The following is a 72,089-nucleotide window of genomic DNA, read 5'->3' as shown; positions in this document are numbered from 1 at the left end:
TTCATGCACAATTTGATATACATACTGTACCATGAACTGTTACATTTAATTATTATCTAGTTCATTCTGCAGTTATACATTTCAAATGTTTTGATCAATAAAATGATGAAAATCGAAATAAGTTGCAGATTTTTCCTGAATCAATTAAAGTAATTAGCATTGAAAGTTTAATTTGAATTTGAGTAGACAAAGTTATGTAAATGGTTGCATAGCATGGTAATGTGCTCAGATGTCAACTCTGTCAGATTGATTTTAAAATTAATAATATGGAAAATACATTAAGATTTTTCCAGAATCAGGTTTGATATAAAAAAAAATACTTATTTAACACCCAGTGCTTTTCCTTTCTTTTTAAAGTTTTTTTTTTCATCATTTATCTAAAAAAGAAATTAGGATTTCAACACCAATTGGTGATGGAGGATTTCATGTAAGCATAGGTATAAAAATACATTTTTATAACACTTTTATCACATATTTCCAAACACATGAACTATAATCAAATATTTAAAATAATCAAACTTCTGTTAGGTTGTTTATATCAGAATAAAATGTAGTTTGATAGTTTCTGATGGAGTTGACACAGAGTTCACACAGAGAGGCGTCACAATCTGAACAAACTCCCCAGCGATGTGGTTGAAGAGACAATTTGGGAACATTAACAAATGGACGGGTGATCCTTGGATCAGAGTTATTGATGGACACCAAACGAGCAAATGGGTCTAATACACTTTCTTATGTTTATTGAGAAAACGAATGGGAAGACGTTATGACGTTATAAAATATTGTCTTACTAAAGCTCTAGTCGTTCCAGCTATGGAGAGGCAAAATTGTATGCATGAGTTGTATTACATTCATTGTCTGTGAAGGACTCCTACCATCTGACTGTGGATTCCAAAATTGTATAACCTTATAAATGTATAATTGCTTTTCCTACAACTCACAGACCATTTTTGATGAGGGAGAAGTGGAAACAATGGATCTAGATAGCCAATCACAAACGTGTTAACTAATCTAAATTAATACATATTTTTTTGAATGTTCACATTATGGTAAACAAAGTTATCTCCATCCTAGAAATCATTGGTCTGTAGCATACAATTTATATTAAAGTAACGAGAAATGTCAAAAAACAAACACCCACATAGGTGTGGATTTTATACTTTAAACGTCCGGTATGAGAACAACTTTTTTCCGAGTGAAACTGGTGGAAAGTCAGCTACGTGCGCGTCCGCCTGCTGGACCACAGCCCGCCCGTCCTGCGCTGCGAGATTCACAGAGCGCAGCAACACACTTCACCCGCAAAGCGTCTCAGCAACATTCAATGTCCAAATAAAACCTCAATTAGGAAAAGACACACAAATGTGGTACAGGGCACCCCAAACTGTCATACACGACCAAAAGTGTTATACATGAACATAAAATATCATGACACAAATAAGTATTTACATGACCTATATCCCAGTTGCAACAACCAGCAGGACAGGGGGTCCTATAAGTCCGGTTTGGGTATCCCTGCCCTAGAAACTTATCATCTTCCACTTAATAATATAGCCTATATACTTTAATGCATTTTGATGTACTGTATAATAATAATAATAAATATTATTATTATTATTTATTAATTATTAATAATGCACTGTACGGCACTGTGGTGCACTGTACTGTAAAACAATATATTGCTTTTACTGTAATATACTGGACCAGTGTTTCCCAAACGTTTTTAAAATACTACCCTGTTATTTGTGACATTAACCACCGCAGATCGCCACAAAATACTATAGCAATGATACATTTTATTGTATATAAAACATATAGCCTATACATGTGCACAAGTTGTACAAAGGCAAAACATGTAATTAACAATACAAACACCAATACAATACACTTGGATCATTTTTTAATTTGCACTCCTGGATTGGTGACACAGTCGGTCAGAGGGGACTGAAGAGTCGCAGCCTCAGCTTTGCCTCGACAAGTTATCAATTCTTTCCCAGATCTTCGAAGCTTTCAGTTTAAGAAATGTGTTGAAAAGTGCATAACTGTCAATCAGCGCAATTACGGAATTATCCGTCTATCGTGTGAAATCATTTTCGAGTTTTCCGGTTAATAGCAGAACATATATATCCCGTTTTTAAGAATTAGGAAGACGTCTAGAGATAATTTGTGCCACACTCTTAAGTTGTTATAGAATACGTTGTTTAATGCTTATTTTCAGTATTTATTTTATTAGCACCTTAATATTTAATTGGTCATGTTGCAAAAAAGCATTTGTATATATTTTTAATTGTTAATATAATTTTGGACTATATTCGTTCACATGCATGAAAAACATATGAATGTTAATTTATCATTTACTGCTGGCGCCATGTTTATGAATATATAAATAAAAGATCAAATGTCGTAAGCATTATATGTTTGAAAGGCGTTTCAGTAAAGAGTGTAAAGAGATTGGTGAAATCCACACGTGTGTGTTGTCCCATGCGTGTGACAGTTGCACACTGGTATGCCAACAGTGCGAAATCGTGGTTCATTCTCACTGTCGCCTGTGTTGCTGTTTGACTCATCGATAAACAATGCATCAATAATACCAGCTTCAAAGCCAGAACACAATGTGATTTGCTTGTGACCGCAGTTGCACTTTCTGCTGATTTCATATTAGCCCATCTCTGCAAAATCCACTCATATGCCAGATGTAACCCACTTTAGTTGAGAGTTTGAGAATACATATACAGGAAGTGTTGATTATCATTTAATTGTGTCATTATTGATTAGCCTACTTTATTTAAATCAAAAGACATGGAGGAAAAAAAAAATTGTATGATTATAAATAAATAAATAAAAACAAAAGAAAAAAAACAGCATGGACACATTTAAAATTATATATGTAGATGTTGCAAGTGGAATCGAGATTCGAGGAAATATCGGCCTTTTTATTACCGTGTACCCTTATAAAGCACTAATTGTGTCAACAGTAATAGATTGAAGTCCACATATATTTTTGGTTTCCCTACATTAATGGACTTTCTCTCCAGCAAGTAATATTTGTCTTTCCTATGTGACTTTGTTTTATATTGAAGTCATAGGCCTTTCATATTTCCCCATAATATATTCTAATTCCAAAAAATTTTTTTTACATTGTTTTTTTTTCTACTTGATTTCTTCAAAAATCTACGAAAATACAATTGGAAATACCTGTCCCTTGCAATTAAACTGTGTGGTCTCGATTGGGTGGATTGTGATTCATTTGTCTCGACTTTAAAATTGGTCTTAGGGGACTTTCTGAAAACGTTATAGCTGAACTGGGTGATAAGTAAACTATGTGAAACATGAGTCATAGGCAAAACACCCAATATTTACTGAATGTTGTAGTTTGGAAACAAATATGAAATGGCTTTGTTTTACTGTATGCTAGAGGTATTCCAATAACGATATTCAATAAGCTTTCGTTCATAACGTGGCACAAGTCCAACAGCCAGAGTTATAGGCATAACTGATACTGCCCACATGTTGTCGTATATTAATATAAATCCAGCCTCTTACTGTTGTTTGTTTGTTGTTTTGCGATCCTTTCAAAATGAATGACCTGCGGATTTCCCGAGTTCAACATGCATGTCGCTGCTGTGTTGTGAAGCAATAGATGTCAGTATACTTTTACTTCGTATCCTCTGACACTGGTTAGACGGCTGCATAAGATCGGAAAATGTGTATTAAAAACAGGCTAAAGTATTACATATGTTCTGGGAAAAACGAACTTCAAAGTTCAAATACTACATTTCTTGCTAAACTTTGGGAACACTTTTTGGATCATATTTAATATATTAATTGATCGTTACTCAGGGATATTTAAATACTCGGTATTCAACAACCATTGGACGCTATGAATACACACAATGTGTTAAGATCCAGAAATACCATATTGCCATTTTAAACACTGTTGAACGTAGAGGTCATGAACGACCAGCTAACGGTAACACAACCTGTTACAAAAACGTCGCAGAAAAGCGGAAGGTTGGTTGGTTAATCCGACGTTGTGACACCGTTGTGAAAACATCACACATGTGACCTGATGCTGAAGACCCGGTCGAGGTGGTCGGTCATCCTCGGTGTGAATCGTGCACATACACAGAAAACACAAAGGGTTAAAAAACAACACCTGCCGTATCAGCTGAACAGACGGTGAAAACCGCACAGCATCACTCGCTGCAGGCCCAGAAACGACGTATAGCCCACAGCTTGTGAGATACCACTGCTTTCCGACAGACTTTATTTGTTGCGCTCCAGCTGAATGATAGTTTCACACATCGGCTTCATTATATCGCTGTGAAACTCTAGCGCCATTGGGCCTAGAAGATCCGCCGTTACTGAGCTGCAACTGTTTCTATTCCTACGATAAGAAACTGTTATTTGAATGCATTTTTTATTTAATTTTTCAAGATGCAACACTTTAACTTTTTTTTTGTAACTGTCCTGTGCTGTTTATTCGTTTCTCTGTGCGTCTTGCAACACCCTTTAGCGCACTGAGTGCAGGTTAGAAATGTTAGTTATCAGGATATATATATATATATATATATATATATATATATATATATACACACTCACCTGAAGGATTATTAGGAACACCTGTTCAATTTCTCATTAATGCAATTATCTAACCAACCAATCACATGGCAGTTGCTTCAATGCATTTAGGGGTGTGGTCCTGGTCAAGACAATCTCCTGAACTCCAAACTGAATGTCTGAATGGGAAAGAAAGGTGATTTAAGCAATTTTGAGCGTGGCATGGTTGTTGGTGCCAGACGGGCCGGTCTGAGTATTTCACAATCTGCTCAGTTACTGGGATTTTCACGCACAACCATTTCTAGGGTTTACAAAGAATGGTGTGAAAAGGGAAAAACATCCAGTATGCGGCAGTCCTGTGGGCAAAAATGCTTTGTTGATGCTAGAGGTCAGAGGAGAATGGGCCGACTGATTCAAGCTGATAGAAGAGCAACTTTGACTGAAATAACCACTCGTTACAACCGAGGTATGCAGCAAAGCATTTGTGAAGCCACAACACGTACAACCTTGAGGCGGATGGGCTACAACAGCAGAAGACCCCACCGGGTACCACTCATCTCCACTACAAATAGGAAAAAGAGGCTACAATTTGCACAAGCTCACCAAAATTGGACAGTTGAAGACTGGAAAAATGTTGCCTGGTCTGATGAGTCTCGATTTCTGTTGAGACATTCAGATGGTAGAGTCAGAATTTGGCGTAAACAGAATGAGAACATGGATCCATCATGCCTTGTTACCACTGTGCAGGCTGGTGGTGGTGGTGTAATGGTGTGGGGGATGTTTTCTTGGCACACTTTAGGCCCCTTAGTGCCAATTGGGCATCGTTTAAATGCCACGGCCTACCTGAGCATTGTTTCTGACCATGTCCATCCCTTTATGACCACCATGTACCCATCCTCTGATGGCTACTTCCAGCAGGATAATGCACCATGTCACAAAGGTCGAATCATTTCAAATTGGTTTCTTGAACATGACAATGAGTTCACTGTACTAAACTGGCCCCCACAGTCACCAGATCTCAACCCAATAGAGCATCTTTGGGATGTGGTGGAACGGGAGCTTCGTGCCCTGGATGTGCATCCCACAAATCTCCATCAACTGCAAGATGCTATCCTATCAATATGGGCCAACATTTCTAAAGAATGCTTTCAGCACCTTGTTGAATCAATGCCACGTAGAATTAAGGCAGTTCTGAAGGCGAAAGGGGGTCAAACACAGTATTAGTATGGTGTTCCTAATAATCCTTTAGGTGAGTGTGTATATATATATATATATATCCTATAACAACTATATTGTATTTGTTTGAATGCAAACTATATTTAATTTTAAATGGTGAGCCGGAATCGACTCCGTGCCTTACACCCTTTTTTCTGTCTAAAACCCCACAATGTAACGACTGTAACGTGTACAATAATGACACGTCCCCACACCCGGTCACACTGGGGTGTCTTCAGCGCGTCACATGTTTGTGACACAAATGCGTTATTATAGCAGAAACACGTGAATAAGTCTCGGGTCTTTTCTGTCCTGTTTTCTCGCAGAGGTCGCGGACTGAGAATGGCCTGGCTTGGCACGCAGATGTCTCTGCTGCTGTTATATACTGTGTCGAGGACTCAACAATCAGGTGAACTACTATTATATTAATAGTAATAATAATAATACGCCTAATAATATTATTATAAAAAGTATGACCTGCATAAATGTAGCATACAATATTTTAAATAGGTTATGTATTTAAATTGCTACTTATTCTTTCATTTTATATTTAAAAGCTGATCCTTAGTGGAGGCATACAACGCCTGCACTATACGAAATGCAACAACTAAAAGCAGTTTTCACCATATTATAATTTATTATAATGTGTTATACTTGAGGCTGTTTATTCACGCTCTGCCACATTATTTAACACTTTTGGTGGGGCTGTTTCAACATTTTAATGTATTTCTATTACTCATCAAGAGAACTATTAAATAGATATTGAAATATACATATTAACATATACGAAACGTATCATTTGAATGCAGCACGTTTACAAGGTCTGTGTTTTATTTTATACATTATTTTAGAAAAATACTGTTGAATTATGTTTTTAGCCTACACCCCCACTGAAATACATATTTTGAAATAACAGATTCAATGTGTTATATATATATTTGTAGCTTTTGTATGACCTGAGTAGGATATTGCATCTCTGCTAAACAGTCCGCGTGTTTCTTATAATATTACAACAATGAACACAGTGTGTCAATCACACTCAAGAGACAAAACTCGACCCTTCTAGCCCCGTATGACATAATTTGGTCGCATATTTAATATTTTGGTTGTTTTTGACATTCTGTTAACAAATGACACTTTTTTGTCGCGTTTTTACTACATAATACATGTTTTGGTTTGCGTATGACATTATTTGTTCCAATATAACGGTATTGACTGCCCTGTACCACGTTCGATCTGTCTTTTTGGTTTTGACTGTAGTGTTATAATACTTTATTTTTTTCATTCAAAATAAATTTAAATCCTATTGATGTTTTATTTTACATACAACTGTAATCTATTAATCTGTTCGTTTTCACATTTGTAGGAAATGGCATTTTACTTTTTATCACTTTCTATACAAAGTACATTATTTATCATACTGCATGTGGGATATTGACTTATGTTGGACTTTATTTATTTATTCATTCATTAATTCAATCTTTTTTTGCAGTGAAAGAGTTCCGTGTCAATGTGGGAGACAAAGCTGTATTGCCTTGTGCAGACCATCATGTGCAGCACAAGGAGACACTCAGTTGGTATAAAGAGTTAGAAAATGTTCGCATTTTACTGGTCTCAGTTAACAGTGCTGGACTTATTCTATACTCAAAGCCTCTGTTGGACAGAAAGATTTTGCTGAATGGCTCTTCTCTAACCATTCAGTACAGCAGGGAGGTGGACGAGGGCATTTACTCCTGCAAGTGGTGTACTACACATCCACACGGTGACTGTAACAGTGTCAGCAGACTGACTGTCTTAAAAGGCAAGCCTTTATTAAATTAAATGAGCAAACGTTACATTTCAAATTTATTTTCCTACATAATTACCTTTTTAATGTGTATAGACTACAACTGTTTGTTGTAGGTGTTTTAAAGCTGTTGCAGAAACTTGCTCTGGTCTGATTTACTTATTTAAAGTTGTTTTACATTTCTGAAAGTAGGTTTGCAGATTAGATTATAGATAAAGTCCATGTTGCCTACTCGGAATGCCTGATGTGTTATATTTACTGATTAATGTTATGGGAGAGAGAACATTTTTTATTTTAAAACTCATAATTTCCTCATGTATTAAAATTAGATTTGCAGTATTTTTAATTTGGACAAGTCTTCCTTGGGTTCTGTCATACTAATTCTAAGTGTAATTTACTTGTTTCAGGACCACGTTCCACCATCACAAAAAATGTATACATTGCCACGGGTCACTCCTTTATACAACCTTGTGCACACCATTTGACAGCAGTGAAATGGTTCTTTCAAGCCATTGGGGAAGAGAGATCCCTCAATGTCTCTTACTTTGCAAATGGGACAGAAAGGATGTCCCTGCTGCCCAACGCCTCTCTTCTCATCCGGGACGTCCTGGGCACAGACGCTGGCAACTACAGCTGCTGGAGGGAGAGCAGCAGTGACCCAGACAGACAGAGGCTGCTCTCTCTCACTGTGTGTGTGCTGACAGGTGAGGCACTGCATGTATTCAGTGTATATAATTAAGAAGTATCAGTTCCTTTGTATCAAATAATTAGGAATTTACACGTTTACACGTGTTAGTGATCAGACAGGCTAAAACTTACCTTTCCAGGCTGTAAAGTAAAAAAAAACAAAAAAAACATGGAATCTAAAATTGTCATCAGTTACACTTTCTTCATGTGTTGAAATCCAATCCTGTTTCTTTTTTTATCTAAATAATTACATGTCATTGCTACATTAGGTCATAAATACTGCTATAGTGTATATATGGATATACTATTAGCCATCCATATACAGGTTGTCACAACGTGTTTTCCATTGCAGTCACAGCGGACCAGGTCAGTCCAGTAAGCAGGGGCTTGCAGACTGTCCTGAACTGCAGTCTGCTGTGTGGGAGCACTGGGGACCCGGCTGTCCTGTCCTGGAGCCACAGTAATGGGAGTGAGCTGGAGCCTGGAGTGGAGACGCATATCAACACGTCTACTGGGGTGACTTCTCTGCTGAGGATTCGCCCCACAGAGAACACGACACTGAGGTGCGCTGTCCAGGTCAGAGGAGAAGAGAGAGTGAGCATGGAGTTCACCGTTCACACGCACCGTGATGCTGCTCTCGGTAAGGGGGGAAAGCACTGTCCTTAAGATGGAAGATTTGGACCTACACAAAAAAGAAAATGCAAAAAAGTTTATTTAGCAGAGTTTTATGTACAGCAGAAATATACTAATGTACAAATACTTGGAAATGATTAATATTAAAACCAAATTCATATACATTACGTTCTATTCTTGTACATAAAGTATAACTTTTTGTTTGCTTGCTTTCCTAGGAAACGACACAGTGCTAAGTAATCCCTCTTCTGACTCACTGGCTCCTGTCCTGGGGGCTCTGGCCAGCTGTCTGTCCATTGTCACTATTCTCCTACTGTGTTTTCTGTGCAGACGAACTGCTGCTAAAGGTAAAGCTCAATACAGTGCTTTTAAGAAACTTCTTCTGCTTTTGATTTCTACAGGCCTGTGTATTATTTTCCAAAGCTGATTATTTCTCTCCATTATAGTTCTGGATTCATATTCAGCCTTTTGCTTGGCAGCTTCAATCTATGCAGTGCTTGATCTATTCAGTGAAACTATTTTCTTAAGCTTAATCAATTAATCCATTAACTATGAATTAAACTAGTAAAAGTTAATGGGGTGGGAAGTGGATTAGTTAGCTCTAAATCATAAAGGATCGGGTAGGGGCAATAACCTGTTCAATACATGAAACCGAAGAGTTTTTGTTTCCTAACTGTTGAAAGACCAATAGCTTTATTTGTTTTAACTGGAAAATGCAGATTAGAAATTAACACACATTCTGTTCTGAGGAAACATGAAAACAAATGTATTTTTTCTGTGTTTATTATGCATGTTATTTTAAAATATATTCACAGGTTTTTCTCCTTCAGGAAACAAGAATTCTGTTGCAGAATCCAGAGCTGGGTCTTCAAGGAGGGAAGAGGTACCTTTGTTAAAATAATACCAGTTTACAGTAATTGTACCAATTTCTGAGAATCATTATTATATTTGTTCAAGTGTTGAAAGCTGCCTTCAAAGACTTGTTGATATTCATGTCAGTGGGTGGGAGGGGGGTTTCTGTGAGGATAGCCTATTATTTACATCAGTGTCAAAATGAGTGTCGTTACACTGCAATAAATGCATCATTTACAGGCTTGTAACACATCCATAGTTGTCTTTGTTGTTATTTATTGGACAGTCACGGTTTATCTCCCGTTAATTAAATTTTTGAAAAATGATCATTATAAACTGTAAATGTAACATTGATTGATAAGAATGTCTGACCCAATGCACGCCTTAGGGCTATGATGCATTGTATTTTGTTTTTAGTTCACATTACCTAAGACCTATACTATAGAGGATAATCCATGCCAAAATTAAAATAAATAGATAGAAAATAATACATACATAAATAAATAAATGAATAAATAAACGTTGTATTTCAACATTTATTTCTAGTTATTGAATTTATTAATTTATTCAAATTGAATCGATCCACACTACACAGTGTATTGGATTAGCCAATAAGCGCACTGGATCCCACCCATGTAAAAGCACTCTGAGAAATGTAAATAGCAAAGCGGCAAATGGAAAATAAATAAATTAATAAATGTTGAAATAAATAAATATGTTGAAATAAATACATAAATAAATGTCAGTTTATTTATTCAATTATTTATTTCAACATTTATTTATTTATTAATTTATTTCAACATTAAGTAATTAATTAAAATGTATTTGTATTTATTTTTAATTTTGGCATGGATTATCGTCCATACTATACTGTATGTGGTGTATATTGTATTTTGTATTGTTTGCATTTTAATGCATTATGTAATATCAATAATAATAATAATAATAATAATAATAATAATAATATAGTGTGTTCTTTCATTATCTTCTCGATGTATAATAAAAACAACTTTGTAATAAGGTCTCACACTGCAATCAATTTAACTGAAATTCTTCAGTTTTTTTACATAATCAAGAACTGAGATGATCAGTCTTATTTTGAACAATACACTGGATATTTTGGATTATTCATACTGTACTACCAAAATGAATCAGATTTGCCACTGTCCATTTTACATGAAGGAAACTTTCTTTCTGAACACCTACAATTTCATACATGAACAAACAGTGTAGCCTATCCAGTGTTATGTATTTTTAAAAGCTACTGTCTACGATTGATGAGTCAAACCGCAATAGAGTAGAAGGTGGTTCAAAGTTTTGATTTGGTCTTTTCATTTACTAAAATTATAAAATGGAAAAGACACATCACTGGTACTTTACTTATGCACTCATACTAACACAACAGTTGGTGTATTAAATCAGTTATTTTAGGCACTGCGATAGTTCCCCTTTAAATTGTCCTAGCTGTCAAATGGTGTTAGTGGTACCTTACAGCATTAATAAATATCTGCTGTCAATATACCCAAAATTGTTAAGACTATAACTCATGTTAATATGCATTTTTAATTTTCCAGTCCTGTGATGCAGATGTTGACATGCAATATGCCGTCCTTGAAATTAGGAGACCAGTCCGAAGTCAGGCCAGTTCCAGAACACAGGACGAGCCCGTGTACAGCTCTGTTTATTTTCACGCACACAGTTCTGCAGCATGAAGGGAAACCGTGCATCTTAATACCAAATATCCTCAGTATCAGGGTTGGACATGGTGGAGCTCTAGTGTTATGTTACAAACATCTCCATCTGGAGGATTTTAAATTATTGTCCATGTATAGGAGAACACACTGTGTAAAATGATTTTGTTGATTTGTTTTGCATATTGTAAATATATTATTTAAATAAATATATATTTTTTTCAAGCAGAAGTTTATATTTCTTGTGCCCATGATAATGATATAACATTGATCTAATATGTATCGTGTGCAGAAAGGAGGTCTGACCGAGATTATTACTGCCCACCACAGGCGCTCCACAGTAGTGTGATAGTGTCTTTGACCCACATTGTATGTGTGTGTATTTACCAGCCTACACTTTATCATATTTTACCATGGTACACTGTACTTTAACATGAATTTACAACGTTACCACTAATTTACCATGATTTGTTTAACATTTGTACTATGGTTTTACCATGTTATGTATACTATGCTACACCACAATACACACACCTTACTGTATTTTACCACAGTACACCACAATATCATCTAGGGAAAAGTGTCACAACTGCACTACAGGTCAAAAGTTGTAGAACACCCTAATTTTTCCATTTTATTTAAATGTAAGCAGTTCAAGTGAATAACCTGAAATTGTACAAAGGTAAGTGGTAAACTGCCAGAGGTTCAAAAAAAGTTTAGGTTACCAAAAACTGAAAAATAATGTAAATTTCAGAGTTATATACACCCTCTTAAGCATTATTTAGTAGTGTTACGCACAGCTATGCACAGAAGTGACACTATTCCAACAATGCGCACATCGTTTGAAAGCTTATTCTCTTGGCAATCAGTGTGTTTCATCCTCAAACACATCTGATTTACAGTTTCTGTGTCGCCCACTGTCATTCAGAGCCCAGGGGGTAAACGAGCAGTCTGCCAGGGGGGTCTCATTCAGACGATCACAGAGCACTCACTTTCAATCAAATTTCCTTGCAAATAGGCTTGCTTTGTTCAGAACAACCTAACGATTAATGCAGTATATATATTATTTGATGTTCTATCAAACACAGATGATGTAAAATCGTTGTGTATTGGTCATGACTGGTTCAGTGTGAACACGTAACCAACTACGCCACCTCGGTTGGTGAGCGAGACAGGAACTCGCAACCCCCTATTTATTTCCCCCAGGCAGGCTCGATCGGACCCAAGACACAACAGCAGGAGGTAAACGATAACACGGGTTGGTTTCAATTGCACAGGGCACGAAGACTGTGCTCAAGCAATGACCAGGAAAGATAATCAAAGTATAAGTGCCTTTAATGATCAGGGCACAATGAAAGCTAAAATACCCTACCCAAATCAAACTTTCATGGGATACCAAACACTTGGCTAACAACACAACAGTGAAGAGTGCACATGGGATTAAAGAGGAGCACACAGATTTGGTGCCCTTTTAAGGGTACCAGAGGGGTTTGTCAGTTTAAAGGGTTAAATGTTGTTAAACAAAACGATTCCATGATTTATTTTTTATCCCCAAATTGTTTATTTGTTCTATGCTTTCATTTCAGAGTACATTAAACTGCGTACATTTCAATAAAAACTGGAGACAATTAGGTGTTCTAAAACTTGAGACCGGTAGTGTATATTTGGCCCATGGTCCTGGATGACCTTTCTTCCTTAGAACACTTTTAAGATGCCTTCTACTTTTGTCATTTCCTTATTGGACTTGCATTTGCATATTATAAAGGGATTATGATGTAAAACAGCTTAAATACTATTGGGGCTATTTCGATTATGATCAATACTGCTAATACTTAAATATACTTATAGTAACTTACATATTATCATGAGCATAAAGTGAGGGAAAAAAGTATTTGATCCCCTGCTGATTTTGTACGTTTGACCACTGACAAAGAAATGATCAGTCTATAATTTTAATGGTAGGTGTATTTTAACAGTGAGAGACAGAATTACAACAAAAAAATCCAGAAAAACGCATTTCAAAAAAGTTATAAATTGATTTGCATGTTAATGAGGGAAATAAGTATTTGATCCCCTATCAATCAGCAAGATTTCTGGCTCCCAGATGTCTTTTATACAGGTAATGAGCTGAGATTAGGAGCACTCTCTTAAAGGGACTCTCCTAATCTCAGCTCGTTACCTGTATATAAGACACCTGTCCACAGAAGCAATCAATCAATCAGATTCCAAACTGTCCACCATGGCCAAGACCAAAGAGCTGTCCAAGGATGTCAGGGACACGATTGTAGACCTACACAAGGCTGGAATGGGCTACAAGACCATCGCCAAGCAGCTTGGTGAGAAGGTGACAACAGTTGGTGCGATTATTCGCAAATGGAAGAAACACAAAATAACTGTCAGTCTCCCTCAGTCTGGGGCTCCATGCAAGATCTCACCTCGTGGAGTTTCAATGATCATGAGAACGGTGAGGAATCAGCCCAGAACTACACGGGAGGATCTTGTTAATGATCTCAAGGCAGCTGGGACCACAGTCACCAAGAAAACAATTGGTAACACACTACACCGTGAAAGACTGAAATCCTGCAGCGCCCGCAAGGTCCCCCTGCTCAAGAAAGCACATGTACAGGCCCGTCTGAAGTTTGCCAATGAACATCTGAATGATTCAGAGGAGAACTGGGTGAAAGTGTTGTGGTCAGATGAGACCAAAATCGAGCTCTTTGGCAACTCTTTGGCAACTCAACTCGCCGTGTTTGGAGGAGGAGGAATGACCCCAAGAACACCATCCCCACCGTCAAACATGGAGGTGGAAACATTATGCTTTGGGGGTGTTTTTCTGCTAAGGGGACAGGACAACTGCACCGTATCAAAGAGATGATGGACGGGGCCATGTACCGTCAAATCTTGGGTGAGAACCTCCTTCCCTCAGCCAGGGCATTGAAAATGGGTCGTGGATGGGTATTCCAGCATGACAATGACCCAAAACACACAGCCAAGGCAACAAAGGAGTGGCTCAAGAAGAAGCACATTAAGGTCCTGGAGTGGCCTAGCCAGTCTCCAGACCTTAATCCCATAGAAAATCTGTGGAGGGAGCTGAAGGTTCGAGTTGCCAAACGTCAGCCTCGCAACCTTAATGACTTGGAGAGGATCTGCAAAGAGGAGTAGGACAAAATCCCTCCTGAGATGTGTGCAAACCTGGTGGCCAACTACAAGAAACGTCTGACCTCTGTGATTGCCAACAAGGATTTTGCCACCAAGTACTAAGTCGATGGGTATTCTGTCCCTCACTGTTAAAATACACCTACCATTAAAATTATAGACTGATCATTTCTGTCAGTGGGCAAATGTACAAAATCAGCAGGGGATCAAATACTTTTTTCCCTCACTGTAGCTATTATACTACAGCTTTTACATACTATTACTGATGCATACTATTACTAGCCTACTTTAGTTCGTGATTACGAACTACTACTACTTCGATTACAAACTAACATTATTAACCTACATTTCTACTATCATAAAAATAATACATATATTTCATGTAAAAAGTACTCTCCCGTGCAAAGTATCTTCAGATAAGTTAAATCCTAGTTATTATTAGTATCAGTAGACGTAGTACTAAATAATATTAAAGACAACCTTTAATCAAATAAGTGTTTAGCGTTTATGATGAGCATACTTATAGAGTATGGACAAAGCCTATGTTTTTCCTTCAAAATTATTAACAATAATCTTCATCATCAGCATAATAATAATATAGTATATATTGTTTATGATAGAGACTCTATTGATTGTTGGTGCGTATTCACGGTCCTGCTGAGACTATTTGTATCTCCCTGTGGGGTAATGATTTCACGCATGCGCATTGGTGGAGCGGCGAATTTGACTGAAGGAGCATTAGGCCGGACCACTAGTAATCAATGAAATGTCATAGTTTTTGTTCACTTTTAAAGACAGATTATCCAAATTTTACACTGTGGTCGTTAAAGGTCTACATAGAGTGGAAAGCGACTTCCTCCATTCCTTTCTGATAGCAGCTACACGGCGGCACTACTGCGAAGCACAAGCCCAGGGCTGGATTTCGAGTGCTGCCGGCCGAGGAGACGCAGAAGCCGGCTGCGGCGCGACAGAGCTATCGGTCTAGAGGGAAGACTAGAGGTCTAGAGGTGCGTATCCTTAGTTTTGATAGTGCTGTATTTTGATTAATTAAACATTCTTCAGGCACTATTAATGAAGTAACCACACACTACACACGATTATAAAGTTACGTTACGGAAGCATCAAGAATCGCGTCCTGTGTTTTGATTTTGGACTGTGCTGCTTAACACCAGTTAAACCGGTTCAAATATGAATTGCCTTGACATTTAAAACAATCTGTATTAAAAGCCTAACAAGTGACTACTAATACAATTCAAATGTAATGAGCAGAACTTTAAGAAACAAAACCACGTGGCAATAACAGATCTAATAATATGTTTGTTTTTTGTAATTATTATTATTACAGTTTAATGTTTGTTCTTTAGCCAAATCAATTTAATTTGTCGGTGTTTATTAAATAACATGATCACAGTATATACATAGTTTGTGGTGTGCATCGACTTGTTTTAAAAATAAATATAGATGGCGCTGTAGCTGCGTGTGGCATCAGCTGAGATGTTTGTAATTGTAGTGATCAGCCATTTCTGACCTCACAGTGTGGGGGAAAAGTGAGTTATGTATTCTTAAATTGATATTTATTTAACATCTTCAATTTCTACATGTCATTCCTTATTTCATGGGTTTTATTTTGTTTAACTTTCAGAATATAGCACTTTAATCACTCCATGTAATTTAAAGCATATGTTCATAGCTTTTCTTTTGAATAATGACGCACAGGATCATTGTTGATGTACAAAACTCAAAATACGTTTCACAAACCATTGCACGAAGATTGTGGTGGATCCTGCAGTTTGATTTATTAGAGCACCACAGCTGCCTGTATAATTTCCCTTCCATTTAAAACACTGTGTGCACCAAAGGGAATTATTTGTTCTTTGTGTTAACAAATTATTTGTTCTCAGTGTCCCACTCTGTTTGCAGTAGTCATTGAGTTCAGGCCTGATACATGAGTATTTATCTCCTAAACCAGGGGTTCCCAATGTCTGGTGATGGAGGGCCAATTTTCATAGGTGGCATTGGAATGGGGGGGGCGCAGTAGAAAATGAACAACCAATGAAAATGAAATATGTCCCAATTCATACCTTTTTATGAAAAAAAAAAAAAAAAAAAAAAGGGGTGGTTGAAGGTTGGCTTTGAGGGGGGTGCACCAAACATCCCGAGGGCCGCATTTGGCCCCCGGGCCGCACTTTGGGGTTCCCAGCCTGGTCCTGGAGGATCCCATACCTTGTTGTTGTTGTTGTTGCTGTTGTTTTTTACTTAATTGAACTCTTAATTTAATTAGTAATGTGTTTACATTTGACTTTTTTAATTGTGTAACTGATCAACATTTGGTTCCTTAATAAGATAAGTTCCTTTATATTTAAAAGCACTACTGTTTAAAATGAAAATATCAGATAAAATTAAGGGTTCAGTTAAGTAATTGAGAGCTCAGTTGAAACAAAAACCAGCAGGGTAAAGGGTCCTCCAGCACCAGGGTTGGGGACCCCTGCAGTAGAGAGAGGGTGTCAGACTCCAGTCCTTGAGGGCCGCAGTGTCTGCTGGGTTTCGATCCAGGCCAGCTCTTGGCTTAAACAATTAACTGAATGAATTGAACACTTCACTCTCCAGACTCTGAAAAGTTCTGTGGGTTCAGTGTTTTTTTTAGTCATCAACAGATTGTACAAAATAAAATATGAAGGTTTTAGATAACCCTACCTGAGAAAATAATTACATAAATTAAGTTATTGGGATCTCTTGTTAGAACAAAAACCAGTAGACACTGTGGCCCCCCAGGACTGCGGTCTGATGCCCCGGCTATAGAGAATTACATTGTGACCAGCCCCAGTAGTATGTAGGCCTAATGGATGCCTTTCAACTTATCAGGGTCTCCTCATACCTTTGACTGACAGATATATCTCACAGGCCTGACACTGTGTGCAGCTCAACTGAGTGACAATGGAGGCGCCCCCGGTCTCTGTGATGCCCGTCACGGGGGGCACGATTAACATGATGGAGTACCTTCTGCAAGGTAAGACTGGGACCTGGAGATAAGCATTTCATTTATATGTACATACATACATACACATACAGTGGCTCTCAAAAGTATTTACCCCCTTGGACTTTTCCACATTTCATTGTGTTACAACATGAAATCAGAATGGATTTAATCAGGAATTTTTGCCACTGATCAACACAGAAAATGTCCATAATGTCAAAGTGAAAAATATAATATGAATTGTTCTAAATTAATTACAAATACAAAACAGAAAATCATTGAATGCATAAGTAATCAACCCCTTTGCTATGACACACCTGATTGAGCTGTGGTGAAACCAGTTGTCATGTTTTTAGTTGAATGAAGTCCACCTCTGTGTCACATGATTTCAGGTTAAATACACCTGTCTCTGGGAGGTCCCACAGTTGGTTATAGAATTCCTAACAAAAGGATATGAGAACATTTCCAAGGCACTGTATATCCCCCGGAGCACAGTAAAGTCCATAATTAAGAAATGGAGAGAATATGGCACAATTGTGAATCTGCCTAGATCGGGCCGTCCTCAAAAACTGAGTATCCGGACGAGAAGGGCACTTATCAGGGTGACCACCAAGAGGCCTATGGCAGCTCTAAAGGAGTTAGTCTTCCACGGCTGAGCTGGGAGACACTGTACATATGGCAACGATAGCTTGGGTGCTTCACAAAAATGGCCTTTATGGGAGAGAGGCAAAACGAAAGCCATTGTTGAGAAAAAACTCACATCAAATCTCGGCTGGAGGTTGCCAGAAGGCATGTGGGAAGATTCTATGGTCTGATGAGACCAAAATAGAGCTTTTAGGCCTCAACACTAAGCGCTACATTTGGAGCAAGCCTAACACCGCACATCATCCTGAGAACACCATCCCTAACATGAAGCATGGTGGTGGCAGCATCATGCTATGGGGATGCTTCTCTGCATCAGGGCCTGGAAACCTTGTAAAGATAGTGGGCAAAATGGATGCAGCAAAGTACAGAGAAATCTTGGAAGATAAAATGCTGAAGTCTGCAAGAGACCTGGGACATGGGAGAAGATTAATCTTCCAGCAGGACAATGACCCCAAACATACAGCCAAAGCCACACTGGAGTGGCTTAAAAACAAAAAGGTCAATTTCCTGGAGTGGCCCAGTCAAAGCCCGGTTCTATATCCAATTGAGAATATGTGGAAAGAGTTGAAAACTGCTATTCATCTAACTTGATGGAGCTTGAGAAATTTTGCATAGAAGAATGGGCAACAAATGCCATGTCCAGATGTATAAAGCTGGTAGAGACACATCCACATAGACTCATGGCTGTAATTGCTGCCAAAGGTGCCTCTACCAAATATTGATTACTTATGCATTCAATTAATTTCTATTTTGTATTTGTAATTATTTTAGAACAATTTGCTGATTATATTTTTCACTTTGACATGAAGGATATTTTCTGTGTTGATCATTGGCAAAAACTTTTTGCCAGTGATCATGTTGTAACACAATGAAATGTGGAAAAGACCAAGAGGGGTGAATAATTTTGAGAGCCACTGTACATGCAGCAGAGAGGTTTATCCACAGAAACATGTCTTTCTCTGTAGAATGCTTTAAAGTCTTCTAGTGTGTCAACTGTGTACTGTAGAAAGCTTTTGTAGCTTGTAGTTTGCTATATAGAAGTGTGTTTTTGATGCAGTGTTGATGTGCGAGTTCTCTTCCCCAGGCAGTGTGCTGGACCAGTCTCTGGACAGCCTGCTGCATCGTCTGCGCGGCCTGTGTGACAACATGGAGCCAGAGAGTTTTGCCGATCATGAGATGGTGTACTTGCTCAAAGGGCAGCAGGGCAACCCCTTCCTGCTGCGAGCACGACACTCCTTAGACCGGCGCACTGCCCCCTGGCACCTGCGCTACCTGGGCCAGCCCGAGGTGGGTGACAAAAGCCGACATGCACTGGTGCGCAACTGCGTGGATGTGTCAGCCTCCCACAGCCTTCCCGACTTCCTCAACGAGATGGGCTTCCGCATGGACCACGAGTTTGTAGCCAAGGGGCACATCTTCCGCAAGGGGGCTCTGAAAGTGGTAGTGTGCAAGCTGTTTCGTATCCTGGTCCCTGGGAACACCGACAGCACTGAGCCCCTCTCCTTGTCCTACCTGGTGGAGCTCAGCGTGCTGGCACCAGCTGGCCAGGACAACGTCTCCGAGGACATGAGGAGCTTCGCAGAGCAGCTCAAACCCCTGGTGCACCTGGAGAAGATCGACCCCAAGAGACACATGTAGATGCCAGGCCAGGGCCCACTGTTCATTTGTATTATAGAGGTTGGGCACAGCAGAATTGGAATCAAGTTTGTTGGTGGTGGAGATGGGGAACAAAATCCAGAACCACCAAAAATCAGCCACCGCGGGCCTGAAAGTACAGAAGCTAAAGACCATTAAGGGCCTTGTAAGGGATAATTAGAACTTAATTGTACAAACCAACAGACAGTTAAAAAAAGACAACGGCAGGTGTGAGTCATGTAAGCATTTTAAGCTTCTGTTCACCTGAAATGATCAGAGAACGTGTCCGAGCGAATTTGGAGCTAATCTGTATGTAAATTATGGTAAAGCTTCCACAGCCACCACAGCTTCCACACTAGGATGAAGAAAAATAATCTGTATTAAATATTGAATTATTGCAGGTTTTGGGATTACTCGTTCAATGTGTATCCAATTAAACTTTTTTTTTTAATTATATTTTTACTAGCGTGCTTTCTTTTGTGGAAATTGGGAGTTTTGGAAATCTGTTTCTCATTGATATGTGAATTTTGCTTCTGAGCTCATCAGATTTTAGTTTACAGATTTTGCTTTACCTTGCTTGCTTAGTTTTAAAGCTGAATTTTAGCACAGTGATGTCCAGCATACATACTTGTTTGTCATAGTCTTGCAGGTCTTTTAGATGTGATAGTTTTCTTTCGAATTGTATCCTACGGAGTGTCAAAGGCAGCGGCTGAGATTTTACCGAGAGCTCCCAGGGCGATTTCTGTGCTTCTCGTTTGAAGAGCTTCTGAACGTGGATGTGGAATTCCACACATGCCCACTAGGAGTCTCCCTCGCTCCTCGGTGGCTGAATCGCTACAGAATAACCACCTCCAAATCTCCACGTGTGTGCTCTCAGGTTGCTATGGCAATAATTAGTAGAGTGATCTGTACGTCTCTTTTTCTCTCTCTTTGTAATTAGCTTCCTCAATTGCCTAATGATATACGAACCTGTGGTAGCTCTTTTTTCATTAAAAAAACTGTTTATTGCACCCCCTACACACACACACACACACATTTTAACCCTGTATTGCAATGGAAATGTAATGTAGAGGTAGAATGCTGTTTAGAGTTGTGCGAAACAACACTGCTGCTCCTGATTGACTCCATTGCATCACGGGAGCACTGGACCAGAACTCATGCAGATTGACAGGCAGAGGTGAAATCTGTCCCCGCGGCGGCACCCACTCAGCTCAAGGTGTCTCCTCTCCCTTTGCAATGCCCGCCCGTCTTTGTATTTGCTTTCCCCTGTTCCTAGCCGATGTGTTTATTGATCGATTATTACAGAGTCTGGTGAGCTTGCTTCAGGCTAAATGTAAAGAAATCTCTAGGGGAAGGTAATGAGGGTTGCGCAGGCTTTGGTGCACAGAACCTCCCATGTAAGCAGGCTCTTTGTTTTCAAGGTTTGTTTGTTCCCAGTCTGCCTGCAATAACTGCTGTAACCATGTGTTATTAAGCTGTTCCCTTTCTAACACAGCCCACAATTCATCAGTCTGTATTACAGTTTGAGACGGATAGCTTTTGGGTTGAAAAAATGTTAAATGCAGAGCAGTGTGTGCTGTTCATTTGCTTCCCCTGCACTGTGTTCTCCCTTCCACACAAGCGCTGACTGATGGTGAGTTCACAAGCTGGATGACTTGCATTACGCCTACATTAAAGCTGCAACAATAGAATGTGTTTGACCAAATTTGATACTACAAAGCGGATAAATCACAGAAAGAAGAGGAAGTGAAAGGGCTTTATTATAATCAATGTTCTTATCAAACATTATATTGGAGCTGAAGGAGTTAATGTTATCAAAAAAATAAAAAGAAGAAAAGAATGACCTTGATGACTTTGGTTTAACGGAAAACAAAGCACTATTCTTTTGCACTGGTCAATAAGGCTCTGAGCCAGCGCCCAGACCACAATCCAGATGCCTTCGCTCCCATTTTTGAAGTGCATTCCCATTGAGTTAGTGGAGGGAGCAATCACAGATCTCCGTAATAAGGCTCAGAAAATTGAAAGCCTTGTGCTCTATAAATAGCTTGGGAGACCATGCATATATTAGAGAGTGCCGTGTCTGACCTGCATGGTGGATTTACAGTCCATTTATATACATTTCAATCCTATTCTCCCACAGTGTCCCAATGTCCCATGCTTCAGTCTTCCAGGAAATCTCCTTTTATCCATGAAGGACAGCCTGGGAGTCACAGGGTCATGGGAGATGGAAGACAGTTCTAGTAAAAGAACAGGTTGTATTCTCTTCATCTTCCATGTCATTTTGTGTGGTGTAGTGTGCCCTTGAATGCTTTCCTTGAAGATGATTTGTCCTGCTAACTAACTGGAACAAAGGGCTTCTTTGAATACTTCTCAAAGCTAAAAGGAGATGTTTTTAATGTGTTTTTTTCTTATGAATTAACTACTGAAGTTCTATTGAGATGACTTGCTTCTTCAGTTCACATCCTCCTGGTAAGCTCTTTGAGAACGATTGTCTGATCATATCTGGCAACTTCAGGAGCAGCAAAAAGCTTTTCGTTTTCAGCTATTACTAGCACTGGGCTTTAGTCAGATCAGATTAGTAAATGCACACCCCTTTCCCTACTTGTTTCTTCATTCCTGCCTTGAGTCTTGGGTCATGTTCTCGCAAAGAAAAATATGTATAAATATGGTTTCCACTATGATTCCCCAACAGGAAGTTAAAAAAGTCAACCCAGCCTTCACCACTGCAAATATTGAATAAAGCCCTACTTGTTGTTGGAGTTCCCAATACCGTACTAGGAATTATTGCATTCCTCCTTGTCTGTGCCATCATGAACCCAAATGCTTGTCTACTTTGGGCTGTAGCCCAAGCCCAAGGAGGAGACGCATTCTTGGGACAGACACTGGCCTCCTCGGGGCAAAACATTCAGCTCTCTTTACTCCCACAAACCTCCACACCCCCCTCCTGGTCACTGGAGAGCAATACCAAGTATGGCTGTGTGTAAAACAGACTGAGGGCAGGCAGGGGAGGAAAGGATGAGGGAGTGATGGAGTGAGAGTGATAATGGATATATATATATATAATGGATATAGAGTGAACAAAATAAGGAAGGGGGCAGTGAAGAGAGATGGTGTGATCAGGGAGATGGAAAAAGCATTGAGAGAGGGATACAGAGATGGAAAGAGATGGATGACTAAAGCTTGTATTTTGCAAATCGCATTCTAAACAGACACCATTTCACTTGCTCTTCTCACTGCTGGATAGCATGACAAATAGTATCATATGACCAAAAAAAAAACCAGTGTGACTAACATGGACCTAGTTCAAATAAAAATAGCCAGTGAATCTGTATCCACAGCTTGGCTTGGCAAACCATTTATCCACCACTCTCTCTCTGTGAAGAAGTGCCTCCACTTCTCAGCCCTCAATCCACTTCCTCTTTCCAAATCTGGTCCTCCAGTCTGTACCGAGCTAGAAATAAAAAAAAAATTACAAAACAATAATGGTGGTTGATGTTGTTGATCTCCCAACCCCCTCTGAGAACCACTTGTTCAGTCTGTAGTGAGTGCACCCAACATTGTAGAGTGTTTAATTTTGGTTTCTTTAGTTTTCTCCCTTGCACTTCTGACTGCTGCACAGGTAGGACATGTGTTGGCATTGCACTCAACCTCATCCAGCGCTGTCGTTGGCTGCAACGTAGGGCAATACTGGTGGCTTCGGCCTGCCTCAGGGCTGACTGACTCCTGCCGGTGGAATGTCTGGTATGAGGCCTGTTAGACAGCCCGCCCTCAGGGCCTCGTTGGCGACAGGCAGCGCTGCCTTACGCTTACCCAGCCTGTCTGGAGAGCTTGCTGGTGATGGTTTTTAAAATGGATACTTTTCCTCATCTGCTTTTTCTTTCCTGACTTGGTCTCAAAATGCCTGAATTAAATCTCTTACCCTTCCAGCAGTGCTATATTTTCACAGTTCTTATTGTAGAACCAGACAGTGGTTTGCTAAAGGGCATTGGAGGCTTGTAACTGCATTGGAAAGCTCTTACAATCCATTTTGAGATTCCTGAAACAATCCGGTGCTTAACAAACATACAGCCAAGATGGGCCACACAACCTCCTATGTCTTGTGATATACATTGCATTACCTCACTTGGTATCTGTGAGAGTGTGCATGGCATATCCTCTCTGTCTGTCTCTGTGCGTGTGTGAGTGTTTCACATGTTGTGTAACTCACGATGTGTGCGAGTGATGCATCCAGTTTCTTGGAGGAGGTGTCAGAGATGGTATCACTTTGGACATGGGGGTCTGATATCTTGTTTTGTTTTAAATTTAGGGTGTGGGGATGTGAGGCACTGTGTCACGCTCAGTGTGTTTCTGTGTGTGTAATACAGTATATTTTTCTGCTTTCAGTGGGGGCGGTTCCCACCCACTGTTGCACAACAGCAGGAGCTCCGGGGAGTTTGCAGTAGAGTCCCATGAGAGTCCTGGAGCCACAGCAGTTCTTGTCAACACCAGCCTTTAATCCTGGGGCTGGGATCAGGTAGGTACCACAACAGGAATAGGGGAAAGCCCCTGATATGTGTGTGTGTGTGTGTGTGTGTGTATAAGACAGAAAGCAGACTGTGAGTCATTCCCAAACAGACACATTCTTCACCACCCACCACACTCCAATAGCACAACGCACAGGTACGCTCACCTGCTCCGTTTTCATTCGGCATCTGCTGCTTAAAATGGTAAACACACTCCTGTGCCTGGTGCAAAAGAAGAAAAAAAGAAAAGCAGGGCTCAAATACAGATGCATGTGTGGTGCGCCAGATGGTACAGGTGTAGGTAAATAAGTTTAGGGGAAGAAGACGCATGCAAAACACAAGAGCAAGGTGACCTCAGAAACTGTCACTAAAGACGTGTGTTTTGGTGTCATCAGTCCCCGTTCATAACGTTATGTTGGCCATTTGGAAACCTAAGTAAAAGCTTGGTGGAACACAAACAAAACAGTTTCTATTTATTTCTTGGTTACTTTGGGTGGCGGCTCTGTCCCTTCTGGCTATTCCCAAATGACACCCCTGCTCCTGTGTAATTCACGGGTGAAAAAAAGAAATGGGCTGCCAGATACATTATTTATGAAGCCACTCTGACCTAGGGTTATGCTACAGACACCTGCTGGAACACTGGTGACCGTTTCGCCCTACCAAAAGCTTTGGGACATCATACATATTCTGTGAACTGCATTTCATCTCGTTGGTTAGTTCTACAAATCAGATCATGTTCCCTGCAAATGGGTTTAATTAAGTTTCAGTGTGACCTACCCACCCAACATTTTAAAGGCGACACTGAGAGTGTTTGCTATTATTTTTATTTTATCCTGGCACATTACTTGGAATTTCCGGGTATGTTTTATGTTGAAAAGAGAGTTTGCACGCAAGAGAGATGTTACCAAAAATAGAAAGCAACACTACCTTCCTCGTTATTAAAAAGGTTTATATATATTTACAATCAAATAAACTTAAGGGTGTTTACACTACTGGGATATGGGCTTGGGGTGTCTCCAAAGTACTTTTTTGTAGACAATGGGGTGAGCCAACGCCTTTCTTGTTTATGCTGTTTATTTTGTCTCCATTTTGTATCCCTGGCTTTGACCTGCTCTGCATGGTGATCATTTCTAGTGGGAAAACGGGGTTCACAAAAGGCGAATGCCTCGTCTGGCGAGAGCTCAGTGTTTTCATTCCTGCGAGTGGGAGTCACGCCGCATTCTTGTTACAACTTCACTGCGGTGCCTAAAAATCCACTTTCTGAAGCCGCAGGCCCATGTGTTTCAAATTATCCCCCGTGTTTGTTCTTATTTACTACATTTTCTCTCGCTCGCTCTGTCTTTCTTTTTTCTTTCTTTTTTTTTTTTTGTAACGTTTTATGTTATGAAAGACTCGAGACTAGTTTAGTCAGGATGAAAAAAAAAAAAAAACTCCACGGCGGAGCATCTGAGGTTACGGTTGCCCTTGACAACCAGCTGTCAATAGTAAATGAGTGACGTCACCACTGGGGGGATTTTCCGCCAAACGAGAAAAAAACAAAAAAACAATGAGAGCGAATTGCGTGGCAAAGGTCCCCGCCCCTCCTGCCGGAGCACCAGCCAATGGACGCAGCGCAGTGTCAAATGCCGGCCAATCACCTGCAGGCACCGGGGGAAGGTCCGCCCGGCTGTCAGGACCAGCCCAATCAGGAGGCGGCGCTGTGGTGCGCGGTGTGGGCGGAATCCCCTCGGTCAATGTAGCAACCTGAGTGAGTAGCACACGTGGGTCAAACACGGGCTGCGATTGAGTGTGACATCCACAACAAACCCGCCCGGTGCCGGGGAGCAGACAGACGGGCGTCGCGCTGCAGCGCCTCTGACACGCTCATCCGCACAATTGCGACACAAACTTTCCCAGCGGTGCTCCGACTCCTTTACTGATCACGATGTACACCACTGGATAAAGATCGTGTATTATTCCGCAACCTCGCTGATCATCCTTCACCTCGCCGGAGTGACTGATCCGGGATTGACGGGAGCTTGGGTTATCTAAACTACTGTAATCTCCGCTAAATCTATCTAATCGTGCCGGCGATCTGCATCCCCGGGCCTTGGCACTGTCAGATGTGAACCTAATTCCCCGTCCTTGCAGCCCGAGCAGCAGCGGGACAGTGCAACTGGTTGAAGGAGGCAAAGCAGGAGCGACCGAGGCTCAGCAACAGGTGGCCAGGGAGCAACACTTGAAGGACCCATCACCAGCAATATTGCAGAAAAGGGGAGAGGAAATGGAGCAGCAGAGAACTCCTGTCTTTCGTTTATACTTTTAAATGCAACATATGCACACATGCATATTAGCTCATAAATGGTAGTACATTATAGACTCCGACGTCACATACCCTGCAGTTAAAGTGCTGAAATATTGGTGTTAGCAGGGGAGTCAGGGCGCAACCTGCTGTACGTGGGAGTCTGTTTTGACCACAGTTCCGTTAAATGGTAGGTTTGCCTCTGCATTAGGACACAAATAAAGAGACAAGCTAAATAAGTAGCAGTATCCCCTCCCGTCCCCTTTCCCATCGCGTTATTCTGTGATGAGGGGCGATCGCTGTGCCTGTACGCCTTTTTCCTTTCCCTGCAAAACCTGTTCTATAGGGGGAGTGATTCTGTTCAAGCTTCGCCCAATTATCTGATAGCAGGCTTTATTAAACCCTATAACCCCGGCGCGTCATTCTCTTACAACTGCGAAGCCGGAGTGAACGCAAGGGGGAAAGGGGGTGCAGAAAATGCCATAAAACAACTATAATAAAATGCATGCATTTATTTAAAAAACAAACTAAAAAAACAACGAATGGTTGGTTGGGAGTCGAAAACGCAAAGGGAGAGAGAGGGGGAGAAGAGGAAGCCACAATGAACCGGAGCTGTGTGGCTCATTTCGTCTGCTTTATAAATGATTCATGCGACCTGATTTTTTAAGAGAGTAATTGTCCTCGCAGTGGGATATTATCAGTTGCGTGTGTGTCGCCGGTTACAGATGCACAGCGAGGACTGAGATCTGAGGACGAAATTGGAAACAGACCTTTCAAACAGACGCACACCACATACATTTAGTTTTTAACCTTTTTTTTTTTTTTTTCTTTTCACTTTTTTTTTTTTTACCCAGATTTTAGTCCGTTTCCAGATTCTCTGCTGATTGCTGAGCCCGCTGTCATAGCGATCATCTGTTGCTGCAACCGGCTTGATTAGGAGGAGAGAGGGAGAGGGAAAAAAAAACTCCCCACTCACTGATGCAGCCTTGGATTCGTGTCTCTCGTTTGGCATAGCTGAGAGATGGATTGGCTGCACACAACCTTTTAATTCTGCCCTTTCCCTCCTATCGTGGTTTCTTGAGACTAATGGAAATGAGAGAGAGACTATTATTACTATTGCTCCTACTCTTATCCCTGCACGTTTGGCTCTGATACCGCAGGCTGCTGACAGAATGGTCCGCGCACACGGCTGCCGGCTCCTGTGAAATATTGCCTTCGCCCGTTTCTTTATTAACCAGACTAGCATCTCTCACAAGCCTGCACTACCTGTCTCGTTATTAACCGAGAATTAACACACAAAAACGCAACTTGGATTTATTTGTATCTCTATTATATATCAAAAAAATCCCCTATAATTGAGGATAGATGCTCATGATGGAGGACGAGAACGAACTGGAAGCGCATCAGGTTGAAATCGATCCGGATTTCGAGCCCCAAAGCCGGCCGCGCTCCTGCACCTGGCCGTTGCCGTGCCCGGACGACTTCCCCGGAGGAGAGGAGGAAAATGGAGCCCTCTGTTCGTCCGCCGTGAAGCGAGAGCCGGATAACGTTACCGCCTGCAGGGCTGAGAGAAGCGGCGGCGCCCCGGCGGAACACAAGCACCCCGCCGCCGCCGCGCTGCCCTGCCTGGCCGGAGCTGCGCTCGATGTGGCCGGGCAGCTTCGCAAAGCCAAGTCGTCCCGGCGCAACGCGTGGGGTAACCAGTCGTACGCGGATCTCATCACCCGAGCCATCGAGAGCACCCCGGAGAAGAGACTCACCCTGTCACAGATCTACGACTGGATGGTCCGCTATGTCCCTTATTTCAAAGATAAAGGCGACAGTAACAGCTCGGCAGGGTGGAAGGTAAGGTTCATGTCATAGGCTATTAATACGAATATTATGAACAGCCCATTATAATGATTAAAACTAGGATTAATAATGAATAGTATTTTTATTGTAGAATCGTGATTTGGTTTGATGCAATAGAATCGCTCTTCTGTTCTGCACGGTGCAGGTATCGCATTGTTTCTAACCCGCAGACAAGCACCGGTTTATAGTCCCACACTCGTCTGTTCCTGGGCTCTTAGATCCTCTGTAGGTTTCTTGGTTCATTTTATTTTCTCCCATTAAGGCTCAGTGAAAATGAAACAATGCCCAATTATAATTGGCACAAGGGGGTACGCGGTTCTTAGGCGGTGCTTGGCTCTATAGTCCAGATACCGACATCGCAGACAGAGTGCTGGGAATTCAGCCACTTCGGCGCGGAAGCGAAGCCTGTCCATTGTGACGCTGCGAATAAAGCAATGAAAGGATCTTATTTAAACGTCGGGGATGCGGGTTCAACATTGCGGGGACAGGCAGGTCAGCCGGGGGGCAGCTGGCGCTACCGGGGGTGACATTTGACTGGGGTCAGTCGCGGGAAGCCGCTCGGCTGTGCGGGGCTTCTCCGTTTCCAGCGCCCCGCCGCCCGTCTCGTTTCGTAGCCTCGATTAACCCTGCTTGAGCCGCTGCCAACTTTTTCTCTTTTTTATGATTTTCCGAGTGTGGCTGAGGGTGGGGTGTGTGTGTTACTGGCTTCACAGAGCTGAAGCATGAGGGGACCGTGAAAAAATATGAAACTACATCGCTTCATTTCTTCTTCTGAATTGAGGAGTTATAATTCAGCTACCTGGGTTTATTTACAAGCTCAATATACAATCTATTATTGGATAGTCTATCTGCCTTGTCTCTGCCTCTTGTATGGAAATTAGTTACAAAGCATACTGTAGGCCTCTTTTGTAAAGAAATAAAGCAAGTGAGCAGACATCCTCTCCACTTCTGTTGTCTGAATAGATGCACCACGTCTGCTGGCTGCACTGTGTTCTGTAGGTAACTGATGCTGTACAGTACGTGTTTCATTGTTGCTTCAGTCTCAGCGGATTTCTTTATACCATCTGCATTATCCCATTCTTCTGTTTTGTACTTGTTGCATCTCCTATTATGTGTCCTTCGTGAATCTGTAGGGATTCTGCTTACATTATATACATTACATGTATATATTCTTAATTATGCTCACAAGTAAGTTCATCAGAGAAGCAAATAAGCATAGCTCAGGGCTCTGAAGCTTTATGTATTTGAATGCATGTCTGCTCCTACTATCATCCTTTTTTTGCCAAGAGGAGGTATTTCAGAAGCAGACTCTCTAGGGGTGTTGAGCGAGGTTCCTCCTGGAGTACAGCATGCAGGCTTGGAGGTCGGAGACTCCAGCCCAGGTTGTCCCACTCTCTGATGATGGTCACAGGGCAGGGTCCCAAGTCTCTGCTTTAGTTGGGAGTCCATGGTCTAGTCAAATAGGAGAATAGGGCAGGGCAAAGTGGAACTGGCTCTGGGAATCCACAACTATCACAGAACAGGTACTTCTGTGGCTGAGTTGCGGGTGTGGGTGGAGTATGTCTGTCCTCCAGCACACACTGATCAAGGCTCAGCTGTTTCTGTGTGACGAACAGCAGTGTGAAAGGATACAGAAAGGTGTCCTGTATTGTGTGAGTGTGTGTGTGTGTGTGTAGCTGTTGCATGCCAGCGTGGGATTTAAACATAGAGTGAGGTTTAATGAACGTATTTGATTAAAGCTTCACTAGTGGGCCTGTGACTGAGATGGTCTTTGTCACTGTCAACAGCTGAACCAATTTGTGGTTCTGGATTAAAATACAATTGCCGTCGGTGAGTTTTGCCAGATTCGGGAACGCAGTGAAATTTGAGCATGGAAATGCTAGATTATGTATGCCTGTATTTCAGGTTTTGATGAGAGAGTAAGACCATCCCTTTTCCAGCTTTAAAAACCAGAGCATCCCAAAATTATTGGTGTCACACTGGTCGCCATGAAGGGCGAATGAATTATGTCCTCCTTCAACACTAATACGGAAGTGGGAGACTTTGTCTGGAACAGGAGTTTTGGTGTACCTTTGGCACTGTCACAGTCTCCCCACCCTAACATTAATTATTTAGAAGCCGCAAGATTTTCCAAAAAAAAAAAAAGGAAAAAGTCCCTTTAGTGTTTGGGGCTGCCGCGGGCTTGTTGTCTCTCAGCACTTTAATTGCAGAGGTCTCTTGGGGACGGCAGTGGGTTAGCCTTTGAGGAAGAGCCTGTGGCTTGGAAAGACGACTGCAGGCATCTGTGACTGTTGTCAGCAGGCCGGACAGCTCTGTTAGCAGCTCCCCGGCTTCAAGGATGATGGGTAGAAGTTTAGCATTGGAAAAGGTGGCTGATGTATCAGGGCTCATTTTGTACACTGTTCTGTTCCCGTCCCCACCAGCCCAGACGGCTAGTAAGTTTGTCTGCATCCCAATATAAAATAGCCACACACACTCTATTGACAATTATTTAATGATATGGGTAAAATATGTGCCCTCTGTGTGTGCGGCCTCTATCTATGCCAGTACAGTGCAGACAACAGGGGCTCCCAGGGCAGGCGTACTTCCCCACAGTGGACTAGCTGGGCTGTGGTCAGAGTTAGAGCTGAGCCTCACACCTGCGGGGCGGTGAGCGAGGCGAGTGTGGTCAAGGTGCGATGCTCTGTGGTTGGGAGCTGCAGGCGAGTGGGAGGCACGCCATGTGAGGCTGGCTCTGTAGAGTGCGTAATGGGAAGCACACCGAGTTCCTTGGGCTGGGCTCAAGACTGCAGGGAGCTGAGTTGTGTTTCAAAAATGGCCTTATCAATACCATGTGTGCCCCTCCACAGGGCTTAATATGCAGCACACTGGGATCTCTGTATACACTGGCTGGGCACGGACCAAGTGTAAAGACACAATTGGGACTATGCAGTGTGTGGTATTCAGACATGCCTGGAAACAATTGTTCACAGAGGATTTATCAAGGTCCATGTCCCTTCTTGGCCTTAATGATGGCTGCAGTCCTTGCATTAGGTGGCCAGAAGGATGCAGTGGTGGTCCCCCTGTAGTGCAGTTCCCATTGCAAGTCGCTCTCTGCATTTCTGCGATTCCGGTTTGGTGTTTTGTTAGACTTGAGGTCAGCATTCTGAAGAGGCCATAAAATGTTTTTTAGGCTATTCTCCTCAAATCACTATGTTATGCTCCCAGCTTGGAGATCTGGTGTGCCATCGCATTGAGTGAGTGATTGTTTGGTTACATGCTCTAGCCATAAAAAATTCCACCAGTGCTGGCAGGAGCGCTTTGTTAAAAATATCACAGTACATCCTAGCAATCATGGTGCCCTTCTAAAAAAAAAAACAACCTCTGCACAGAACAAGACCTCTGGGATAATCCATTACTTTTAGATCATCTCATTACTTTTGGTAAATATAGTCTATGTTCACAAATCACAGAGAGCCTGTTTGGTTCTACTGTGCTTCTCTAACAGCACAATAACATCTTCATGTGCTTTGCCCAATCAATAAGTGACCAGGGCAGTCAGTGTGTAAACCCGAGAAAGACTGATCCCAATAAAGCTGCCAGACAGTTTATAAACATGCAGTGGACTCAACTATTGCCAGAAACGGTGGAATACATGATGTGATTTGACTGCAGTAATACATGGCCTGGCATTGTTTATATACTTGGATGAAATCAGTTCATAATAACCCAGAAGATTAAGACAACACTGTTGCAGTAATCCCTGTTATTAATAGTATTAATACTTAATGTTATGATAGAAGCAGTGAGATCAAAATTACTATTATCTGTTATTATCCATAGAAAAGTTTGCATTATGGGTCTCTGTGTCTGTGTTACTGAGTTCAGAGCAGTATTTCAGAGAGTGAGTGTGTGTGTGTTGTGTGTGTTGTGTGGTAGGCAGGCTTGTACAGTCAGTGCTACAGTGGAATGTACTGGGATATCCAGAACATTGTCGGGGGATTCCAGGCTGACTCCAAGAGAGGGGTCTGCCTGGAGCCTGGAGCAAGCTCAAACGTACACACTATACACACTACACACACACACACACAGGTTATGACATAGCACAGTTTCAAGAATGTTTCATGGTGACAACGGCAATGCTCTGTCCACTCCTCCATCCCAAGGGTGAAAAAAATGACCATGCCTTGTTTGTCTTCTGGGTTCAACTGTTGCAGTATCGAAGACCTGCCTGTAATTAGTATAAAATAAGATGTTTCTCTCCTCTCTTTCCCTCTCTCTGTGGATTTGGCCGTACTGAAGCAGGCTGACTTGCATGCTGTCAACTGTACTTTAAACTTCGCTAATGTGTCGCACTTTTCATTGGAATGATGTTTGATCCGCCACTGTCTGATCGCCTGATTGTGTCCTACAGTAATATTCACACTGTGCAAACTCTTGCAAGTCACTGCTAGGTTACAACAGACCAAGCTGTGTGGTTCTTTTTGAAAACGCAAACACAATGATCTGACATTGGCCCTTCTTTTTACAGCCAACTGAGATCAAAAGCCATGAAACGTAGTGGCCAGCAGTGAAGTCTCATAGTCTCAGCTGGCATGATTATCACCATTGGCCCAACGCTGATGCAACAGTTGTAATTGTGGGCAAAGGTCTTCTATGTTTAGTGCCGAATTTGTGACTGACCCCAGTGACAGTTCCAGAAAGTCTTACTGGGTGTTAATGAGGGGTTTGACACAGTGCTCTGTTTCAGAGGATCGTTCAACACACAGAGGTTATTTTCAGAGCTTGTCGAGACACAGCACTTCCTTGGTAATAAGGGGTATTAAGAGCTCTATTTAAAACAGGTAGCTCTCAGTAACAGCTCGTCAGTGCCCGTACTTTAATCCTGTCTGAAGGCAGGCAGTATATTAAAGGAGTATTTTGTGTCAGCAGCATTTTTTTTTTTTTCCCTTCTAGATTCCTTACTGCTATTGTGTGTGATTTACTGCTGTTACTGTTTACCGTGGTTATTTGACGTGCTGACTACATTTTTTCCCAAGAAATGACTTTGAGAAGGAGATGTCCCACAGCCGAATGAAGGGGGGGGGCACAGAGAAGTGCTGCAGTGGTCTGAGTTGGAGACTGCTTGCTTGTTGGCACCAAGGTGCCCTTTATGAAGCATATGTTGGAGGGAACCTGGTGGAGAAGCTTCGAACAGGACACTGACTCAACAACACCCCGTCATACAAGGTGGACCAGCTTTTCTACAACACTGGGCTGTGCCAACGTGACGATTTACAACAACATGTAACAAAAAGAAACCAAAACTGTCAATTGTCCATGACTCCCCTGCCATTTAATCTTGGGACACTCCTTGGTTAGAATAGCCATTAAAGAGGGCTATTAAAAGCTTTCAATAATATTAATAGCTGTGCCATAATCCTGTCTCAAGGCAGGTTGTATATTAAGCCCTGGGCTTGCTCCCATGGGTGAATTGGAGCGACTCAGGACTGTCTAAACTGGACTACCTCTTACACCACAGCTATTTATATCCACTTCTAAGAAAGCTAGACTCCTAAGAATAGCCCAACCCTAATCGCATCATTACTTTCTGGAACACTTCTGGTTTTTTTGGCTCTCCTGTTGTTGTTGTTTTTGTTTTCCCATTGTACTGGGTGGCAGGGCTTAGTGATTGGTTCATGGCTTGCACCCCTCCTGATTTGTGGCCAACAGTGGCACAACATGATTGTGTTTGTGTGTGCGTGTGTGTGTTCGTCAGTGTGTAGGTGTATGTGATTGTAGTGTGAGTGTGCTGGTGGCAGTGTGTCGGCTGTCTGGGGCGTGCTGGGTGGCAATGTGCCAGAAGATTGCAAATGCAAGGCAGTACTGGTGCCAGGCCGTAACTCATCTCGTCACTTCAGATTAGAACAGCCGTTTATTTATAACATGTCTTTAGGTAAGAAGCAAGGGTAGGAGGACACAGGTTCAAAAGTTCACTTTGTTAGGCTCCTTAAATGAGATTGGCAGCAAATGAACAGAGAGCAAAAGGAAGAAGGAAATGATGGAGAGAGACCGAGAGAGAGGCGAGATTGCAAGAAATAGAGCAACAGAGTTTACTTATATATTTATTTTCTGCTTCATTTTGAATGTTGCTGCTGTTTATTGTAAAATGGTGAACTCGACAGGATGCAAAATGCAAATATCAGCCAATATCCAACATAAGACAGAATAGGAGAGAGAGAAAATTAGATGGGAGAGAGAAGGGAATTGAGTGACTGAAAGGAGGAGTGAGGGAGGAGAGGCAGAAAGGGGGGAGACTAGAGGAAGGAAATGGATGGAGGTATACAAATAGGTAGCAACTTTGTATTGATATAGTGTAGATCAATAAAATATGTAAATACCTCAAGTTAAATAGGTTAAGAGATTCTGTTTTGGCTCAGTTCACAGATCGACTGATAGGACATTTGATAACAGTTCACAGACCGACTGCCTCTGGCCTCAGTGTCCCACACGTATTTTTCTAACATGAAAATGAAAGAAAGAAAGAAAGAAAGAGGGGGGGGATAACAAAAGAGTGTGTAATGAGATGAAGCAGAAGCTGCGGACAATGGGATAGCAAAAGAATGAGATGCATTGTAAAACCGAATGGAGGAGTGGGGTGGGGCTCTGCATTGGTGCCACAGGTGGCAAAGAAATCCGGTCAACCAGGCAGGTTGCCAGTGTGAGGACAGGCCCTAAGTCCATGGGCAATCAGACTGAAGGCAAACTGTGTGAGGACTACAAGTCAGTGAGCTATTCTCAGGGCCACAATAACTAGAGCCTCGAGGGGCCACACCAGCCTCTCAGTCTGAGTGCAGGGTCTTCTGCCTGGCATCTGATTTGAAAAGACAGCACAGCAGGAGGGAGAGGGGAAGAGAGAGCAAGGGCAGGGGAGCATTTCAGGGTTTAATTAAGCGGTAAGTCTTCAGTTCGGGGATTGCAAATGACATTTTATAAATGCATAATAAGCAAGCTATTAATGCTGAAGTATGCATTTACACAGCTTATATGAGGTTTCCCTACACAAGGCGTTTAACACTATAAACGAGGATGCATCAGGTACTGTCACTGTATTAATACCCTTAATAAATGCAACGTGCATTGGAAGTGTTACCGATTAAATACTAGGCCCCCGATAACACTCAATGGTTGGCTGGGTCAGCATTGGCCATCAGTTGGCTGTCAGTGGCAGTGTGCTGCCTGGACTCCATCGAGCATTGTATCTGTTTACAAGAGCAGCACAGAGCACCGCTGATTTTAAAGCAGATTACATACCTCTCAGTTAGAGTAGTTTTCCCAATGAATGTAGCTTTTACACAGACACAAGGAGGCTAAAAGAGCAGAAGAGACTCTTCAGCAAGCTTATGCATCCAGTTGCTAGTTGTTCACTGATCTCAGAATGTCCTCAGGTCATTTCTTAAAGGAACCACCAAAAAATACAGTGAAGCTTGGCCACTTTCCCTGGAGAAACTTCATTCCATTCATTTTTCTGCATGTGGGTGTATGTACTAATGTCTGTTCATGTGTCTCATCTCCATTTAATCGTGTGTGTGTGTGTGTGTGTGTGTGTGTGTGTGTGTGTGTGTGGGTCTGTCTGAATGCCTCTGAATAAGCCGCGGTCTGGGCCCCCATACATGCTCTGTACAGTGAGATGTGTGAACCGTCATAGAAAATCACACTCTTGACTCACACTACACAGCAACCCCCTAACACAGCCGTCTCGGTACACAGCACACAAGGACAAGTTTGCACATAATGTTGTGTACAGAGGGTGTCCAACACTGTTTGGGTTGCATCTGTGCCTCTATCAATGTGTGATTCATCTCGGATCCCTGCAGTTTCTCTGTGTCTGTGTGCAGCCAGACTAGCAGCAGTAGCCATTGCAGCACCAGCAAAAATAATAAGAGGAGTTGTTGTTGCAGTAGTAGCAGCAGTAGTTGTAATAGTAGTAGTAGTAGTATTTCTCCAGCATTGTTGGTGCCAGTGAGTGAGAGAGAGCCAGGCTGGCACAAACTCCACGGAAAGCCCTCTCTTCTGTTATTGTTATTGCACAAAAGCACAACAGAAGGAATAAGAGCTCTTGTGTTGGCGTTCTTGGCAGAGACAGCATAGAGGGTGGGGGTGCTGGGAATTGAAAGACTGGAAACAATCCTTTAACTTTGCAAGACTAGAGAAGGAAAAAAAAAAAATCCAGCTCTGTCCCATGTGGGCAATTGTCTCTCTGACTCTCGGAGGAAGAGCAAGGTAGTTACGGGAGACCAGAGACACAGAGGCGGCAGGGAAGAGAGGCAAGCGCTTGTCTCGGTCCATGCAGCTCTCTGCCTGTCTCGCTGCATAACGCTCACAAGCAGACTGGCATCAGGAGAAGAGAGTGGTTGATATTCATGATTCGAAGGGAAGCCCCCGTTCATTCAAATGACCCGAATGTAAGTGTGCTGAATACTGAGATGTTGTATTTTATTTAATTATTTGTTTTCTAAAGCTGCTACCTAATAAACAAAAGCAAGGTAAGAATGTTTCAAATGATAATAATAATAATAATAATAATGGTTTTCTTTTGTTGCATTCACAATGGAGCATTTTTCTGTCTGTACTTGTACTGGGTTCACAAATCACAGAGTATTTAGTCCCCTAGAGATCAGACTGTCTCAACGTATTCTGTGAGCCGGCCCTGAAAGCTATTCCCAGGCAGGGTTCTTGAACTGCAGCAGAATCATATGACTGTGCGCCTGGGTTTTAAGGAGACTTTGAGATTCTTTTTGAACTTTGGCTCCATTTGGCCTGGCTTTGTTGGCCTTGTTGCTCATATCGTATTGATCGAAGAACCTTTTACAGACGTTTCTCATAAAGATCCCTGAGAATTGTCTACCACAACACTGCACCTCTCGGTGGGTGTTCTACACGTCAATCTGTCTCTTTCTCTCTGCCCCTTTCTATTGTGCCTCCTATCTTCAGTCCTGTATCTCCACTCCCTTCACTTTGTCTCCTGCTGCTTGCCTCCGCGGCTGGCTTCTGTGCCCACCCATATGCCCAAAACTGTGTTTAACCTGTCTAAATACCTAAATGTCAATAACCGGCTGAATTACACCGATCAGCCATAACATTATGACCACCTGCCTAATATTGTGTAGGTCCCCCTTTTGCCGCCAAAACAGCCCTGACCCGTCGAGGCATGGACTCCACTAGACCTCTGAAGGTGTGCTGTGGTATCTGGCACCAAGACGTTAGCAGCAGATCCTTTAAGTTCTGTAAGTTGCGAGGTGGGGCCACCATGGATCGGACTTATTTGTCCAGCACATCCCACAGATGCTCGATTTGGATTGAGATCTGGGGAATTTGGAGGCCAATCAACACCTTAAACTTGTGATTCATCAGACCAGGCCACCTTCTTCCATTGCTCCGTGGTCCAGTTCTGATGCTCACGTGCCCATTGTAGGCGATTTCGGCAGTGGACAGGGGTCAGCATGGGCACCCTGACTGGTCTGCGGCTACACAGCCCCATACGCAACAAACTGTGTTGCACTGTGTGATCTGACACCTTTCTATCAGAACCAGCATTCACTTTTTCAGCAATTTAAGCTACAGCAGCTCGTCCAGCCTTCGCTCCCCACATGCATCAATGAGCCTTGGCCACCCATGACCCTGTTGCCAGTTCACCACTTTTCCTTCCTTGGACCACTTTTGACAGGTACTGACCACTGCAGACCGGGAACACCCCACAAGAGCTGCAGTTTTGGAGATGCTCTGACCCAGTCGTCTGGCCATCACAATTTGGCCCTTGTCAAAATCCTTACGCTTGCCCATTTTTCCTGCTTCTAACGCATCAACTTTGAGGACAAAATGTTCACTTGCTGCCTAATATATCCCACCCACTGACAGGTGCCATGATAACGAGATTATCAGTGTTATTCACTTCACCTGTCAGTGCTCATAATGTTATGGCTGATCGGTGTAAGTCTTTAGATTGGGGGTACAAATCGCATTCACATTCTTTATAACATGGTATATATTATCCCAGTATTATCCCTCCATAATACTTGGCCTCAAACAATGATTAAGTGTATGCTATTAACAGCAGGTGAGTTGTTCTCAAATGTAAACCCTTTTGAAGTTAATAATTCAGTGTTCAGTTCAATTATTATACATTTATCAAGTGCCATTTTGTATACATTAAAGTAAAGTGGTACCACAGGCCTCATAACTCTAGAGGCTAATGTGGTTCTTAATCTCTGGCCTCTTCCAGGCACAAATGGTGTCCTTTTTGGGGAAGCCGCTGACCATATTACAACATAGTGTTCTTAACGGGGTGTGCGTTCTACGGCTGTCTCATTGCCTCCCTCCTCAGATGAGGTCAGGAGTGTTTTACTACCCTGCCCGTAATAGTTCTCAATAAATGGTGGTTTTATTGCCCGGAAATGAAAGAGAACTCTGTTGCGCCACGCTTTGAGTGCGGGCACCGAGGGAGCTGTAGTGCGGTGCCAGGGATGGTGTGCCAGGGCAGATCTCAACTTGGTTCCAGGATCTGGTGCCAAAGCCAGGATGGTGGGGGAGGAGGGGTGCCGTGACAAAGAGAGGGATAAAGTGTGCCAGTATGAAAAACCTGCTGGGCACAACTTAGAGTTCAATGAGGAGTTTAATAGGCAATCCATTATCCTCTAATAAACGGAAGGGGTAAATGCAGATTATGCGTACCCTGCCTGGAAAGTTGTTAGGATTTATACATAATCCCTTCTATATACACAGAATGGACACTTTATTTAAATCTGTAAATTGGGATGGAATACTTTATTCTGACTTGCCCCAAACATATTAATGCCACCTAGATGTTTAATTAAGTCTGATATTGTTTGCAACCTTACCCATTGTCACTGAAGTCTGTGGGGTTGGCACACTCTTGTGTAATGAAGACACAAATGGAAATGATTCTTGCCATTCTCCTTCCAACAGCTGCTGAGTCTGTGTGTGTCAGTGTTTCAGTGTTTGTGATTGTGTGTATGATTGTTATACTGTATGCTTGTCTGTGTGCTCGTGTGTGCATCTGAATGTTCGTGTGTGTGCATGTGTGTGTGCATGTGTGTGTGAATGCGTGTTTGTGTGTCTGTCTGCTCGTGTGTGTGTCTGAATGTGTTTTTGTGTGTGTGTGTGTGTGTGTGTTTGTGTGTCTGCTCTGATAGGCCCAACAGGAGTCTGAGTCTGGGGGGAATATCTCTCGTTAATAATTCAAACGAGGCTCATTAGCATGGCAGTGCAGATTTCTCCCTGATTTCACCTTAATTGGAGGCAGACTGCTCCATTCAGGCACCATGTAGTCACGCAGTGCAGCCTAGTGCAGACGGAGAGCTCTCTGTGCACCAGGTTGAAATAAGTTCCCTCCCTTCCATTTGATATGCAAGGCATCCGTACGTGATGTTCCTCTACCCCAAGAGCACCCTGGTCACCCTACGTATGACTTTCCTCTATTGCCTCTTCACAAAACTATAGCATGATGATGATAGCACCCATCTCTTCTCGCTCCATAAGTTTTTTACTTTTCTGAGTCCTCAATCATATACTGCAGTTCACATCCTGAAACAGAGTATCTCAGCCAACACGAATCGCTCGGCGCGAAGGATCCGACAGTTTAATACATTCAGTGATGCAACCGACAAAATCAGCGCATGTACTGTGAGATTCTGGGAGAACTGTATCGCATATTGTAAATTTAATCAACTTTGTTGAAAACTTCATTAAAGAGAGCAGTTTCAAAATAAATAATGAAGTAATTAATTATACTGAAACCCAGGGAATGACCCCTGGAAAGTGACGGGAATGAATCGGTGTTTAAGCATACATTTATAATGCTTCACCCTGCATGCAAGACTTCTGGCAGACTGAGACGTATGTCTGTGCATCTGTGCGAGAGGGATTTGGTGCTTAAAGGAGTAGTTCATTTCATGGACATTGTTCCAGTTAATTTCTAACCTGCTGCCTATTCGGTTTTAGTTTTCATTTTTTGTGTGATCCCTGTTTATAATTTGTTATGTGGAAGGGCTGATAACTATTCCATAAAAAAAAATAAAAAAAAAATAAAGGCTTTTAAATAGACTTTTGAAAGCTGGTAGCTGGCAAGTGTGTGGGAGGAAGCACATTAGTATCCTGCCTGGGGTTATCAAATATCCACAGTGCAAAATTGGGATGTTTGGTCTGTGGAGGTAATGCGCTCATGGTGGGGTTGGGGGGAGACTCTGCGATTCACATCTCGGGAGTGAATGTACAACGTGATAATTTGGGAGGAGCCAACAATCTGATTCATAGTATTTCTGTGTCTTGGTGACATAGATATATTTTAAACTAGAAAATACTACTGACCCTCAATTCCTTGGCATACCCAAAGAAAGTTAACTCACATTGGCCAAGGACAGGGAAGTATAGTTAACATAAAATGAAAGAGAGGGGTGTCCCAAAATTAAACAGTACTGGAGGATGTCATATAGTGCAGTGCTGGTGAAAGACTGAATGCAGACAGATTATATGAAACTCTCAAGGCTCAGTTATAGGATGTATTGATGATATACATACATATGTGTGTGTGTTTATGATACTCCTATGAGTCACCCCTCAATGCTAATCAAGTTTAAATATAGCTGCAGTTTGGTCTTAACTCATTGTGATTTGTGTGCAAGTGTGTGACGTAGGGCTCGGCTGGGGAGGCCGTGCGAGAGTGAGGGTGATGGCGCAGCAGGATTCTCCGGAGTGGGACAGGGCAGGTCTTGGTGGAGCTCCAATCTGTGTGTGTCAGTTTGGGGAAAGTGGGTCAGGATGCAGGACTGTGTATTTAGTATTCTGCCCGTGTTAAGGCTTTTTGAGACTGCCGAATGCTAGACCCTAAATGAACCCACTGCTATTTCTTTCTCCCTGTCTGGCTCTCTCTCACACAAATGCGCTTGCCAATGTACTGGAGCCATCTCTCTCTCTCTCTCTCGCTCTCTCAGGATCACCCTCTCCTACCATTCCTTTTCTTGTTGTAGTCTCTCTTGATTCATCTTTCCTATCTCCCGTATCTCTCTCTCACACAATCTTGTCTTCTCTACCTGTCTGTTGCTCTCTTTCCTCCTATAAACTCTCTCTCCCGCCAACTCTTCATATTCTCTCTCTCCCCCTCGCATCATCGCCTGTCTTTCACCTATTACCTATAACAGCCTCTCATCCCACCATCTACTACCCCCCTGGCCTCCTTCCCCCTAGTAAACTCCCCCAGTCTGTTTCTGACACTCTACCTCGCTCACCGAGACAGACTTTTGTCGACTAACCAGATGTCGAATTCACAAACGATTCCAAAAACAGGCGTTTCATGGCAAAAATCAAAAGGCAGTTCGATCAAACGAGGGACTTTGTCTGCGAAACCAAGTTCTGATGTCTGTCAGATTGTATGAGAGCTGAACAATATTGGCGCTACACAACCCTGCTCAGTAAAAGTGGCTGCACATAACAGTAAAAGATGGGTTCCAGCGTGACAAGACCATTCAACCTGTCATGCTATCTTGGCAGTGAGTAACTTATTGATCTGAGACAGCCGTCGAGCGGGAATAAAATAAATAAAATGTTTCTAATTGCTGGCTTCACAATGTAGACTCTCAAACTGCATTCATCTGTCATTGACTTCTTCTAGGGCTCCTGCTTAAAGGGGCATAGCGGCGCTGTGAAGGAAATAAATCAGAGCATATTTAGTCATGTCGAGATCAGACTGTCTCCGTGTATTCTGTGAGCGGCTTCTTAATGCCGTTCCCTGGCGCACTTCTAGAACAGTGGCGGTATAATGTGCCAAGAAGATGGGATTAGAAGAACTGTTCCCTTTGGTTGTCAAGCTTTAGCATTGCTGTAGAAGAGTAAGAACACGAGAGAGGTTAATGTGGGAGACCGTTTGGCGGCTTCGCACTGGCCTGGTTGCTAGTAGCTCATTGATCTTGGATCCCCCTTAATCCATTGCTTGAAAGATCCCAGTGAACCAGCTCCCACAATTCTGTGTGGCTTGGCTTCGGCCCCAAAGCACTTCAAAAATGAATATGTGGCTGCTAATTCCACCCTCCCCCCCCACCCCCCTTTACTCACCCAAACCCCATCTCCTCCCTCCCTGCTCACAGACTTCCTCACGGTCCATGCTTACCAAACGCCTGAATGAAGAAAGAGAGGAAAAGAGGCGGAGGGGGATGTATATCGGTAATGCACACGCCCCGTTGCATGAGGCTGACCCAGGGGCTTTATGTGATTGCGCAACACTAAATTGCTTCCCCTGCAATCAGCTTTGCAAAGTCTTTTTCAATCCATGCAATCCAGGGCAGAAGGAACGACACAAATTCCGGCAGAACGCACAGATATGCAATAAGTAATAAATGAAATAAGAGGCAAAGGCAGCTGATAGGATTAAGTCATTTTAATGGTGTGGGTGCCTAGAGAGGGCAGGCAGTCAAGCACAGGAAGTAGGTCAGTGTGAGTTTGTGGGCGGGCACATTGCCAGCAGTGGGGAGGGGGGAGGGGGGAGGGTGCCTGGCTGTGTGTGATGTGTGTGAGTGCCCCTAGGGCAGCCAGCGCTGGGGGGGCACAGCTGAGACACACAGCCCTGCTGGGGAGGGCTACATTGAGGGCACACCACTCCATCACAGCCAAGCAATCTCTCTCGCGCACTATTTTTCTTTCTCTCTCTCTGTCTCTTGAGTTCTACCTTTCTCTCTGCCCTGCAATTTCTATCTCGTTCTTGCACCATCTCTCGCCCCCTCACAATCTATCTTTCTTTCTTTCTCTTATCCCCTCTTCCCCCTTCTAATTCCCTCTCACATGTTTGCGGTTTGTCCTGTAATAATGTGTAACAAAATATCTATTCAGAAATGAGCATCCTGTCTATCCGTCTGTCTGTTCTACTGCAGCATCAGCTTTCTGTCTGTTGAACGCCACGTTTGTGTCTCACTTTTTATAAGGATAATGTAGCATCAGTACATCTGTCTCTAAGCTATACTGTTTGCCACATAATGTTTTACAGTGGGTCTTCACTGTGGGGGGAGGGAAACTGAGAGAGAGGGGGGGATGGTGAAAGGAGAAAAGAGACATAGCGAGTGAGTGAAAGAAGGGATGCAGGGACTTCAGTAGAGAGAGATTGAAAAACGGACTGTAAAAAGAGAAATGGGACTGAGCAATGGAAGAGATCGAGTGTGAATGCGCAGTATGGGCATTTCCCAGGACAGAGAAAGGAAGAGATGAAAGTGAGATGGAGAAACAATAGAAAATAGACAGAGAGAGTACAAACTCGAAAGAGGATTCTTGTGTGCAAAGTGATGAGAGAGGAGTGATCGAGGCACTGGAGATGAATTGAGGGGAGAGGGCAGTGCATGCAGTACAGTACAGTGCATCGAGCGAGCGGGAGCGGGAGTGGGAGAGTGAGAGGGAGATCGGGGGGGGTTGTGTCTGTGTGGCCGGGTGATTGCGTGACTGAGTGGTGTGCTCAGTGCGGTGTGTGTAATGTTCTCAAGACGGATATTAACAGGCGTGCAGCCGAACTGCCTCTCTCTCCCTCTCTCCCTCTCCCCCTCTCCCTCTCTCTCTCTGTCTCCGTTAATGAACCTCGTGTCCTGGCGCTGCCTGGCTGAGTGATGCCCACTGACAGCGGCACTCAGGCAGAAACACTGGGGCCTGCCCCCAGTGCATCTCACACACACACACACACACACACATGCGCATGCACACTGTGGCTAAATCAGTCTCCCCTTTAACAGGGATTAACTTTAACATTCTCCCTGTTTATCTTATCTCCACAAATAACACTATACATAGTTTGTTTTTTTTCTCACTTTTTTAATTGTTTCCTTTTTCTGTATATCACTGTGATTCTCAGATTGGAAGTGGTTCATTGATCCAAAATCTTTGGAAGAAGACGTGAAGGCTATTGTTATGTTGATGTTGTAGTTGTGGTTGTTGATGTTCCCCTCTCTCCAGTTGATTGGCTTCCACTATATGCAAAAGTAATGTGGTGGTTATTGCAGAAACCCAGAATTCACTGTAAGGAAGGATGGATGACTGTGTAAGTGGCAGGCTGTAGCGGCCCACTTCCTGCGAGTCTTGGGCATATCCACAGGCATGAGTTCTTGACGGTCCGCAGCAGACCAGCTGCAGACACCAGGCTCAATCAGACTCCACTCCTCAAGGAGCACAGATCCGTATGCTCCACTTTCCACCCAGAGATCTCAGTCCCTTAATTAAACTAATTGGACATGCTGAGCGTTTCTTTGTTTTAATTGCTACGTCTATCGCAGTTGGTGTTTTCAAGACAAGGCTACAAGTTGAAAGTCAAGGATGTACAACGCTGCCCACTCAGTGAGGTCCAGACTGGAAACGAAACTGTAGAGATGTGCCTTAAACAGAGATGGGTTGCAATATTGTCTTTTAGTTTGAAGTCAGTTCCACCTACCTGCAATCTTTCAAAGCTCCAAGCAAGAGAAGTGTGGTTCCCTTATGTGTTGTCTCTGTTATAGCCTACAGATTTGGACATACATTTGTGATCCCTTTAGATATAATACGTGTGCTTTTTATGTATTTATTTAGTAAGTTATTAAGAAAAAAGTAGAATATGACTTGTCACAGTGTTTCAATACACCTACATGTTTTCTTTTGATTCGTCTTTATTTCTCTTTCTCTATAATCATGTTTGGGTGCCACATAAACGTTGGCCACAGTTATACTTTTCCTTTTGTCCAAAAAGATGTGGAAAATGTTGTCTCTGCTTGTAGGTTAGAAATCTAAATTTGTTGCATGCTTCTCCATTGATAATTTGGGAACATACAATGGCACATATGATTTTTGTTGTTTTTGGAGAAACAATGCTAACTTTTGAGAAGTGTTCTCTAGCTTTTGGCCACTTCTCTCTCTAACATGATTCAGACCTTCAGCTCAGTCTTGGGGTAGGGTGGGATAGGAAGCACTTTATTGAGTTAGTGCAGAGATAGCGGGACATATCTCTAATTAAGTTCTCAGGCGGCAGTTAAGACTTTAAAACGTGATTCTAGCCCCCATACTCCCTCGACCACCCCCCTCCCCTCCCTCTGCACGAATTACCGATTCATGAGGCTTCTCTCATTAGGATTTAAGTTTTACTTAAGCGACGGGCTTCAAAAGTCTGCGGTTGAAGCTGCTATTAATATTTCATAGTCTCCCGTCGAGGAGCTGAAAGCGAGTCGCCGCGCCTCGGCAACAAAGTCTTGCTTGCTTTCTCTCTTCTGCCGTCTACCTCTCGCAGTCACTCCTCTTGCCGCCAGACCCTAACTCAAACTGACTTAATTGGGCTCTTTTCGAAACGGGGTTTGCTAATCTGCCGTTCCCTTCCTGCACTCTTCAGCCCCCGACAGAACAGAGGAGCGCAAAGAGAGATGTCTCGCCTGGCATGAACCTGTGTGGGAGAGAGCGCCGTGACCATCACCCTCCACTGACACACTAGGCATCTGTCAGAACCAGAGTCCAGAAGACTCCTAGCAAACACATGCATAAGTAGAAGAAAGAATAAATGGTATAACAAAATCACAATGTGGGATTATTGAGGGTTTTACATTTGACCTTTTGCCTAATGTGAAACCATAAGCATTCTTCTGCATTCTGCTAGTGGGCTTCCACATTGACACCATTGTTAGTCTGTCTGTCTCTCTGTGAATACAAAGAAAAAGCTTCATTTCCCGTGCTGTACCTTCTTTGTGGAGAGAGAGAGAGAGAGAGAGAGAGAGAGAGAGAGAGAGAGAGAGAGAGAGAGAGAGAGAGAGAGAGAGAGAGAGAGACTGACCTCCCATTGTCTAGGCTTTGCCTGTTGTAGTCATGGATGATTAAATACATACAACATATAGATAGATTCCAAAAAAGGTTTAAAACGAGAGGAAGCCATTCAGTCTATGTTGCATCATCCAGCATGGAAGTATATACCCTTCACAGTACATACCATGGCCATGCCGTATCTGCTCTGTGATAAAGCTTTCACCGTCTTCACATTGAGTATATTAGCATGATCTCTCTTGCTCTCCTTCTCTCCCTCTTCCAAACTCCGAGGACTATATTTTCATGATAGATTATTGTTTTTTTGCCAAAGTACATTGAGTACAAGTTAACAAGAAATAGCTGGAGCTCAAAGAGTGGAAACACTAAGAGAGTTCACATCAGGCCATGTGAGGTGTATGTGTGGTGGTGGGGGAGCTCTGTTAATGTTAACTGGCATTGCTCAGCGTATTGGACCGAAGCCCAAGGAACCGGTTGACAGCCACGTTTGGTCACACACTGACAGAGACATAATAAGATGGAAGGGCAAGCGCACTGCTGTATATTTCCACAAGGGCTCTGCGAAAATTGGTCTTTCAAAGATGTTTTATTGGCGTAGCTTTCCCTCTCCCTCATTTCACACTAAAGGGAGCTTGTCTGCCGAATAGATTCTCGCTCTCTCTTTTGCTCCCTCTCACTCCTTTTCTTTCTCATTCTCATTTCTCCTTACTCATCTTGCAAACTCCCTCTCTCCTCATATTCTGTCTCCCACTCTCACACACACCCTATATCTGTTATTCTCTGTCTTCTGCTATGCCCCCCCCACACACACTTTTTCTGTCTGTCTGTCTCTCACATCCCCAATCCCCCCCTCCACCACCCTACTCCTCCTCAGCTCTCTCTCTCTCTCTCTCTCTCTCTCTCTCTCTGTAGTCTGGTCAGGTCTCTTGGGGAGGGATAGTTGGCAGGAAGCAGGCTGGCTGCCATGGCAACAAGAACCCTCCCTCTCCCGCAGGTCTCCTTAGCAACCGGTAGCTTGGCATTCCGGTAATGAGCGTGCCCAGTGTGCCAGGCTGACAGACCAGAGAGAGGCGTGCGAGGCGTTTCTGTCTCTCTCCGTTTTTCTGTCTGTCGGAGACCGTGTGTTAGATTGTAAGTGTTTCTGCGAGTGTTTCTTGTGTGTCCCTCAGCCTGCTTTGTGTGTGTGTAGGCTTGTGCAGGAACATAGTCGCCCGTCTGTCTGCTGATCTTGTATGAGGTAGAGCGAGGTGTTCTATTGTACCCTGCAATTGAAATAGGCCTCATAAGGGACAATCGTCACGAGTGGAAAATCCATCTCAAACTGAGAGGGAACATATTTGATGCCAACATATATTTTCCATGGGATGTTTTAGGCCACGGGAAAATATTCCAAATTGGTTGTTCTTCTTGAGTTACAGAATAAGACAAATGAGCTTGCAACACTTTTTAAATTAGCATCAGGGATGCGAAAGAAATTTGGCAAAGCTGGAAGCGGAGTCCTTACGGATAAGCTATTACAGAAGCAAGAGCAGACTCCTCCTTTATTGAATGTTACCTGCATTCCTCCCGCATGTACATGATAATACACATCGACTCCAGTCATTATTCAATTCTGTACCACACATACATCTGCTCTGCTTGCAAGACCAGCCTCTCTCTGCCAATAAGGGACATGTGCTGTTCTCAGTTTCTCTCTGACTGCATGGCCACCACGACGCATTTGTGACACTTTGAACAATGATATACTGCCCAACTTCAACAGAAATGTATGACAATGGCACATACATCTTCCAACACAATAATGCAGCAAGGCAACAACATTGGGAGTGTTACATAGTCGTTCAAGGAGAAGAAGCTGGCTGGCTCAGAATTACAATCTCGGACTCGCAGGACATCTTTCGGATGAACTGCGAATCAGGAACCACAGGGTCTGGCTCCTCTCTCTGCCCTAGTACCTACACTGATAGGGGAATGGCACAGTATTCAGACCATTGTTCAAATACTCTTGGTAATATAGAGTGTAGTTCCTTGAGTCTCAGACAAAATTTTACAGACAAAAATGTCTTTATTATTAATCATCATCATCATCATCAAAGACAGCAAGCCCCATAAAGATCTGTACACTTGTTGTGTGTTGTGGATCTGTATGGAATCCACTGTATATTCCTTCTGACAATGAACGTGTGTCGTCTACATGTCTGTGTGAGTGTGCGTTGTTGGCAGGCCATGGCCGTGTTGCCGTGTTGCACTGTTCCATATTTAGTGCCCGGTGCATGCGGCAGACTCTGTGTGCCATGCCTGGTTCAGAACGCGAGAGCAGCCTGCGCCCTCAGGGCTGGGCAGTGCTGGCACTCGGTGTGTATTTTCCGATCCCCTGCCCGCTCTCAGATGCTCGTTAATCTGCCAGCTCTATTTTTATCTGCCTGTGGCAGCCCCCCCGCCTTGTTGTGCAGCGAGCCCCCCGCAGGGCAGTGGCTGCAATTAGCGCCCTGTCAGCCTGGCACCGCACCCCCCCACCACTGCCCATCTCGCAGGCTGGCACAGGACTCCAGACACTCAGCCTAGCCCATAGGCACAGAAAGCTCCACAGGGTGCTGGCAGGGTGAGGAGCTGTTAACACAGGAGTGCCTGGAGCCCATCTGCAGGAGAGTGAAGGAATCCAGTGGGCATCAGAGGAGTGGACTGTGGCCTTCTCTGGTCAGGCCGACTCCCATGGTGCTCCCAGTCAATACAATGCGCCTCTTATCGTACCGAGCAGTGCTTTAGCTTCGAGAGAACAGCTACTCCCTTACGAGTGTTTTTTGGCACTGGCCTGCCATTGTCTCACAAGCACATTCGTAATGAATTTTTTGTCGGGTCCTTTTGTTACTGATCAATTCAAATCAGGTCAGATGCCATTTTAGAGAGCTCGCCATAGTCCATTCATTTGCAGATCGGGTTCCTGTCTTTACCGATGGTGTTTTTGTTCTGCGACAACTGCCCCTTGCGCAAGACTTGGGATGGGAGGGGCAGTGGTAAAGATTGAGGCGTAGGCCTCTGTGAGCATCACTGTGATCATACGGTCATCATTGTACAGTGACCCCATCTCATTTGTTTAGGCTGATCCACCCTGAAGACACACTGTCTTGGAGCAGCCTTCCATGGGTAACAGCATCTCCACTTGGAAGCTGCTCTGAATATCATGCTGCTTGTTTTTCTGAAAAGACTGGCCAAGGATTTATGATTTTAAAAAATCGTAAAGATCAATACGATAAAGATTAATAGTCCCCAGAGTCTGTGTGGTTCCTGTACACTCCTCTGAACTGGCTCTGAGAGACTGGAGGGGCCCCAGCGGGGCGCAGGGTCTTGTGTTATTCTGAAACTTTCTCACAGTACCCCCTCCCCCGCCCACCCCTGACAGACATGGCAGCCTGTGCCGCCCACACAGACAGCCTGCCCTGGCATCACCCTCACTGAGAGTCAGCCCAGCCGCACTGACACAGACTGTGGGCATTAGGGGGAGGGGTGGCATCATGCCAAGCTGGCACCATTGCTCTACCCTCACAGACTGGCAAAATTGCTGCTTCTGTGTCTGTGATGAAAACGCTGCCGGGCGCTGCTTATCATGCTTGGCACAACTGTTGCAGTGGTTATCTGATTGTACAAACTCCCCAGTGATAAGTAGTTTTAGTTTGACTTTTTCTGGGGCCTAGACTGTACTTGTGTCCCTTGATGGTGCTGTTGGACTTTATGGGAGTGTGATTTGCAGAGGTGGGGAAAAAATAAAATCCTACACAAACTCACTTAAGGTGTCCAGTACTGTCATAATTTCTGGTTAGGTTTTTACATATTCCAGCAAAAATCTGCTTCTAAATAAACTAAGCGTACAGATTAATTAAATGTTTGGGGTGTTGCTGTGCTCTTTCCTGTCCTTCCACTTGGGGAATAGGTGCTTTCAGAAATTAGTTTCAGCGGAATAAGCGTTTAGCACATTCAAATAACAATCTAGGCAAAAAAATAAAAATCCCCCAGAACACCAGTAATAACATACTGGAAACCTACAATGAGGACAGGACTCTGAGCTGCCAGTTTATTCACAACATAGAATCGCAATGATCCTAAACACAGCAGCGACTGATTTTGAATGATCAAGTAGCAATGGATCCAACAATTCCAAATTTTAACCCCTCTTTAAAAACACACACACACACACAAACGTATGTGTATATATATTAAAAATCAATGTCTATCCAAAGTCTGTCTCATTAATTCCCCTCAGTGTTTTGAAGACCTCAATGAAAAAGCCTTCCCCCGCTGAGACTAAGTAGATTTTGATCCCATCTTACGATAGTATATGAATTGAGAGAAATTAGCAAACAATATACACCAACTACCAGGCTCACACACGAAGGCAGTCTATTGTTCTAACTCAACGAGTGGTGTAGATTAAGCTTTCATCTTTTAGCAGCAACAAAAGAAAAATTGCCTTAAATTAGCACTATCTGCTGCATTTCTCTTAATTGCACTTGAGTAGTCCAGCTTCATCTCAGCACTTTTGCCACACATCCTTCCACTATTGGCCCTGTTGTGAAATCTGGTTCGGCCATGCTTGTTGGCTGTAGGATATACAATATGGTTTGCTGACTGCGTGCTACGTATCTCAAAGTGCCACAGAAACCCTGCTGTGAATTAACCATGCAGTTCTGAGTGTGGTCCCGGGTGTCTGGATCAGTTGAATGCAGCAGATCTGGGTGAAAGGAGCTGTGTATACCTTTGTAACTGAACCAACCAATCCTGTACTGCCCAGACTTAATATAGAATCCAGGATCAGTGAATGGAAATTAAGCGAATTGAAGGCTGAGATTACACTCACTAGGGACCAATGTTTGTAAAGTTCACAACTGAGTGACACCTCTGTATATTGTATATTTTCCAAACTCCATTTCCTTACATTTTGCAATCTTTTTCAATGTCTTTTGTTTTAGGGGGAGGGGCATATTTAGGTTAAATACAGTAGATTAATGTTGTGCAGTAATTATGCCTTTCAGATAATGTAGTGGTTGATTTCGACAGACGTAGACTTTAGTTTTCATGTAACATTAATGACTCTGTATTTACGATGGTCATTAGTTTAGTGAAGAACTCTGCGCCGGCCATACAGCTGGTCAATGAGACGTCCAGAGTGGTTTCGACCTTTTAGGAGTAGACTGTGTTTGCGAAGTGCATCATTCACTGAAACAGTGTGTGGGGGTTGTGCTGCCCTTAAAGCACCAATTTGTATTGCTTTTAAGAGCTTGTTTCAGGTATTGAGTGATTGATTGGCTAATTGAATTGCATCTTACTGTTTACAAAAAACGATGTGAGTAGACCTGTTTTAAGAGCAGCAGCAGTTCTCTCTCTCTCTCTCCCACCCCCTCCCCGGATGAGCGAGTTACTCTCCCTCCTGCATACACCCCCCCCACACCCCTCTTTCAGTGCAGTTTTGGAGACACCCAGCTGGGAGTGCCCAGAATTAACCAGGATTAGCCCGGATTCTCTGGGATTACCTGGGATGGAGTGGGATTAACTGTGATTGCCTGTTCTGGGGGTGTTAGGGCCAGAGCTAACCACACTGTTACTAACACAGACACAACAGAGACGGCAGCACAGTTAGAGAGACAGACTCTGTAGTTCTCTAAACTCTCTCTCTCTTTCTCTCTGTGTTTTTCAGAGATTCATATTGTTAATTCAACTATAGTTATTTATCAGTGGTATCGTTTCAGAGTGAAAAATGTAAAGGTTCAAGTGAAATGAAGGGATTTAATTTTGTGGGGGTGTGTGAACTTTAGATTGCCAAGAGACAGAGACATACTGAGCAACAACATATTAAACAAGCTGGTAAAGCTATATAGCTAAAGAACGACACTAGCGTCAGCTCAGCCTTGCACGTCAAATGTAGCAGTGGGTGATTTATGCTAAAGATGTGTCATTAAGTCCTATTATCATTCCTGACACTTTCGCAGTAGTATTATTACGAATGTCAATTTACTCGTGACATCTGCCAAGCCATAGAAAGGAATGCTCTGACCACACTGTGCACAGATCCCGAGCATATTTCAGTGCTCTGAAGCTGTGGCCGTTTGCACGGACTCCTGGTGGTTGTCTGAGTCTTTACTGACACATCTGTGACGCGGGGGTCAGTACACCATACCGCAGGAGCGAGGAATCCAAAATATCTCGCTATGAGCCTTTAACACTCCCATGTGAAATTGTGTAACTAGTTCAGTTCTCCAGTCCAGTCATTTACAGTGTCAGTCGTGTCTTTGACTAGTTAAGGAAATGCTCTTGAGCCTGCAGTAGCTTGAGTCGCTACTTCTGTAGCGCGGGGTAGTAGGTTAACCTTGTTGGGCAGGGGCATTGCAGAGGCCCGTTACAGCATGCGTATCACAGAGCTGAGATCTTCCTGATGGGAGGGACTCAGACTGACACACTGGATGAAAGGCAGTTTCAAGCTACCTGCTGCATCAAACAGCATCTTTCTTTTCTTTTCTCTTTCTGTTCCTTTTTCATTTATTTTTTCTTTCTGGTTTACTGCGTTGCCATGGAAACCTCCAGCTGGAGCTGACACTGTGAGAAGCCTTTTAAAGGAGGAGCAGAGTTTGGATCACCTGATCTGTCTGCCTCTGTCGGGGCCCTCACCCTCGAGTCTCTGCTGGTTTCTACCTCCGAGTGTGCCTCGCTGCGCTGAGTGGCTATTTCAGCACAGAGAAGATTTAGGAGAAATAATAAGAAAAACAAATGATCCTGGGTCGCAGTGTGAAGGAAGGAATGTGTCGGAGTTGAACAGTCAGCTGTAGGGCGGGACATACTGTGTGCACGGCTCCACTGGGAATAATATTAGAACAATCCTTTACAAGCAGTTTTTTTTATATTTATTTTATATTGAGGTGCAGAAGGGGGCAAATTTGATACTGGAGCAAGATAGCTTTGGAAGGTGCTGTGATGATCCGACTCTAATTTAGGATGGAGAGAGAGAGAGAGAGAGAGAGAGAGAGAGAGAGAGAGAGAGAGAGAGAAATTGGGGCGCTCAGTATACTTAACCTTACACACAGCTCAGTCTGCCTGATGCCCACTCTCTTTTCCAAGAGCCGGATGGCATCTTGCCAGGCTGGCACCAGCTTCAGAACTGCTAAGCGAGGCAAGACAAGGCAGGGATTAGTTGAAATCCACACCGTTAAAGACCGGGGGCAGGAGAGGCGCTGACTCTGCCACCTCTTGGGGTTCATGGACTCGGTTTGGGAAAGGTCAGGGGCAGGCCGGCTGCCGATTGGGGAATCCCACGTTACGAGTTGGGCAGGTATCAGTCTAATCCATCTGATCTTTCTGTGCATTGAGATTGTTGACTGGATTCCCTTTTTTTGTAAGAAAAAACTAAGCGTACAGGGGTGTCCTCTGATGTCCCAGTCCTGTCACACCCGCTGTTCTTTTCAGCCCCATATCAGCTGATGCTATATAAAGGTCTGCATTTTCCAAGGCAGAGGTATCACTTTTACTAAATACTATGTCATGTCTTTCTGTTCTTGGCACTGCTGCAAAGCACTTTGAGATGTAGCCCACCGAACATATTAGAAAGTATCTTGTCATTATTAATTGGCCAGACTGTTAGGAGCGGATTCCCACAGACTGTCTGAGCAGGAGGTGTTTCATAGTACATTAAGTATCTAACGCTGTAGTAACTGCCTCAGTGATCACCTCAGTGTCTGACTGCACATGCTATCACTCTCAGATACTGCTGTACACCATTTCCTAACAAACTTCTCTTTTTCTCATCCTCTCCTTCTCTTTTCTCTCTCCTCTATTTCCTACCCTTACCCTTCCTCTTCCCTCCTTCCCACTTTGCTCCTCTTCCTCCATCTCTCTCTCTGTCTCTCTCTGCAGAACTCGATCCGGCACAACCTGTCCCTGCACACTCGCTTCATTCGTGTGCAGAACGAGGGCACGGGCAAGAGCTCCTGGTGGATGCTGAACCCAGAGGGGGGCAAGGCAGGCAAGGCCCCCCGAAGACGGGCAGTGTCCATGGACAACAGCACCAAGTACCTGAAGAGTAAGGGCCGGGCCAGCAAGAAGAAGGCAGGGGGGGCTGGAGCGCTGGGAGTTGGCGTTGGAGTGGGATTGGGCGCTGGGCTGCATGGCTCTCCTGAGCAGGGCAGCCCCGCGAGCAAGGGTGCTGGCGGTGGGGCCGAGGAGTTTGACACCTGGACGGACATTCGGTCACGGGCCAGCTCTTCTGCATCCACACTGAGCGGCCGGTTGTCCCCCATCCTGGCTGAAGGGGAGCTGGAGGAGCCCGAGGAGGGCCTGTCCTGCTCAGCCTCGCCCCACCTCTACCCCAGCCCCTCTAGCGCCCGGTCCCCTGCCTTGGGGGCCGGCAGCCACTGCCCCTCTGTAGAGCTACCACAGCTGGCAGACCTGACTGGGGCTATCAGTCTGGAGGAGAGGCTACTGGAAGAGAGGTATGCCCCCCCACCGCGGCTCAAGCGCCCTGGCTTCCACTTCGGCCCCTCCAAGGGGCAGGGCACCTACTGCGGCTCTGTGTACAGCCCACCGGCTCTGGGCATGCTACGCCACCACTCTCCCATGCAGACCATCCAGGAGAACAAGCCTGTCAGCTTCCAGGGGGCCATGCGGGCCTATTCAAGCTCCAACGCCCTGCAGGACCTGCTCACAGGGGGCCCCCAGTATTGCACCCGCATGGGGCAGGATGCCGATTCTCTGATGGCTCAGTCTGGCACTGGGGTGGGCTCCCACAGTCACGGCCACAGCCACAGCCACACTCACAGTCGTACCCACTCACATAGCCACTCCCAGCCCCAGTCCCACACTCCCAGGGTGAATAGTGGACTCCTCCAGCCCTATAGCCTCAAAGCTCCTGACTTGTACAGTCCCCCAGCCCACGCCCACCTCCCTGCCTCAACTGCCCTGCCCCCCAACCCTGCTGGCATGCTAGGGATGCCCCAGGACTCCTGCCACTTGGCCACTGCCCCTCACCCACGCCACCCCCCCTACCCAGGGCACCACCAGAACCTGGCAAACTCCCCACATGGGCACTATCACCCCCAGAGCAGCAGCTACCACCACCACTACCACCACCCCCACCACCCTCACGAGAGGCTGCCTGCAGACCTGGACTTGGACATCTTCCATGGCAGCCTGGACTGTGATGTGGAGTCCATCCTCCTCAATGACTTCATGGACTCGGAGGAGATGGACTTCAATTTTGACTGCGCCCTACCACAAGGAGTGGGCATGGGTATGGGCATGGGAATGGGCATGGGCATGGGCATGGGCATGGGCAGCCTGACTGGGCCCCCCCAAGCCCACAACAATCAGAGCTGGGTGCCCGGCTGAGCCCCAGATAGACCCAGAGACAGAGACCTTCCCCCTCAAGGCTATGTAGTTGGCACTGGATGGCCCCACTTCAGTTTTAAGGTCCCCAAACTGAGGTGTCCAGTGTTCTGCCTGGCTGAAACCCCTGAGCAAAACAAATAAATAAATAAATAAAAAACAATGAAACAAAAACAACATCCTCCAGCCCATGGCTCGTCTCTTGCCCCTATGTGTTCCTCCTCTTTCTCACGATGGAAAAAAAAAAAAAAACCTGTGAAAATGTACCACTGCGCTTCAAACCCCATTGTACCGTTGTGTTTGTATTTTGTTCTGTTTTTTTGGTTTGTTGGTTCAGTCGTACGCTGGGAATCTAAAGAACTACCACCACCCTCCACAGTGTCATCGGCCCCATCTCCTGTCAGCCCTGAATTCTCAAGCACTTTATATATAAATCATATCGAAATGTTGGGAAGCTGGCTCTTCTGAGCCATATATATATATATATAGCACTGTATGTATGCATACAGTCATAGACAAATGTTTGCACATCATATTTTGTGCAAAATCATTTAGGCAAAAATGTTGCATAATGTCACTTTAATATGCACAGGCTGTTTTTTTTAACTTCATATTTATGAAAAAATAAATCTCCTCATTGAGAATCAGAAAATCTCTTGGCTGGGATGGTGCTCATATTTTTGGCCAGGGGCTGTGCAAAATCCTTTCTCCAACTAGTTTCATGCGAGTGAACTGTGTGTCTGTGGCTGTGACGATCGTTCCTTATAGGCAGATCAATGTGCTCGACTGAAATTCAGCGTCTTGCTTTTAATCTTCAACATGATGCAGTAGTGATGCATCATTATTGCAAATTTAATGCAGCACTTTTGGAACCAGTGGCTAGATGTGCTGAGTGAGGGGACTGTGTTACTGTGGTAGAACTGTGTCCAGAATGCTGTCAACTGGTACTGTCCTGAAGGTTGGAAATAAGTCTGAAAATCAGAAAACTGCACAAATTTCCATATTCTTCTTTTGAAGATTTACTTTTCTTATACCTAGCAAAAAGTAAACACACTCAAGAGATGCATTGTCGGTGAACTTTGCAATCTGAGGGCATTGTCCTGCTATTGCATTGCTGAGTGTTGTACCGTTTGTTAATTCGGAGGCAGGGAACCTTCATACAATCGCACAACCTGCCACCCTGTATTTTAATTATTGAATTGACCAATCAACACTTAATTGGTCCTACTGCTGAAAATCAGTGTCACAATTGGGATTGTAACTTGCTATAAAATGGATGTGGTTACATACCCCTGAATTAGTTTATAATTTGGCCAGGTTGACTATTTCTGCAAAAATGTCCAACTTACATAAAGCCTACTCAAATAGACTAAGGGGAAGTGATGTGGGGAAGAATATCAGTGTTGCACCAGCCTAAACTGACAGTGCCTCATCAGTGGGTCAGGGAGCTTTGTGTTCATTTGTGATACTTTGTAACCCATCAATCAATTGTAAAGGATTTAAGCTCAGCAACACTGCTATACCTCCTATGTAATTTCCTCTGTTCAGATTTATATTTCCCAAGCTAGTTGAGAGGTCACATAATCTGAGTGGAAAGAACAATGAGACAACCTATTTAACAGTACATACAGTGAGACTGTAGATAACTGGGAATTGCAGGTGATGTGCACTAGGTTTTCATATCAAGCAAAATAATCAGCTAGTGGATCATAATCTCTGCAAAACATGGTTCGTCTTTCGTATTTCCATGTTTTTTTATTTATTTATCATTTCTTTGTTTGGTTTTGTCATGTAAAATGAGATATTTTGCCCGTTGAGATAATTTTTTGCAGTGCTTGTGTTATTCCCCATGAAACGAGCGGAGGTTTTCTCTTCCAGACTGTGATTTCTATTGAACACCACACTGTGTCAGCTGTGACCCAATGGCTGTGGCTGCTGCTCCAGTGTTCCCTCACCCTGGGGAAATCCTCTCCCGAGTTCTAACGAGCACAACTGAGAGAGAGAGTCCGTACCTCTTCAGTGATAATGAAGCCCTAACGGTAGTCACTCAGGAAAGAGTATTCCCTAAATATTTCCCAAATAGAAATGCAAATTTTCTATTCTAAAATGTTTCACCCAGTTCCACCTTTACAACACACGTGTGTATGGTCAGGTCTGAGATCTACATGATCTGATTCTATATAATTAAATTCCTGAGGTTCCTATCTCACTTTCAGTTGAGCTCCTGTGTGTGGCACACTGGTGTACAGAAATCTCAATGGAAAAACCTTGAGAAAGACTGCCCTGTTATTTATATATATACATATTCATATATATATATATAAATATTTATTTATTAATTAAAAGATGGGTCTTTATCTTCCTAAGTGTGGTAGCCCCCTTTGTACTCTGACTTCCACATCATATCCTGTGTTTATTACTGGATCACACTTCTCTTTCCCTTAATGAGTTTTTTTTTATTTTGTATAAAATCTATATTGAGGAGAATATTGTATAATAGTTTTTAACAAAAAAAAAAACAATTTCAATGTTTTTTTCTTTTTTCTTTCTTTTTCTTTCTTTTTTTTTCTAAGAGAATGTATCCGATCATCTGGTGACTGTTAAATAAATGAAGAAAAAAATAAGAGATGCTGGCTTGAGAGTATATGTGTGTTTATGCTGGGTTAGGTGTGTCTGCACTGTGTGAATGTGTGTCTGTGCTCGTGCAGCACTCAAGTGAGTCGGTTCCCCTACATAGCTACCTATTTCTCTCCGAGAACAGGTAGCACTGGCAACGTTTTTCTATGGTAGTGAATTAAGTGTTGGCTACCATATGTTTTACAGTTTGAGAGTTGGAAGAACAAAATGGAATTAAGTCACTTTACAGTTTCATTGCTATGTCTGTGTGTATGTATAATGGTGTTTGTGTGATTTGGAATATGTGTTGATCTTTCTCACTGTGTGTGTGTGTGTGTGTGTTATATGTGCATGTCTTTGTGACTTATTTTCTCAGAATTTTTGCAATTCATGCCTGTGGTGGGGTGTATGTCTCTCTCCTTCTCTAATAAGGCTTGTTATCTCTTCTGATGCTGTAGCATGGTCACAGCTGTCAGTGTCCCAGTGGAGGTGATTCCACAGAGGGACTGAGGATCTGCAGTGCCATACTGTGAACCCCCCCTCCCACCCCCCACCCCAAGAGAGGGCCCACTGGGCCCCCGCCTTCCCCTCCGGCACTCACACACAGCACTTCTAATTGACTCCCATTCTGTCTGTGTAGATCTCTACAACGGCTGCACAAAAAACATGTTGAAATGTATTGTGCTGCATCTGTGCACCTGATAAAATGGCTGCTTCCCTTCCTTTCATTGGTCAGATGCCAGTACGACACAGGCAAAAGAACGCAAAGCCGTTCAGAGTACGGGCAGAGCAGATCAGGGGCTCCCAGTAGTGGCACTGTCATAGCGAAGGGGTGTGAGCATTCAAACTAATATACCCAGATGAAAGAATTCTAAGCGCACTTTCCTGAGATTGCCATTTCCAAGGCTAACCAGTTACTGGTACAGACATACCTGTGTTTGATTACTTCCCAAACCTGATGCCAGGGAGCATGAAAGGGCTGCAAATGTGCTTTGTGTGTGAGACTGGCCCTAGCTGAGGAAAGGTTCTATGCAACACCAAAATACCTCCCCAACGGCTTTCCCCTCACTGAGGTCTGAGGAGTTCTTCCATATGGAGATACGTGGCAGCAGGGACCACTGAGACAAGAACTCCAAAGCTAACTCCAGCGCATAGACACACTTTTCCAGCGAATGGTGACTTCTAGGAGGTGAGTGGCACATCTTGGATCTGACCCCGCCTTCTCCAGACTGCCTGGTTCTTCCTGCTCTCTAGTGGGAGGCTTTTTTCTTACCAGGTCTCCTTGCGTTTTGATTTCCAGAGATGAAAGACAACTGCATCAGCACCTCCCGGCAGACCTCCCCTTTATCAGGGAGAGTTTGGAGGTTGTAATTAATGGCGTTTGTTAAGACACCAGTATTAACTTTCATTTCCAACACTCCCACCCAAGTCCCAGAGCCCTAATCTCACTGCAGATTAAATATCTCCATCAGACAAACACATTGTAATGGAAAACAACGCAATCGGCAGCTATAATTACTTTTTACTAAAGAGTAATTAGTAACTGTGACTAATGAGAGAGGCTTCAAAGTATTTGGGCTGATTGCACTGGATAACTTTGTAGAAGTAACAATCTCCTGGGAGAGCATCCCGGCAGAAGCTGGCAGGTCAAATCACAGGCAGCTCTTGGGCTATAGTCAGCTCTGTTGTGAAACAGGGAATCCAAGAATGTTTTCTTTGACATTTTAACACCGTCGGACTCCAAAGTGGCCACCATGGTATCGCTTCTAAAAGCTTTACAATTGCAGGTCCCAACGCAGGCTGTGCCACTTGGCTATAGCATTCAGGGATGGGTGAATGATCCTAGTCCTTGTATTTGTGTTTGTGGGTGTGTGTGTGTGTGTTATCGGTGTATGCAAGTGCTGTTATGTGTGTTTGGGAAAGGTGGGAGGTCTGCATGTGTGCGTGCATGTGTTGTGTGTGTGTGTGTGTTTGTGTGTAAAAAGCTGTACAGTTGTAGGAGCGGTTAAGGGCACAGTGGTTTGCTCGTGCCTGGGTCTGAGTGTGTGTGCATGTGTGCGCTCCCAGTGTGAGCAGGCCAGTGTTAGTGTAGTTAATGAGGCTTGCTGAACGGAGGGGTGTGCAGTGAGGTGTGTTATGCACAACGCGCCCCAGCCTGCCCCTCTGTGAACACATCACCTGGAACCAATGGCCCTCTGGAGAGAAGCAAGGAGAGGGAGACGAGGCACGAGGCTGCTTTGCTCGATTAGACGAGGACAGAATTAAAAGGGGCCTGCTAACAAGCACTCCCTCATCTGACGCCTTTGCAGCACCACATAGGGAATACTGGAGAGACTTTTCACCCTAAAACGCACTGCGTGGGGCTTCGTGCTTCATAAGCAGATTCATGACCCCATCTAGTAAATAGGTTATATTTTTATTTCTCCCTTTATTTATTTTTTATATTTAAATACTCAAAATTAGGAGCACTCTTAATTGTGGCCTGTTTAATAGTCAGCCATTTTATTTTTAACTTCATATTAATTTATTTGTCCTTTATGTTGTGACTATGTCATCTGCTTCTTTTGACTACAGTGCTATGGAATTGTGTTGGCCACTAAAGAAAGAAAATACAAGCATTTTCTAATAATAAATACTAATATGTGTCTGTATATGTTTATGTATATTTATGTACGAGGATTTAAATGTATTTATTCTAAAATGTGTTTGGATCATGGAAGCAATTTGGTGGATTGTGCAACCAGTTGAGCATTGCAGATTCTATTTTTCCTGAACCAACATGGTAGCCTATATTGGTTATTATTTAATTAAATAATATAAATAAATTGTTGGAGTTGGAATATATGCAAATAAGCAACTCTCTCTATGCAGTCACAGGTAAGTAAACCGGTGATTGATTGGTGTTAATAGGGAGCGATGAATGACCAAAGACTGAACTGGAAAGTTACAGAAACGCAAGACGTCACTCACACGTGTGCGATGGAACGGATCCCGTGACACTGAGCACGAGGTTAAACTCATGCAATGGGTAATGTATGGGATTCATCGACTTATTTTACTATTAACCGCTACATGACTATATAAATGCCTGAGTTAGCTTTGCGGTTGTTAAGCCTACTTTATGTCAGATGTGTATTTTTATCTGCTTGGGAAACATTTGAGCAGACCGACGTCAATGGTTTCAGTGCTGACGAATACTGCACGAGCTATATTTCAAGAGTGAATTACTGATTGGTTCAAGAGTTAAATTATGACGTGCATATCTGGCCTGATGTACATGTGAATGTGTCAGTAAGTGTGCGCCTCTGCTGTGAGTTTGTATATGTTGTAGTTAATAAGAATGTTCTGTTTGGGAAAAATAGAGGCGTACATGGGCTGGCTGTGAAGATGATCTAGAGTTATTGGTTGTATTCTTTCACTAGATATGCAACTTGGAAATCACTTTGTTTCATGAGAGAGCATGAACCTACCAGAACAGTATTTTTAAGCAATGCTAAAAAACAACAATCCTCCCTTATTATTATTATTATTATTATTATTATTATTATTATTATTATTATTATTATTTTAATGTATAGAACTGTCCAACTGTTTTGGGGTGTGTGTGGATATGTGGTGGGGTTTTGTAGTTTATTAACACTTTAACCTTTTGTGGCACAACAATGCAGAAATTCTGCCTTTGAATGTGAAGTGGTGGGGACGGGGGGGTAGTTGGGGGGTTCTTGCGGAGACTCCGAATCCCAGCGGAGTGATTTGATCTGCTCTCAGGCAGGGAGAGAGTGTAGCCACTCCGGGCTGCAGACAGACTGTATCCATCACGGTGGAATCAGCGCGGAGAATGCAACTCCAGCCTCGCCAGGGCTTTTTACAATTCCCAGGGTGTCAGTGATATCATCTCTCAGGCTTCCTCGGCTGAACTTGCAGGGAAGAGCAGTCTAGACTGGAGGTGATAGACATCTCATTAGGCCCCGTGTACGCCGCTGTCCAGACTCCATCAGACCAGCATGGAGAGGGAAATAATTACAAGAAAATGGGTGTTTTCTTCTTCCCAAGGCAGGTTATTCCTCCTCGCTTTCCTTTCGATAGGCCCATGATGTTAGAATCTCCGCTGTGTAGTTTTTCCGCTGTGTGTTGTCTTTTGCATTTTTATATGTTGTCAGGTTCACCTGCGCCTCTCTGTTATATCAGACCCCCAGGAGCAGTGAGTAATGCTACTCGTCCGCAGAAATCGAATGTGTTGTGCTGCTTGTAGCTGGGAATGGAGCTGTGTTATAAAGAGAGGTTTCGATCCTGCAGCGAGAGGGAGGCTGCAAAGTTCCTCACCGGGAAAAGGTGTTTGTTTGTTTGTTTTATTTATTACTTATTGTATAGAGAACACTACAGTGTCTCTGGTTCACACCACACAGTCCCATTACTCCTCATGCTTTTTTATTGACCTATTGGAAGCCTTTTTTGGGGGTGGTTGTTGTTGTTATTGTTCATTGACTTAACGCAGAGATGATAAGCTAAGGATTTCTGTCCTCGGTGGCTCCACCAGATGCTCTGGTACCAGTCCAGCCCTGTGCATTGTACACCAGGCCGCTTTTTACCAGTTGCACGGCCTGGCTTCAGAGCTCTGATCTCCACGGCTGGAGGGTTCATCCTAGGTTGCAGACGGTAGTAGCCCCCAGGGCTCTCGGTGATTTTCAGTCGTGGCACCTGCTGTGTCCGCAAGCGTGTCCCTGGATCGCACCGTCAGTGGGCTCCCTCCCATGGCGCCTGAAGTCCCTGCAGTGTGAGCAGTGTAGCATGGGGGCTGGGCGGCAAGAGCGAGAGACATCCAGGCCTCCCCTCTCTCCGGCTCCGTTGACACTAATTGAAAGAGCCATGAAATATAGATGAATGCTGAGGGAGCGAGTCTGCTCTCTCTAGTTTTTTTTTCTCTCTGCCCGATTCAGTGCCCCCGATCACAGCGCAGGCAGAAAGGCGCAGCCCCAACACGCCTTCCCACAGCAGGGTACGACCATCGTCAGCCGAGTCTTCCCTCCTGTTATTGGGCGCTGACTCTTGGGAATGCCAAGCGATATAAATAAGCTCTTCCCACACCCTTTAGTCTTCAGTGGGGATGTTAAGGTCACACACTGCACTCTCTCAGTTCGGGGGAGTCTCTCCTGTGTGAGCAGCAGTGCCTTGTTGTCGTTGTTCATCGCTCGAGTCCTCGCTCATCTTTTGCATTGAGCTTTTGCTGCTGCTTTAATGGAGGCTGTCATTTGTCATCGTTACTGTCCTCTAGGCAGACAGACAAGTGTTTGCAACTCCACCCATCCTAATACAGCAGTACAAGCTTCACATGGATTTAAAGCATGTGACTCCCTAACCATATGCACAGCAGCTGATTATTTCTTCAACGATTAGTACTCGTCAGAGGTTGCCGTTTAGGAGCACCGAAAAGCCCTTGCTCACTAAAGGGGGTCAGGTTGATCTTGTTTCTGCAAATTTAGGTTTGCATTTGGGGGAACCAGCACATACTTCTGACTCTGAGCAGGTTATTCTTTTGAGGCTGTGGACAATAAATTGGAAAGCCATTGGAGATGCTGATTATTTAGGTTCCTTCAGAAGAGGGCTTTTCACGCTTATAGACCACTAAACTGCAGCCTGACCAGAGGAACAAAATGATCTGAATTTGTCCCCTTTGTTCTTATTTTACACATTTAAATGTCTCTGCATTACAACTGTGTTGCCTTTCCTAATACAAATTCACTTCCTGGAAATCAACTGGAAGCCATTAGTTTTAGCTAGTCACCAATGTTGACCCGACAATCAACAGGTCTTGACGCACTGACCACCGGTGAGAGGATTGCCGTACAGTTTATTATGCCCACAGTGTTTATTCAAGGGTTTAATAATAATAATAATAATAATAATAATTTGAAGTGAGTTACTGTGCAGTATGGCATGCTTAATATGAGCAGTGGGAGGTGTGTGTGTGTGCATCTGTAATGACACCCCTTGCATCTCCCGAGAGCTTCTCTCCTGTCACCTGTCACAGAGTCCTGATGAGCCCTGACAGCATCAGGACTGAATTATTGATACAGAAATCTGAAAGTTTGATGCCTGTCCTAAGGGCAGATTTAACCTGTTACCAGTTCAACCTACAGTATGCGCAGAAACATGGGACCCTCCCCCTACTTATTTCCCTGCAAAATGCTTGAATTGCCCGTAATGTTATTGTGTCCTAATGTAAATATTATTGTGCTGTATATGAGGGTCTCCTTGCCAACGCGTCTTGTTTTCAATTTTAAGAAGACCTACTATGTAAAATATTTTAATAGACAGTGATAAAGTCATCGCATGAGTGTATTATACAAGAACTATTGGATACTCTAGTATAAACAAATACAATGACATACGAGCAGTGCGATGCTGAAAAGGTCAGTCATGGATACATTTAAAGCATTAGATGTACTACATGGATATACTTTATGTCCCCAATCTGATTCTCCTGTTTATTCTTCCAGTTATTATTTCTTTTAGTTTGTATTGCTTTGTTTTAGTTATATTCTGTGCTGGTTTGATACCTGCACTGGGGGGTAGGCAGCTTTGAGATGTTTGTTTTTAATACCAGGTGGCAAAGAATTACTATTTGCTCTTTGAAATGTAGGCAGCTGTTACTAATAGCATTACTTAGAAAAGACTCATAACAAAGGTTTTTTTTTTTATTTCTTTCTCAGCATCAAGCTTACATTTTGGCTTCAAAGGTTTGTCGTTTTGGTGTGACCTGCCAGTAGTGCTCTTGAGAGAGAGAGAGAGTAATACAGAGTCCTCCCTGATTTGCAGAGATTGAATCTACAATAGAGAGTTGAAATGTTATGAAGTGATAAAGAAGACAAAAGGTGAGCTGAAGAAACAATGAAGCAGGAGAGATAACGGGAAGAACTATAGCAAACCTCACCAACAGGCATCCATCACATTTATTGATATTACCCTAGTGTTTTCAAATCTCCTACCCCACAATGTTCACATAAAAGTTGGGGCTGTGTACAGAAAACCTACAGACAAAGAAAAGAAATTGAACAGAAATGTGAAAAGACACTGGAGCACGACTGTCACAATGAGAGGGAAGTTGCAGCTGATTTCAGAAGCAGAGTGCAATGGCACCTTTCTCTCTCTCTCTCTCTCTCTCTCTCTCTATATATATATATATATATATATATATATATATATATATATATATATATAAGCATTGGCACAGTGCCACGATATATATATATATATATATATATATATATATATATAATCGTGGCACTCTGCCAATGCTTTTCAATGGTGCTCGTGCGGTATGAAGTGTGTTTGTGCATTTCAGACGACCGTCACGTAAATGCTTTGTACCATGTAGCCTTTTATCCTGTCACAGTTAATTGGTTGGGTTTACCCAAAACCTGATAACCGTTTTCACGAAATTAAAGTTAATAAAACTCCTGGGATTAATCTTCCTGCCATACATATTATGGTAATTTACACGTCCGTTCATCTCCCAGTGCATCTTATGCCTGTGATCTAAGGTAATAATTTCTTAAGCACACACTTTTCTTTCTTCTTTTTTTTGTCATAATTTTAAGGGCAATTGAAAAGATGAACTACTTCTGTAACATTTATTACAATAATAGCAATAACAATGCATCTAATTTTCTTTGTCTTTGCTTGGACACTGGCTCACTGATGCTCTTGATTTCGTTCTCAGAAGATTTTACACATTCCTCATAACAGAACACGCACGGAGGGTTGGGTGCCCTCATTTCTTTCATTATTTTACATAGAGTAATATATTCTTAAATAATATTGGGTGAAAACCCCCACAGTGAGACCAAACACAGGACAGGAAATGGGTAACAGGGGGAAAGCTGAGATAAGTGCCTGTGAATTATATTTATGAGTAGCACCAGCTGGTATAAGTTAAGTGGTCCATTTCCAAGGCTGGGGAAAGCATTTAATTTCCGAACAGGCTGCAGGGACCATTGCGGTCAAATTTGTATTAAAATATTCATAATAATAAAATGCCAAAACAATATGCACAACGACAATAGTCATCATCATCATCATCATCACCATCATCACCAGCACTCTCCCATCACTGCACCTATGCTGTAGGTAGGAGCTCATCCATTTATTTCCCTGCAATTTTGTCATGTTGCAGGAGTGAATCTGCTGCATGCTGATTTATTCATGATATGACTTTTAATATCATTTACTGTGACACAGGATTCTGCATCTCAAATAAGCCTTGAGGCGCTGCCTGATTGTGTGTGTCTGTGTGTGTGTGTGTGTCTGTGTGCGTGTGAATAGTTGAGTGAGGCAGTGTGTGAACAGGTGTGCGAGTGATTGGTTATACATGTGTGTGTAATTGTGTGGGTGGAAAGGTATCTGCTTAGTGTGAGTGTGTTTAATTGCGTGGGTGCACAGTCTGTGTGTGAGTGTGTGTGTAAGCATCTCCCTTAAAGAGATACTGGTGCATACAATGCCTCATTCAAGCTTTTTATGTCAGGGATGACTGAGACTCGACTTGCTTTTGGGTTTCAATCCAGTTCTGGTTTTCCGAGCTACAGGCGGCTCCTGCACTGACAGGGTGTGTGGCAACATCAGTGACAGTAGCGCCCAAAGCTATTTATTCCCTCCTGCATAAATGACAGTTTGCAGCAAAGGGATTTTTATTATTATCATTATTTGTGATTGACTCTAAATAATGTGCAATTTGCTTAACCAAGTAAAACTGTTCAGTCTGCCATAGTTAATTTCCAACAAGGTGCAGTGATGGGGTAATTATTTCATTTTACTTGAATGATTAGGGGGCTTCGGTCTCCTTTTTATTTTTTGGTCATCCAGTTTCATAAAACAGGTGTAACAATCTGCCACTTCACTGTAGTATGAAGGGAGAGTGGGCTCAGGAGCGGTCTGTGCAACGTGGAGGTTGGAAAAGTGAGAGTCATTGTGTCTTGCTGGTCTCATTTTGCCTGCAGTAGGAGTTTATCTTCAGGCTGTGCAAGAAAAGGGAATTATCGGGGTTACTGTGGTCCAAGCTAAGGAGCTGGGTGGTGGGCAATAATAAATCACAGCATTAAAAAGGCAAAAAGCCATGCCTGAAGAGTTTAGTTACACAACCAAATACTGTGTATGAATTTGAGTGTTTTATATGAAAATATTTTGTGACAAAAATTTGAATTTTGTTTAACACTGAGCTACTAATACACTCACTGAAATGAGATATCATCAAAAACAATATAGTTTTCAAACATCTGAAGAGTTCAACTCTACATGCACCACTTTAGTTGGGGAATGAGAATATGATGATTAGGTCATGTGACTACAATACAGCGCACTGATTTGCTCTGCAGATATTCAGAATTTGGGGAAAGTAGGGGAGTAGAGTATATGACATTATTGAACTAAAAGTGTATTTTTAGGGTTTTATGGAGAAGCACACATTCAAATATTGCATTGTGTTTTGCACCAAAATTCTTCACCTTCAATATTGTCTTTCCAGGGTAGTGTCAAGTTGGTTTGAGATGTAGAATAAAGTGCATGCCCATGATTAAGAAGCATTTTTTCCCAATATTTTTCACATGCTCAGCACAGTACCAAAGGACAACTTTGTCATCTGCATGAACTGCAACCCTTGCAAATGGTTAAACTCTGGCATTATACACTTCAGTCTGTATTTCTGTTGGCCTATTTTTATGTATATACAATCAGTATCCATTGCATCTCTGTGTCCATATCCTGGATATGTTCTGTACTGTTGGAAATGCACCAGTGAATTGGACCCATCTCTGAAAGTAGAGTCGGTTTCTCTTTTTGGTTTCTTTAACAGTAGGGCCTGGGAAGCAGAGGGGGGAGGGGGGAGGTGGTGGAGGTGGTGGTGGGGGGGTAGGAGAGAGGGTTGCAGGAAGTGTAATTTAATTTGGTGATAATTTAATTTGCTTTGATTAAAAATTTATGCAAATCCCACTTAGCCCAGGGATCAACGTAGAGCGGCATTTTTTTTTCTTCTTCTCCTTCTTCTTCTTTTCTTTCCAAGCAAATTAAATCCCAATAAATTAGAGCCGTGCCGCCTTGAATAGTGCATTCATTTACTGGCAAGAGTGTGATAGGGAACCTACAGCTCAGAGCTCCGCCCTTCACAAACCATGTGACAACAGGCTCTGTGGACACAGACACAGGCAGGAACGGCCTGTAGGCGGACAACATGTAGCAGCTTTATCTATGTGCAAATGTGTCTTTTTTAATATAATAACTATCACACAAACTAATGTATGGGTTATTTTATTGTCTGTCAAAAACACATTACCTATCAGGGGCCTAAGTGAAAGATAGAGGATGCATCAAACAGTCTTGTGTAGGTTAGTTCATTTCTATAAAAAATAAAGGAGAGTTTGTTCACTCGGCTTTTGAGCGGCAGTTCGACAGGCATGCCCAGATAACGTGATTGTTGTTAACAGTTATTTAAATTTCACATTTATTAATATCTTAAGCATTTGCTGTGGAGATATAAAACCCTTACACAAAAATGCACCCAGGTTAAGGACAGCTTGAAGTCATTACAATGTGTGTTTCTATGCATTTCCCCTTACCTGTCATTGGTTTTGACCCCATAGCCTTGTGCATGACATTGGTGCAATGTGTTGTCTTCCACATCCTCCTGACATTTCCCCAGAGTTGACATGGGTATGCCCTAGCGATCAGAAATGCTGCGCTCACTCACACCCCCTATAGCTAGAGCTTCCAGTAGCTGTTCCCTGCTGAAGGTCAGCCAGCAACATTACCTAGCGGCGTCTGGACGACATCAGTGTCGGCGGCTGAGCTTTCGAGAGCACGGACTTGTGATGTGCAGTGGGAAAGTTCAGCAGATTGACTCTGGGGAGGGTGGCTGTGTACCACTTCAGGCCTTTATGCTGTCACGTACTGCCAGGCCGCTTGCTTTGGCACAGTACTTAGCATTGTGGTCTGCTTGTTGTATCAAAATCGTGATCTCGTTTTTTTTTTTGGCGGTCTATTTTTAGCAACTACACTGATGGAATGTGACAGCCAGGTGGTTCACTGGAGCCAATCCTCCGAGGTGGACTGGTTTCATTTGCACATTTCAGGGCTTTATTTCTTCAGTCTAATGAAATCCTTCCCTTGGCACTGGGAGTCTGTAAGCAAAGACCGCCACGATAGCTGGGCACTGCTGTGTACATTTCGATCCTGTCCACTCTTAAACCTTCATGGGAAAGGTGACAAATGAGAGCAGGCAGTCCATCCCATCATGCTCTGCAGGTTATTGACAGGTTATGGTTCTATAAAACCTCGAGCCATTTTTCACCAGAGTCTGGAGTGAACCAGCTTCTCCCAGCATGACTTAGTTTTAATTGTTGTATTGAAAAGACTCGATTAAATCCCCAATAGGAGGAGCAATGTTTTTTTGTCATCTTTGTCATATGCAAACATCTTTGTGGTCATTCTTTGACCCCTTGCTCTAATATGGCCTCCCGCTGCTATAAGAAGCCCAAGCTGTATATGAAGTGGAGGAGCCCTAGGACCGTGAGGCGGCTATTAAACATGCGCTGCTGCTGTCCGCAAAGCCGCCCGAACTCTCCCTGCATACTCCTGTGATTCAAACTAGTACCAGACTGGCCATCATTACACAACTTTAAAGACGGATGCTGAATCATTTGCTGCCTGTGGCGAATCGTTTAATTTAAGCACGCTCAGATGCCGAGCTCCAGTTCGATGTTTTGTTTGCTTGTGTTTGTTCCCCGCCCCCCCCCCCCTTTAGCTGTGAAATGTGCCACCTAAAGACAGGGTTGCCCTCGGAGCAGGGCACCGAGATGCAGTCACCCTGCCAGTCTTCAGAGGTAAATCGGATCTGACAGGAGGCACAGGCTGACTGCCAGCTCTGCCAGCTGAGGAGACAGATCAAGTCATGGGCAGAAGTTTGTGTGCCCTCCTCTCTTCTCACTGCAGAAGACTTTAATTCATGCTGATCTGATTGCCACTGCTTAGGAAATGTGGAGAGTTATGTGGTACATGTTTTGAAATTATGGTGAGAAATACACAAGAGAAATGTATACTGTTTAAAAAACGAGGATTTTGGGTTTTGCCTTTTTGCCTGCATGTTTATTCATATAACTTACTCATAGTTTTAATTTCCATGTTATATAAGCGTAATTTGAAACTGGAAGCACAGAGAAGACGTTTGCTTACCTGTCCACATTTCCTACAGGGTAATATTATCAGCATGAATCAGCATTTTATATTGATAATGGAGGAGGGTACAACCTTGAAGATGAAGTGCTTGAAACTCTGCTTAAAATTCTTTTGAACTCCACAGAATCGACCATGGTATGTTTGAAGTAATGGAGGCCAGCTATGGTCATCTTTGTTTATGTCTTATTTGTTTATCAGTCTTACTCATACCAACTTTCAAAGCAATGGAGTGCATGATTCTCCCTTATAACCTGTGTACAAACTGAGTATGTAACTTCCCTGTAATTTAGTGCATTCAGTAAACCTGAATATATTTGTTTCACCAGTACATTTTCTCTCTCTTTCCCACACACCCCTCTCTTTCTCCATTAGTCAGACAGAAGGATTGAATGGGGAAGCCCTCTCACCTCCCTCTGCATATTGTTGCATTATCATATTCATGAAGATGCACATCCATTATACATGAGATCCAAAGAGAGAGAGAGGGAAAGATAGAGAGAGGTTGAAATCAAATGAATATTCCAAACACACCACCCAAGGGTCTGACAGCACACCTCTAATACTCTGCCCAGAATGGCCTCACCCTGCCTTTAGCTTTTTAGAGTCAGCAAGAGACACTGCCCAGGTCCAAACACACTTCCCACACATCCAAAACCTAGTGGGGAAACTACATTGGTTAACACATCTCAACTTGTTTCGTTGCTCGCAGTCAGCGGCACACCACAAGCATAGAAAATCGCAATAAGTGGTGCGTGCCAGCAGATATAACACCTTGCATCCTAATCTCGTTAGAAGCCAAGGAAGACGGAGCCTGCTTAGCATGTGGATGGGTGACATCAAAAGACGTTCTGTTAGCCAATATGAGAAGAGCTTGTCGACCAGTGGGTGGCACTCTTTCCATGGATGACAGGAGTCACTGTGGCCATCTGTTGGAGTTTACTAAACCAAGGCCCTGTCTACATGGTGGACATTGAAGATCCGAGTGCATTGCAACAGCAGTGGTGTTATCCGCGGTGTCCTCTGGCTGAACCCAAAACAAGCACCATATAAGGTAAGGCGTGTGTTTATTGTACAGTGTACAGACAAGACCCTTGACTCCAACTGTATTTAGGATTTTCTTGCTCAGAGGAAACTGAGAAAGCGCCACCTACTGGTCCACCTACAATGCTGAATACACTGACCTCATCAGCTGTTGTTTCTCTGAGGTCTCTCACCTCTTGCGCTGACTGACTTGGCTCAGCCTGGATTAGCTGGTCTCAGAGTTTGGTGTCTGATTGAGCAAGTAGCTGTGGTCAGAACCGCAAGCATTAGACGTTTGTTCAAGTCCTGATTACAGAAGCAGCATTTGAAATTGAATGAAAATCCTCAAAAATGAGAACATTCCGGTGAGCGCACTGTCGAGTTGAGCTTAAATTCTGGGCTCATAGATATCTTTAACTTTAACTTTAAGGGCTGACGGATTTTCAGGTTAAACAATATTGTCTTTCCATCTTATCCAGTCTCAAAGTCTCTTCTGTGCTACGACCAACAGCTTAATCATTTATGTGGTTGTGTGAGGTGGTACTGAGCCAAATTAGGAAGTTGTGTGAGTAGCGTGGTTGAAAACTGTGTCTGGGTGTCAGCAGAGAACTTGTTAATTTCACAGGCC

At 43.3% G+C, this 72,089-nt stretch overlaps 3 protein-coding genes across 5 annotated transcripts; all 3 read left to right on the top strand.

The window, feature by feature from the left end:
• Positions 1-7,969: 7,969 nt before the first annotated feature.
• LOC136762808 (uncharacterized) lies at positions 7,970-11,583 on the top strand. Its single transcript, XM_066716344.1, has 5 exons — positions 7,970-8,262; positions 8,598-8,885; positions 9,097-9,225; positions 9,709-9,761; positions 11,305-11,583. The coding sequence occupies exons 1-5, from the start codon at positions 8,124-8,126 to the stop codon at positions 11,440-11,442; spliced, it is 747 nt and encodes a 248-aa protein (XP_066572441.1). The 5' UTR covers positions 7,970-8,123; the 3' UTR covers positions 11,443-11,583.
• Positions 11,584-15,274: 3,691 nt separating this feature from the next.
• On the top strand, positions 15,275-20,285 carry med18 (mediator of RNA polymerase II transcription, subunit 18 homolog (yeast)). 3 transcript variants are annotated; one of them, XM_066717413.1, is made up of 3 exons: positions 15,275-15,584; positions 17,479-17,584; positions 19,281-20,285. In XM_066717413.1, the coding sequence occupies exons 2-3, from the start codon at positions 17,512-17,514 to the stop codon at positions 19,832-19,834; spliced, it is 627 nt and encodes a 208-aa protein (XP_066573510.1). In that variant the 5' UTR covers positions 15,275-15,584; positions 17,479-17,511; the 3' UTR covers positions 19,835-20,285. The 3 variants fall into 3 exon arrangements, with proteins under 3 accessions (XP_066573510.1, XP_066573511.1, XP_066573509.1); XM_066717414.1 differs by having other exon boundaries at positions 17,466-17,584; XM_066717412.1 differs by having other exon boundaries at positions 17,440-17,584.
• Positions 20,286-25,984: 5,699 nt separating this feature from the next.
• LOC136763411 (forkhead box protein O6) lies at positions 25,985-58,232 on the top strand. The gene is made up of 2 exons (XM_066717410.1): positions 25,985-28,459; positions 54,140-58,232. Exons 1-2 carry the CDS (start codon positions 27,980-27,982, stop codon positions 55,607-55,609), a joined length of 1,950 nt encoding a protein of 649 aa, XP_066573507.1. The 5' UTR covers positions 25,985-27,979; the 3' UTR covers positions 55,610-58,232.
• The last annotated feature ends 13,857 nt before the right edge of the window (positions 58,233-72,089 follow it).

Source organism: Amia ocellicauda, chromosome 11, assembly GCF_036373705.1.
Source record: "Amia ocellicauda isolate fAmiCal2 chromosome 11, fAmiCal2.hap1, whole genome shotgun sequence".
Lineage (NCBI taxonomy): Eukaryota > Metazoa > Chordata > Actinopteri > Amiiformes > Amiidae > Amia > Amia ocellicauda.
This window is presented reverse-complemented; position numbering and strand designations above follow the sequence as displayed.

Bases quoted from the DNA above. Each gene is read 5' to 3' on its own strand.
- LOC136762808 (XM_066716344.1), top strand. From the start codon at position 8,124: ATGTCCCTGCTGCCCAACGCCTCTCTTCTCATCCGGGACGTCCTGGGC. The intron at 9,226-9,708 runs GTAAAGCTCAAT...TTTCTCCTTCAG, and splicing joins CAGACGAACTGCTGCTAAAG to GAAACAAGAATTCTGTTGCA. The intron at 9,762-11,304 runs GTACCTTTGTTA...TTAATTTTCCAG, and splicing joins GGTCTTCAAGGAGGGAAGAG to TCCTGTGATGCAGATGTTGA.
- med18 (XM_066717413.1), top strand. From the start codon at position 17,512: ATGGAGGCGCCCCCGGTCTCTGTGATGCCCGTCACGGGGGGCACGATT. The intron at 17,585-19,280 runs GTAAGACTGGGA...TCTCTTCCCCAG, and splicing joins GATGGAGTACCTTCTGCAAG to GCAGTGTGCTGGACCAGTCT.
- LOC136763411 (XM_066717410.1), top strand. From the start codon at position 27,980: ATGCTCATGATGGAGGACGAGAACGAACTGGAAGCGCATCAGGTTGAA. The intron at 28,460-54,139 runs GTAAGGTTCATG...CTCTCTCTGCAG, and splicing joins ACAGCTCGGCAGGGTGGAAG to AACTCGATCCGGCACAACCT.